The sequence below is a fragment of the Camellia sinensis genome, chromosome 3, assembly GCF_055761805.1.
Source record: "Camellia sinensis isolate YWXY chromosome 3, ASM5576180v1, whole genome shotgun sequence".
Classification (NCBI taxonomy): Eukaryota; Viridiplantae; Streptophyta; class Magnoliopsida; order Ericales; family Theaceae; genus Camellia; species Camellia sinensis.
In genome coordinates this window covers 85,899,813-85,971,901 of record NC_138963.1, presented here as the reverse complement: position 1 = coordinate 85,971,901, position 72,089 = coordinate 85,899,813, and the positions used below count along the sequence as shown (strand labels likewise).

General features: G+C 37.3%; 2 protein-coding genes across 6 annotated transcripts; both read right to left on the bottom strand.

The window, feature by feature from the left end:
• Positions 1–14,378: 14,378 nt before the first annotated feature.
• Positions 14,379–57,670, bottom strand: PAP15 (purple acid phosphatase 15). Of its 2 annotated transcripts, XM_082920265.1 has the most exons (7): positions 57,112–57,670; positions 53,806–54,000; positions 43,819–44,152; positions 43,469–43,686; positions 18,323–18,513; positions 17,527–17,811; positions 14,379–14,885 (listed from the first exon to the last, which is right to left on the bottom strand). In XM_082920265.1, exons 1-7 carry the CDS (start codon positions 57,371–57,373, stop codon positions 14,739–14,741), a joined length of 1,632 nt encoding a protein of 543 aa, XP_082776391.1. In that variant the 5' UTR covers positions 57,374–57,670; the 3' UTR covers positions 14,379–14,738. The 2 variants fall into 2 exon arrangements, with proteins under 2 accessions (XP_082776391.1, XP_082776392.1); XM_082920266.1 differs by lacking the exon at positions 53,806–54,000 and having other exon boundaries at positions 57,112–57,594.
• A 7,125-nt stretch (positions 57,671–64,795) lies between these two features.
• On the bottom strand, positions 64,796–71,205 carry LOC114323434 (uncharacterized). 4 transcript variants are annotated; one of them, XR_003651144.2, is made up of 5 exons: positions 71,049–71,205; positions 66,586–67,193; positions 65,708–65,779; positions 65,538–65,600; positions 64,796–65,219 (listed from the first exon to the last, which is right to left on the bottom strand). XR_003651144.2 is itself a non-coding variant. In XM_082920263.1 (4 exons), exon 1 carries the CDS (start codon positions 69,452–69,454, stop codon positions 68,213–68,215), a length of 1,242 nt encoding a protein of 413 aa, XP_082776389.1. In that variant the 5' UTR covers positions 69,455–71,205; the 3' UTR covers positions 64,796–65,219; positions 65,538–65,600; positions 65,708–65,779; positions 66,586–68,212. The 4 variants fall into 3 exon arrangements, 2 of the variants coding, with proteins under 2 accessions (XP_082776389.1, XP_082776390.1); XR_003651145.2 differs by having other exon boundaries at positions 66,586–66,753; XM_082920263.1 differs by having other exon boundaries at positions 66,586–71,205.
• Positions 71,206–72,089: the final 884 nt, after the last annotated feature.

The window sequence follows — 72,089 nt, the reverse complement described above, 5'->3', positions numbered from 1 at the left end:
CATTATGAATGAATCTTAGAGATGCATTATGGATCTATTATGAATGTAGAAGATACACTAATTTATCGAATGAGTTCATTAATACAAAAGATGCATTATGTATCATGAATGTAAATGATACATTAATCTATTTAATGAAGTTCATTGAATGAATGGATTCTTTGATGGGAAGAATACTAGTATAAATAGTGTAAAGTCCTAAACCACACTCTCTATCACAAAACTCAAGTTGCCACCACAAGAAGGCTCCCATCACCTAGAGAGAGAGAAGTGGTTTGAAGATCTTAGACAAATAAAGAATTTGAAGATCAAGGTCTTCTATTTAAGGTTTCTCTTTCTCAAAAGAGATTTTCATACTATCATAGATCAAGGTACGTATACACTTATTTTGTATAGTTGAAATTCATATAATTTTCATGCATAGAATTGAATCATTAATGGTTTTTAATTTATGTTTCACAAATTTTTCTATCAGCTAATGCGTCCAATTTTGTGGCCAGCTTGACTCAGACAATATGGCAGTTAGCAGCAGTTGACTGACAAAGGGATACTATTATATTAAGTGAACGTGTCTCTCATTTTTCTATTTTAAAAAAAAATTATATAATATGCATCCATTCAAGTTTGATGTCTGTTGTTTTTTTTTTTTCCTAAACCCAAAATGTAAAGGCAAAGAGAAAAAACAGTTAGTTTTGATGAGGTGGTAGATTTGTCAATCTGCCAAATTGTCAAACCTTGTTTCAAATTTGATGCAAGGTATAACATTGTCAAAATTTAGCATCTGCAATAGTAGCTACGTTGGAGCTCAGTTTTTTCACAAGTTGCTTTATTATAACTATAGCAAGGATTATGGCACCGGTGTTGGAATTGATCTTACACCTTTAAAAGGGTAAAACAAAAAATTCAAGCAAAAAATAAAAGCATGACATTAGTCATTCACATTTTTCTATACAATTAAAAAAATCAAGTATTACCTTTTTTATCCTAGAAAAAAATAACTAAAAAGTCACACACACAAAAAAAAGGCTAATCTTAAACACCGACACAGATTAACTAGTAGTTGATAGTGAAAATGATAGGGGATGTGCCAAAGGTAACTTGGTGAAGCGGGAATTGGACGACTCATCAAGAACGATAGGTGCGTGAATAAGCTAAGCCAATTTTGGAGAGTTTTGCAGATATTCTTAATTTAAGAAAGGTTAGAAATTTACAATTTTATACTCATAAATTTACTTAAGAATTGGGGATGCTGCTGTTTGGGCAGCGCAGCAACAACTGCTGTGCAGCGAAATGGACTCATTTCGATAATTCGAACGGTTCATATTTTGAAATACATCAAGTAAAACTTTCCTACAAAAAATCAAGTTAATCGGATATCATTTTCCTATTCATCCACTCACATTTGTATTCATTTTGATATTTCAAATCACAATTATTTTTTATTTTTATAGATACAAATGTGAGTGGATGCATGGGTAAACGATATCCGATTAACTTAATTTTTTGCAAACATGTTCTACTTGATTTATTCTAAAATATGAATGGTTCGGATTATCAAAATAGACCCATTTTGCTGCACAGCAATTGCTACTACGCAGCTTGCGTAACAGCATCACCTCTTCCGAATATATAACAAATTAAAAATTGACACTTATTACATTACTATATATCATTGTGAGTTAAATTAAAAAAAAATATTTTAAGAAACTCAAACATTTTCCTTAGATCTTATTCTGTCTATGTCCTTTTCCATTGTACCAAAAAATAATAATAATGAAAATTACTTGGGCACTATGCTGTTGTTTTCTTTCCTTTTGCCTTTTTTCTATTCTAACTAATAATTATATAAGATTAAATTATTTTAAGTTGGCCATTCAACTTTAGACACTATTTGGGCTTGATGGGCTTAGTTTAGGACTGATTTCGATAATTAAAATAGATCACTTTTTAAGACTCATTGAATAGAATATTTATGTAAAAATTTAAGATAATCAAACATCGGTAGCTATATGTTTGAATCATATTTGTTTTAATAAAACAGATGATAATTATAATTTTAAAAGTGGCCATTTATTTTTTGTAATATAAATGTGATTCAAACATATAGTTATCAATATTCGACCATTTTAATTTTTTATATAAATATTCTACTCGACAATATTAAAAAGTGAATAGTTCAAATTACCGAAATCGGCCGTAAAATGGGTTCGTCAAGCTTAAACGGTCTCTCAAATTAAGATGGCCAACTTAGCACTCGTGTAGTGGACTGGGTCTGGGGCCGACCCATTTTATCCTCTTAGCATGGGGTTGTCCCAGGTGTTTTGACCTTGTCGGGATGGTTTGCACCTTGGTTGGTCTTCGGGTTGGTTACGAAGCAACAACCCAAGTTTGCTAGATGAGCCTGATCGTGCCCGCGACCATGGCCTTGGCACAAAAACAACTCCTAGTAATTTTGTAGACATGTTGCTCTGCGCACGCGAAGGGTAGGCCGCGCCCGTGGACAGGGTGATTAGCTAGACCACGCCCGCAGTGTTAGGCCGGGACTAGAGCAGTCCCGCCCGTGAGGTTCCCGGTCTCACCCGTGACCAGGTATACTAGGTGGCCGCGTCTGCGGTGGTGGGCATCGCAGCCGCAATCTGTTGAGGTGGCAATTCCGAGCCCGCGATGGTCTAGACTGCGATCGCGATGAGTTGTGTATATAAGTCCGCAGTGCGCTGAAAAAGTCACTTTTCTGGTCTTCTCTCTCCCCTCTCTCATTTTTCCTCCATTTTTGAACCCTTTAAGCTTTCAAGTTTGGGTTTCATCTATTTTGAGTGATCTTTGACCCCTAATTCCATAGACCAAAATGTAAAAGGTCATGAGGGCTTCGATTTAATCCAAGCAAATCGTGTTTTTGTAGTCGATGGATTTTCGACTTTTCTTCTCTTCGCTTTAAGAGTTAAGGATTCTAGAGCTTCTTTTCAATGCCTTGCTATAGATAAACCTATGGTAATTTTTACAACATTTAAAAGCATAGTTTTATAGTTGATTTTGTTAAAAAACATATGGGTTGGTTTGGGTTTAAATTGGTGGGTTATGAATTATGTTTATAATTGAGTATGGGTTGTAGGAGCATGTTTAGGTTATGGGGTTGGTTGGTGTTTCATTCGTAAATTTCGGAATGTTAAAGAAAAAGTTTAATGTTGAATTGAAATTGGGTAATGTTTGGTTGTTTACAAATTTGGAGTCTTGGATTAATGTTATTGGATGTCGGCAAGTGTTGTGTATGTTGGGATTTGGAGTAGTGAGGATTTATTTTCAAAACAAAGTGTGATTGATTACCTCTTTTATAAAACATGAGAGTTTGGAATGGACTGGCTTATGGAAATACCTAGGGGTGTATTTATCATTTTGATTATGTAATTGGCTTCTAGAGTTTTGTCCTTAGCCATCGGTGGAGAATGGTATTGTTTGTTGCTAGATATATGCTATGAGTACTATTGTAGGATGGGCTATGTAATGTAGGATGATATGTTGTTGGTTGTAAATGGGCATTGTGAATAGACAATTCCATTGTTGAGTCGTGGATTATGTTGTTAGGGAAGGAACTAGGATGCTTATGAATGTTGTTTATGTTATGAGACTGTTGTTGGATAGTTATGGTTTTGATGTTTAGTAATTCGTATTGTGTTTTGGAAATTTAAAAAAATCCGTTGTTGAACGGTGGTGCGCATATCACATTTTGTTTTAAAGAAAAGGGGTTAATGTATTTAACTATTAGAGATTATTGCTGTGTTGAGTGGATTAAGTGTATGTATTACTCGCTTATATTTATTTGTGTATCTAGTATGTTATGTGGTTGTGGTGTTGTTTGAGGGTCTGTTTCTCGCCGTATTGAACCGGCAAAGCGTGGCACCGTGACAAAAGTTTCCTCATCCTTTTCGATTTACGCCCGGTAAAGTGTGAAAGGGGGTCCGTTTTCTATTATATTTGAACCGGCAAAGCATGGTGCCTTTTAATAGGTTCTTCTCCCTTCCGGTTTGCACCCAGTAAAATATGACCTGAGGGGTGTTCCCTTCTGGGTGAGGCCGGTAAAGCGTTATGTGTTATTTGTGTTGTAGGATCTGCCATCCATGCTGTATGCCGGTGGAGATGGAATTGGTAGTATGTATTACTTCGGTTATTTAATTTTTAAATGTACATGTTATCGGTTTCGTGTTGTGGTTGTTCTTTGCCCTTGGACCTGTGGCCAGGGAAGATAGTAGATGTATTGGTGCATAGATGCGTATAGTTTATTTGTATGCGGGTGTTGGTGCATAGAGGCGTATTGTGTATTGAGATGTGGGGCTAGGTTATGACTTGCATGTGGGGTTTTTGTTTTCAAAATAGATGTTTAAGTGAGATTCTTTTATGTCAACGTGGAAGGTTTTATTAAAAGAAGAACGGGGTTTTGAAATGTTTTTGGAAATAAAAGAGAATTTGAAAGAGAAGAAATTCTTTTTATTTTGTGTTGTGTCAAGAGGATGTTTTTGGAAAAAACATAATTATAAGAGTATACTTTTGGACATTAATTGTCACACTACTTATATGGTTTATAGTGGTGCATGCATGACCATTTCTAGCTATATGTTGTGATTGGTTAAGATCTTTGGGATCTCTATTTTTCTTAGTGCTCATCGCACATGTTGACAACTTTTTCAGGTACATGGATGGAAAATTGTTCGAGACTTGAAATCTTTTACTTTGTTGGAGTGACATGTATTGTATAAGGGTAAATCCATTTTATTTATTGTAAGTCCTAGGGCATTTAAACCATGTTTTATTTAAATATCATCATTATTTTTGTGAGAAAATATTATTAATTATTCTTTGTTCATATTCTTGAATAGATGGAATGATTTAAAAATGGTGATAATATAAAGAATTTGGTAATGGATTCGAGTAATAAAAGTTGGGCTGTTAATAAAATTCAAACCCTAATTATAATTATTTTTTAGAGTTAATTACCTAAAAATCATAGTTACAAAAGTTATGGTAACTCAGGTCCGATCTAAAAAAATTTAAACCGATAAGTCCTATTTATTAAAACTAAGAATATTATCAATTTTCCCAATTTTTAAAACTAAGAACATTATCATTTTGCATAGTAGTGTTCTAGATAATTATTTCACTAACTAATGGAAAAAAAAAAAAAAACAGAACATGAGATTAAACTTTTTTGCCCTTCTACTTATTGGTTTGATTCAACTATCCAATAAAATCGAGAACATTATCAGTTTTTTCCAATTTTAAACCTGAGAACATTATCAATTTTTTTATTTTTAAAGTTTCCCCCAATTTTGCACATCAATGTTCCATCATCATGCTCCTTTATAGACACAATTTTTAGTTTTATACAAAAAAAAAAAAATCATTTTTTTTTTTGTACATAATTTTTTTTTAGTTTTTTCAATTTGAAAGTTAATGTTTTAAAGTTCTAAAAATCAAAATAAATGTCAAATCATGTTCCTTTATAGACACCATAAATGATGAACAATCATTGTTTGAAAGGCAATTCTGCCTATTCAAAATCTTAGTTAGGACTTAATGGAATATAAGTTTATAAATTAGAAATTGTGTGTAAATGTCTCTATTTTTTATTTATTAAAATGGCGAGGGGCCAGAGCTTTTACTACCTAAGAGCATCTCCAGCGGTATAGCCATTCTCTCTTTTCAGCCATAAAAGCGAGTTTGGAAGGGTGAAAGACTACTCTAGCAGACTCGCTCAAGCATCGCTGAGATGGTTGTGAGCTACAATACCTAGCCAAGACAAGAGAGGTACTATTCATGGGTCTTCCAATTTTTTATTTGTTTTGGCCCCCTGAGTTCTGTTTTTGGCGGTAAAGTTTTCCCCTCATTTTGGTGCTAAAAGTTCTATCGGTACCTTCCCAACAAATCCATAGAGAATGCATTCCAAAACTCACAAACTCTTTCATCCTCTCTATCTTTTTCTCAAACTTTCTACTCAAGGGAGGTAATAAGATTTGTCATTTCTGTTTGTTTATGCCATAAATAGTGGATAAGAAATTGGAGAATATAAAAGAAAATATTCAAATTGTTGCATTCTTGTTTCATTATTTGTTGATTTTGGCAAAAATATTACACATTGCTTTGTCATTTGTGATTATAGAAGGAAATCAATGTGAATGTGTATTTTCTCCTTCGCTTTGTGGCTTCCCTTGTTTTTAATCTCATCTCACAAATGGTTGCATCAAGTTATGGCTCCATGTTCTTAATCAATAGGTCATGATTTTACTACTTGTAAAAGAGAAAATACTATGTGTTTGTATTGCACACCATATGTTTGTTGTAATTTCTATTAGAATAGAGATTGTAAATTGTACCCAATTATTTTATCCCATCAGATGAGTTTCATATAGACAAAACACTTTAAATTTCTGCTCTATTGAATGAATTCCATTAACCCTTTAAAATTATGCTCCAAAAGTAGTAGTAGTAGCAGCAAGCTGCCAATAGCATCAGCAAGATGCCTAGTAACAGCAGTAGCAATAGAAAGTTGTTGTAGGATTTCTAGTACTATTCAAATTGTTGCAACTTGCTATAAGCTCTATTTTTTAAATTTTAATTCTTATATATTATTGAATCATAGGTATGGATTCACAACAATATGGTTACTTACCAATCTTTTCCAAGAAAGGCCCAACATTGATGAACATTATCTGATGGAATCTCAATGTTTGAATCAAAATACTCAAGTCTTTGCCCAGGAGTCTCAATTTACTGCTGAAATTGAATCTTTGTCGAAGAAACTTCAACGTGGAAGAAACTTCACAATAGAAGAAGACAAACTCCTTGTATCGGCTTGGCTTAATATTAGTTTAGATGCGATAGACGGGAATGAGCAAAAACGCTCTACCTATTGGAAAAGAGTGTGGGATTTTTTCCATGAGCACAAGAAATTTAAGTCTAATCAAAATGAGAATTCTCTTATGAATCGATGGTCAATCATTCAACTTGCCATGAATAAGTTTTGTGGGTGCCACGCCCAAATTGAATCATTGCATCAAAGTGGCATAAATGAGGATGACAAGGTATTGAATATTGTATATTTACAATTATTATTATTCTTGAAGTTGCTAAATATTATTTATTTATTTAATTTCAGATTTGTAAGGCGAAAATTATGAACAAGGAACTCAAGAAATCTACGTTCCAATTCGAACACTGTTGGATTATGTTAAGGGATCAACCAAAATGGGTGGTAGAGTGAGAAGAAAAAGCAACCAAAAAGACCAAGCACGTGGACAACCTCTTCTCCTTGTACTTCAGATTCGATAAATCTAGGGGAAGACGATGTCTCACCTAATGCTTTTGTAGACTTGGAGAGACCAACCAGTAGGAAGGCTGAAAAGGAGCAATTGAATAAACAAAAGAACAAAGGAAGCGTACATTCGAGCATTACAAAGACTTTGGAGGACATCAAGGAAGACAAAAAGAAAATGATTGACAAGAAAATTGAAATGATTGACAAAGTATACATTCAAGAACAAGTGAAACTTCGTATCATGCAAGAAAAGCATGAGGTGAAACTTGAAAAGCATGAAATGAAACTTTTCAAAGAGGACAAAAGAGTTATTTTGATGGATCTCAGTAGCTTGCCAGAAATCCAACAAGAATTTTATCGTGCTCAGCAGATGGAAATCATTAAGAAAAGAATAATGAATTATTATTCATCCTCTCTTTGCTCCTTATGACATTTTGGCTTTTGTCTAGTAGACTAGAAACTTGATATATGGTATTGCTTTTGGTTCTACTAGTTGAAACATAAATATATAGACCATATAATTATATATATACATATAAGGCATATAATTAAAATGAAAACTATATAATTAAAAGGTATATAGAATTATAAAATTACACATAAATCAAAAGCATATGGTGATTACACTCAAAACTAATGACATGCTACATGAAATGAAACTTCAAATTCAAAGCTTTTATGACTCGCTGTATAATTGCCACAAGTGTTCAACAAGGTCCGATTAGAGATGAGAATGTGTTCACTGTGAAATGTTTTAAGCTTTCTATTGCAGTGCTTTGTCCAATTCTCACATATTCGTCCATAAAATCAGCGGCTACTCCATTAACAAGCATTCTAAGTGCAACAGTTATCTTTTGAAGAGAAGACAAACCAAGCTTTCCAGCACAATTTCTTTTTTGGAGAAAGTATGGATTGTGTGCTTCTACTGAAGCTTGAATTCAAAGAAAGAGTGAACGATTCATCTGAAACCTCCTTCGAAATAGCTCAGGAAGATATACAGGCAATTCAGCAAAATAGTCGAAAAAAAGCCTTTCATGACCTTGAATATGGTCACGATGAATGACTTTACGACCTCAAACAGAACCACGACGTGAGCTTGATTCTATCTCACTATCTAGTAGTTCTTCATCCATAGTAACAGCTTTGAGCATCTCCAAATCATCATCAGATTGAAAGAAGTCAGTCATTTACAAGCATATCATAAAGAGAATTGGAAGCCATAGAGAGAGATATGGAAGTTTGGATGAAGTACAAAATTAGGTTGAGGGTAAGATCAAAAAAGAGGGAATGTCTTATTTATAATTGAAAAGTAAAAAATTATGATCGTTACAAAAATACGACCGTTGTAAAAATATGACCGTTGAAAAAATATGACCATTGTAAAAATACGACCGTTTGAAAAATATGACAGTAAAAAAATGTAACTTTCACAAAAATATAATTATATTTAAAAGAATGAAAAACTTAATAATTTGAAAGAAGTTAGTTTTTTTTTTTTTTTTTAGATGGGAAAGAAGGTAGTTAAAGTATAAGAATATTTTAATAGAAGATAGCTAAAGTAGATAGCCTTGTTGGAGTCTATATTAAAAAAATGACTAGCTAAAATAGTAAAGTGAAATTTTGAATGGCTATTTTGACTATACTTACTAGAGATGATCTATAGCTGGTCAACTGCTTCGCATCGGTTGTAATCCTTCCTTTCGCATTTTTTTTTTTGTTGGGTTCAAAAACTTGTCGGTATATATTGTTTTTGTTAAAATTTCAAAATTTGATTCTAAAATTTTGCTTTTTAAAATCGAAATGATTCCATGTCAATAAGAAAAACATGTAAAATTTATTAATTTGGGTTGACATTACTCTACTTGGAAAAAAAAAAATTACAAAATCATTCTAAGGAGACGAGAGAGTGATCTCTATACTATACTATAATAAATAGTATTTACTAAAATTACTTCCTTGTTGCGGAACTTGAAGGTTACATCTTTTGTTTGAGCAATGTGGTTGGATTCATTCTTGCATTATTATAAACTATGCATTGGCAAACTATCGAGAACCAACCTGAACCCTCCTCCCTACCTCTACCAATTTACAATTAAACTCACCTTTTCACCATCTCATCATATCAATCATCATCATTATGGTACTCCAACCAAACATAAATATATAATAATCTCCAATGGAATAACTAAAAATATGTGTTAAAATGTGTTATATAATTCAAAGTGATAAAAGTAAAATCTAATTGTGTATTAAGTATTTGTTAGTTTAGGAAACGAATACTCCAATGGTGTAACCAATGGTATAGTTAAATTGTGTGATAAAATGTGTTATATAAAATGTAAGATGCACTCAAATATATATATATATATATATATAAATTAAAATTATTATAATTTTTTAAAAGAACTTGTGATTTAGTAACATGATTTAAAAAATAAAAAATAAAAACAAAAACAAAGCAACAGTAGTGTCGCCTAGCTCAACCAACCAACCTCCGTGTGTGTGGTGTGCTAAATGGCTCTCCATTAGCACACCACTTAGCTAACATTTCAACCAGGCAAATTTTAGATTGGGACAACTTTCCTCTTTGTGTGTTATCTTTACTGCAAAATCTGACACTAATGGGCTCAAATTAATAGCCCATTAAGAGCATCTCCAATAGAGTAGTTAAAATTTTATATGATAAAAAATGATAAAAATAAAATTAAAAAATGTGTGTTAAGAATTTGTTAAATTAAAGAGTGAATAGTGGTGCAATGAATGTGTTAATGTGTTTGTTAAGAATATATAAATATATATAAATAATAGATGAAATAAATAAATAATATAGAAAGTGCAGTGGGTCCTTTGCCGCTTTTTCCTATGGCCATCCCTGCAGTGCCCCAAAACGATGTCGTTTTGAGGCAAAATTTCAAAAAAAAAAACACAGACAAAAACACAAAATCACAACCCATCGTTTTTTTTTTTTTTTTTTTAGCTCTCAAACCAGAGAGACCCCATCTAAAACAGAAAACCAGAGAGACGAAGAGGGATGAGCAACGACAACTGTGGCGGCGAGGCCACATTCGGTTCCTCCGACTCCATTTCTCTCTTGTCGTCGGCATCCCAACCACCCCAATCATTTACATCGGCTATTCAAGGCTCTGATCGAAGATTTCAGATCTTAACTAACTCCCAATCGGCGACGATGAAGCCCCTTTGGTGTTGATCACTTCATGACGATGTTCGGTGCATGATCAATGAGCTCGAATCACTCGATAAGCCCTCATGACTCTAGATTTTTGTTTGTAATGAATGGGTATGTTTTTAGACATGAAAATTGTGTTGAAAATCAAACAAATCAAACCCACAACCACAACCACAACCACAACCACAACCACTGTGTTGAACTTAACAGATGTGATTTCTTTCCATGGAGAGAGAGGGGAAGAGGTTGAGGAACTTGACAGTTTCATGATCTAGAGCATTTGCCTAATATAGCTTGTTAACAAATTTCAAGTCTCTGGTTTCATGGATGAAAGGGCTTTCAGGGTGTTTGAATGGTTCTTTGTTTGTTTCTCCTCTGGTTCAATGGGAGTTCGTCTTCCCTTCTTTCTCTTCTTTGTTTGAAGCGATGTTCATCTTCCCCTCTTTCTCTTCTCTGATTCTATGTTTTTGTTTTGTTTTGTTTTGTTTTTTTTTTGAAATTTTGCCCCAAAACGACGTCATTTTGGGGCACCGTAGGAACAGCCACAGGGAAAGGCGACAGAGGATCCAGACTCCGAGTCCAGATCATCTGTCGCCTTTTACTACGGCCACTTCCTGTGGTGTTTACTATAACGACGTCTTTTTGTTTAGTGTGTTTTTTTTTTTTTTTCAAAAATTGAGTTTCCCCTGACTAGTAGGTCCCAAAACCAAACAAAACAAAAAGATACCCACAACACTACAGTGCGCAATACAGAGAGAGAGAGAGAGAGAGAGAGAGAGGGCCAAATATAGCCAATACTCTTCATCACAAATCAAAGCAAAGGTCTGTCTTTACTTCCATTTATGTTTCTTCCTTAGTTTCTGGATCCTTGGTTGTTGGTTGTCTTTATATTCTCACACCCTTTTCATCTTTATATGAAAGAGAGATTATATGATTAGGGAATAACCATAAAGCCCTTCAAGTCCAACCTAGTTTTGTAGATTCATTCAAATATATATATATATATAGAGAGAGAGAGAGAGAGCGAGAGAGAGAGGAGAGAGATGGTGTGTGGGAAAAAGGAAGAAGAACAGGGGGAATGTTCTCAAAGTATCCAAAACAACATACAAAGCTACCAACAAGACTCTGATCGAAGATTTCGGATCTTTGGATCTTAACTAACTCCCAATCGACGACGATGAAACACCTCTGGTGTTGATCACTTCGGTTGACGATGTTCGGTGCATGATCGATGAGTTTGATAAGCTCGAATCGCTCGATAAGCCCTTATGGCTCTGGATTTTTGTTTGTAATGAATGGGTATGTTTTTAGACATGAAAATTGTGTTGAAAATCAAACAAAACAAACCCACAACCACAACCACTGTGTTGAACTTAACAGATGTGATTTCTTTCCATGGAGAGAGACAGGAAGAGTTTGAGGAACTTGACAGTTTCATGGATCTAGAGCATTTGCCCAAATTTCAAGTCTCTGCTTTCATGGATCAAAGGGCTTGCTAACAGATGTGATTCAAAGGGCCATCGTCGTTGTCTCGTTGCGCCATTGTTGCTGGCACTGGGAGGGGCTCATGGTCGTTGCTGTTGTCTCTGATTTGAGAGCTAAGAGAGAAGAAAAAGAGGCTCAAAAGCAAAAGAAGAAGAAGAAAAAAAAAGTCCAAAACGACATCGTTTTGGACTGCCATAGGAGTCACCGATGGATACCACGGCAGACGACCCGGACTCCCGGACTCCACCCTACTGCACTGTTAGTGTTCTCTTATTCCCACTGGATACTCATATTATTTTACTACAATGGGTCCACAATCACTTGTTAATTCAGACTTTAACGTTAACAAGAAGTTTAACATCTAACAATAAAAACAACTTTGAACTTAAAACATAACAGCTCTATTGGAGTACAAAAAATGGGAATCACTTCATTTACTGATAAAATCCGACACTAAATTCATTGAAGAGTCTCCATTGTGGATGCTCTAAGATCATCTCCAATAGGGTAGCTAAAATTATGTGTTAAAGTGATAAGACCCAAAAATGTGTATCAAGAGTTCGTAGATTTAGAGAGTGAATAGTGGTGCAATGGATGTGGTAATGTGTGTGTTAAGGATATATAAATATATATATATATATATAATAGATAAAATAAAATAAATAATACAAAAAGTGCATCGGCCCCCACCCATCAGTGTGCACTCTTCCTTATTCCCACTGGATGCCCATATTATTTTATTACAATGGGATCCACAAGCACTTGTTAACTCTAACTTTACAGTTAACAAGAAGTTTAATATTTGACAATTAAAACAGCAAAATAGCACGATGCGCAAAATAGCGCGACAAATGCTTGCAAAATGCAAGTAATGTGCACAAAACAGTGCGATGAGGTGCGCAAGATAGCACGATAAAATGCTTGCAAAATGCAAGTAATGTGCATAAAACAGTGCGATGAGGTGCGCAAGATAGCGCGATAAAATGCATGCAAAATGCAAGTAATGTGCACAAAATAGTGCGATGAGGTGCGCAAGATAGTGCGATAAAATGCATGCAAAATGCAAGTATTGTGCACAAAACAGTGCGATGAGGTGCGCAAGATAGCGCGATAAAATGCATGCAAAATGCAAGAAATGGTCACAGCGCAAAATAGCACGATGCGCAAAATAGCGCGACAAATGCTTGCAAAATGCAAGTAATGTGCACAAAACAGTGCGATGAGACATGCATTTGTCACGCTATTTTGCGCATTGCGTTATTTTGCACTGTGACCATTTCTTGCATTTTGCATGCCTTTTATCGCGCTATCTTGCGCACCTCATCGCACTGTTTTGTGCACATTACTTGCATTTTGCATGCATTTGTCACGCTATTTTGCGCATCGCGCTATTTTGCGCTGTGACCATTTCTTGCATTTTGCATGCATTTTATCGTGCTATCTTGCGCACCTCATCGCACTTGGAGTACAAAAAATGGGAATCACTTCATTTACTGATAAAATCCGACACTAAATTCATTGAAGAGTCTCCATTGTGGATGCTCTAAGATCATCTCCAATAGGGTAGCTAAAATTATGTGTTAAAGTGTGCTATATGACAAAAAATGATAAAAATAAGACCCAAAAATGTGTATCAAGAGTTCGTAGATTTAGAGAGTGAATAGTGGTGCAATGGATGTGTTAATGTGTGTGTTAAGGATATATAAATATATATATATATATATATATATAATAGATAAAATAAAATAAATAATACAAAAAGTGCATCGGCCCCCACCCATCAGTGTGCTCTCTTCCTTATTCCCACTGGATGCCCATATCATTTTATTACAATGGGATCCACAAGCACTTGTTAACTCTAACTTTACAGTTAACAAGAAGTTTAATATTTGACAATTAAAACAACTCCAAACTTGAAACTTAACAGCTCCACTGGAGCATGAAAAATGAGAATCACTTCATTTACTGATAAAATCTGACACCAAATTCATTGAAGAGTCTCCATTGTGGATGCTCTAATAGAACTGCTACTGGCTTGCAGACTTTCATCAAAGCTCAGGGATATATAGTATTATATTAGATGAATAGACAACCATCATAAAACACTTGCAATATTGAGGTTAAAAAAACCCCTCCTTTTTTGATTCCTACCTGTTCACAATTCCAACGTGTTGAATCATCACAGCCTCACAGGGACCCTAGGAAACATAACCCAGCAAGCTACAAATTGTTTAACCTCAAAGCAAAGTCAAATACAATAACTGTGGGTAAGCATTAAGCAAGCAGCAACATGTGCATTACGTTACATTACATTACATACATTATGTGCCATGAAAAGCAATGTAAATATTAAAACACTCTACCATCATAATATTTCAATTCAAAAAATAAAACAACAGGAGAGAGAGAAAGAGAGTCAAAATTTTCATTTGTCTTCTTTAACCATGTATCAATCAGTGCAGCTAGGGCACTGTATGTTTCTTGTTTTCATAATACAAGACTACCATGGCTTGTGAAAATACACAAATGACTTCTGCAGCATTACAAAGGACAAGCCACATCAGTGGCAGCAAGATGCTGGACCATCCTATCCAACTTTAGTTGTCTTTAATATACTCTTGGGAGGTCAGCTTTTCCGTGAATCCCATGTAATATATATATATATATATATTTGATAATCTTAGTAGAAAGTGGTTATGATGGTCTCATATCATTAATGACAAACAAACCTGTATTGGATTGAATATCCCTTGTATAAACTGTTCATCTTGCTGAAAACCAGCCTTCAGTTACCTTGGGACGGATAGGGCATATATCAGGTTGCCTCACTATGTAAATCTGATCCCCAGCATTACTCTCTGAGTCCTGATTCCGGTACCATGTCCACAAGGCCCAAGTATCATTTTTTACCTGCAATTCATATATCAAAAACAATCATTACCTGGAGTTTTAAAAGTTTCACCGAGATGTTTTAGTAAGGGTTCAGATTCCCTGCAAAGTCCCCACTGTATGGTTACTAAGAATATGGACCACTTCCTGCAGAACATGGTTTTCCCTATTAACTAAAGAATATATCCTCCACATGCAACTTATGGTTGAGATGCTTAATTTTTGGTCAAATTACACCACCCAGCTATGCTTAATGTGTGTTTCTTAGAGACAGAGGGTGTGTTTGGTTTGTGTTTTGAGATAAATTTTCAAAAAAAAAAATAAAAATTGGGGAGAGAGTTTAGAATTTTTTTTGGTTTGTTTGGTTATATATTTTGAAAATAGTTTTGGAGTTTGGGAGTTTGGGATGATTTGATAGTTTGTTGTAATTGAGTAGATGTGTGTGAGAGAAAAATTGATTGAGAAGGAGAGAGGAAAGAGAAAAAGTGATTGATTGATGAGTAGGGGAGAGAGTGATTTTGAAAAAAAAAATTCAAAAAATTTGAACCAAACAAAATTTTGAAAAAATTTCTCAAAAATTGTATCTTGAGATACAAACCAAACAAACCTAGAATGTTTCGTATAGAGATGGGCATTTCAGTCCTCAAATTATGTCTTCCTCAAGATAAGGTCATTTTAGGCATATCACAATAATTGAGTTTTTGTGTGCAAGTCCCAACTATTTGGGTAATTCTATTTACACATCACAAAACTTCTCAGTACGTATCATTTTCATAATTTTTTTTATTACACTTATATCCCTTTATCAAATTACCATTTTGGACATAATTCTAACCCTAGACTCTTTTGGGCACCACCACCTACCACCAGTCTCCGCCGTCTACTTTCATTCCCGGCCACCGTCATTGAAACCTAACCACTATCGTAACACCCATAACCTCTTTACCTCGCCAGCGACAACTTTCCTCTCTGCAAACCCTCCTCTCTCCCCCACCAGCAAACAACCCAGCCCCCCACCTCGGCCATTGCCGGCAGAGAGAGAGAGAGAGAGAGAAAATCCTACGATTTTCAGATCTAGATCTAGGGTTTGCAAGAGTCCGATCGTGCAAACTAGATTTGAAGCTCCAATCTAGGATTTCAAGCTTCGAATCGAAGCATCACCACTACAGTTGCCTTCGACGAGAAACTCCTCTCCGATGGGTTGGGAAAGATCACTGTAGAGGGAGGATTACGGTGGTGGGAGTGGGTTTGGCAGTTTCTAGAGATAGAAAAGAAGAAGAAGGAGGAGATGGGTGGGACGAGAGGTTGCGGCAGCAACAATGGGGAGGTGGTGGAGCCGGTGGTGGAGGGAGGAAGGGGGTGGAAAAGGGTTTAGGAGTGAGGCTGGTAATGATGAAGCAAGATGAGTGATGGATAGAAGAGTAAGAAAGAGATTCACCGGAGAAGAAGGAAGAGGAAATGACGGCCCTGGCGATGGCTAGGGTTAGGGTTGGTGGGGTGGTTGAAGAAGATAAGGATATTTTAGGTATATTTGAAAATGAATGGTGTGCATTGAGCAAAAATAATAAAATTAAAATTGTGTTTGATGTGCACTGAGTAAGTGGTGTATACTGAGATTATGTGGGATGTGTAAATAGAATTACCCCAACTATTTTCCATCCATTTATGTAACTGACTGTTAACAAAATGTTTACATTGATATAAATTTATAGAACAAGGTGGCAAGTGAAAAGTTTTTAGTTTAAGGGGTTAAAGTTATGTTGAGCCATAGTTGAAGAGGGTTAAAGTGTAATTTGCTTTTAATTTTTCACTTATACATATCAGTTTCATTGTTTACATTCAATGAACATGCAGCCATTTGCAAATTCACTTAAAGACATCGGTACGAAGCGTTCTTCGAGAGCATATGGTAGATATTCTAATCATTCTGAAACTGGCATATGCATTTCTTTTGTAGGAATTGACAATCCAAAATAAAAATTGTCATATACGCAAGTCCCCACTGTCTTACGATGAGGTAATCACATGATGCACACATAGCTTAAATCTATATTCTAATCTCGTATTTTTCTTTATATGAATAGAAGAAAAGGTCAAAAGCAGCCAGATGGCTTCATACAGTTAAATGTACTCTTCCCACTACTCTTATTCAATCATTTGATTCAATGGAATGACTATTCCCACTTACATAAGGTGTACCAAACACAGAAAAGGAAATGCAAAGCTGGAATGGGCGTTCCATTTCAGCCCATTCCATTGTACCAAACAAAATGTTCCTCTATTGTCTTCACTCTTCATTAATCCGGGTGTTCAATTTTCTACAAATTGTACATCACTATTTGAGTTTGACAATAAATTGGAGAGTTCGACCGTATTATGGTATTTCAAGAGCAAGAATCAGAACGGTCAAGTCATCGAGTCTCAATCTGCAACAACCCATTGCACTTACAATATATTATCAAAAAGAGAGAGAAACATATACATCATACTAGTGATAAAGTCTTAATCAGTTAATTGCTTAAATCTGGTAAGTTTTATTTCTCTTTTGTACAGTGTTATTCCTTTCCAGTAGAAAATGCAAAGCACTCAACCCCACCCCTCAAAAAAAAAAAAAAAAACAACAACAACAACAGACACAGGATGAGAGAGAAAGAGAGGGTACCTCTAGGATCCCATGGCCAAAGCTGCTTTCCCTGAAAGCACTGTAATCAGGTTGCCGGTCCCAGCAAAATTTACCTGCTGCTGGACCAGTTGTAAAGTTTGTTGCACAGAAACCCCCCATGTATGGATCTGGAGTTGTCAAAGGTTCTGGGCAGTTACCAGGTGTGTCAGCATGTTCAATTGCCATTTTCTCTCGGTTACCTCCATCTCCCACTGTGATATAAACAGGACCACATGGATCTAACGTGTAGTTATATACTCGATTTGACCTCTCGTAAGCATGAACCTGGTAATTTTTGCATAAATAGAATGAACTTTCAATGAATAGGAGATGCACTGGCATATGTAATAACCAACTACTTGTTCTTTCTATTTCTTCTTTTGCTTTTTCATCGTGGACACAATAAAAAAACATGTGAGAACATGTAAGAGAATTTACCAATTGGTCCTGTCTAAAAGAACCACATTTTTTAAGAAGTATTTCAAATAAGTATCAGTTAGCTTTTCATAGAATTAAAAGGACTTAAATTTTGTTATAGGTACAAGATGTACTCACGATTTTACCAAATGATTTTATTTTAATTTATCTTGTTCAGTTGAATCCATTATATAGGAATAAGTTGCCTCCTCAATGAAAAGCAAAATGGAATGGTTTTGTTCACATGTGATGGTCAAACGCCCCTTGATCAATGGATATACAATTCCCCTTTCACATGCCAACTCTCTCACAATTTGCTCAGCTACAAGAAAGAAGCAATGAAGGATGGTGATATAAACTGGTGGATATCATCACTTACATGTCCATTGAAGATTATATCAACACCATAAGAGTAAAGTAACTCTTCCATTGCCACCCTCATACACTCCACTTCTCTGTAATGGGCTTTGTAAGAACTGTACCAGGGTGGGTGCCAAGCAGCTACCAGCCATGGAGTTATAGATCTGTCCACATTAGCTAAATCCCTCTCCAACCACTTATATTGATCACCTGCAATGAAAACAAACAGACAAATGAACGAAATCATAAAAAAACGAACAAAAAGGCAATGCCTATAAACAAAATAGTAACTCAAATGGATAATATACTTCATATTGAAATGAAAGATGTTGGATAACAAATAATTCTCCAACCTGTAGCCCCACAATTTATATCGACATTTAATAATTTATTATATTCTTACAAGTTGCCAGCAGTGGCGGAACTGTAGAGGGGTCGAAGGGGGCCATGGCACATTGGCACCCCCAGCCTATGTTACACGGACTTAGGTATGGGTGTTGGTGTGGGTGTGTATCTAGAGGTCGGACTCATCAAACCTTAAATTTAAGGGTATACGGACTCTGCAAAAAAGATCATATTTTTATATTTTTAATCTATTATGTGAGATAAAATGGTGTCATATGTAACATACAATACCAAAAAAGACTTTTATATCAATTATACAACAATATGTACATATAACAATAGTGCTAAATATAAATATATAAGAATTGTCCGATGAAAAGCATTCGACATATCGCATACCTTTATCCAAGTGTCTGGTGTTGGACATGAGTATTTGATTTATTTTGAAGAGTCCGTGTAACATAACCTATGTTATATGGGCTCTTCAAAATAGATCAAATATCCGTGTCAGTAGCCTGACACTTGGACAAGGGTGTGGAATGTGTCCAATACTTTTCATCGGACACTTTTTATATATTTGTATTTAACACTATCATTATATGTATATATATTGTTGTATAATTTCTATAAAATGAGTAAAATGCCTTTTTTAACATTATTTGTTACATATAACACCATTTTAGCTCGCATAATATATGAAAAATATTAAATTATGACCCCTTTTTCCCGAGTTTGCATATCCTTGAATTTGAGGTTTGATGGTTGCAACCTCTAAATATGCACCTGCACCCGCTACCTGTACTTAAGTCCCTGTAACATGTGCTATGACTCGGGTTGGCGCTTAGTTATGAGGTTTGTGGTGGTTAAATTTATAATGGAATTGGTTATGAACTTATGAGGCTTTGTGATAGTTGGTTATGCGACTTTTGTGATGTTTTTGGCTTTGACTCAAGTTCGTTTTGGTTATGGAACTTTTGGTGTTTGATTATGAATATGAGGGTTCGTGGTGTTTTGTTATGAATTAAGGGTGCATACTGTATGCACCTCTTTAAGGTTGTGTGTAGTAGCACTTCCCTATAGTTTATTTACTCTAGTGAGATTGTCTTCTTGCAGGTGCCCATTACAAAATATTTTAAATTTAGATTTTGTACAATCAAAAGTTTACAATGAAAAGATAGGGAGCTTGAAAAAGATGGGAATATATATGTATATAAAAGAAAATTCTCTGCACTTTACATTAATAAATTGGACAAAAAAAAGACAAGATTATTAATGATTATTAATGAGCAAATATCAACTGCAACTAAGTGAATAAGGGACGAAAGAAGATTACAATCAAATTAAAATTGGCAATGAATTTCAATTTCTATAAGAAATTCAGAAATTTGAAGAACAAGTGGAATCCACAAAAGTTCAAATAAAATGTACAATAATAATAAGGAATCAAAGATGATTACAATGAAGTTAAAATAGACAATGAATCTCAATTTCTATAAGATTTTCAAAATTTGAAGAACAAAACCACTTGGAAAACTACTGACATTGTCAATACAAGACAAAAATTTAGAAGAAATAGATTGATCATCATTAAACTGTATCAATACAAGACCCTCCCTCCAAATAAAATATCCCACTTACGCTGCTGACACATACTCAAATAAAGTAAAGATCAAATCATGATGTTTAAAAATAAATAAAAAACAAATAAGAAAATAAAAGAAAACCTAGAAATAAAATCACTTGAAAAAAAAAATAATAATAATCTGTGTGTTTGGTTTGAGTTTTTTGGATTAAGTTTTTCGAAAACTGGGTTTCTTTGTTTTCGTGTTTTTTTGTTTTAAGTGAATATTTTTAAAATTTTAAACATTTTTTTACTTTTTTAGATGCACCTTACTTAGATGTATCTAACAAGTAAAAATATTGTGAAAAAATATTTTAAAAAATTAATAAATACAAAAAAATACAAAAAATGTACTGAATTCTCGTTTTTTTTTTTTTTTTTTTTTTGTATTTTTGGTATTTAGTGAATTTTTAAAAGGTTTTTTTCACAAATTTTTTACTTTTTAGGTATATTTATGTTAGGTATATCTAAAAATTAAAAAAAAAATACTTAAAATATTAAAAAAATCACTAAAAAAAAAACACGGAAAACAAGAAAGTAGGATTTTCTGAAAAATGTTTTTGGAAAACTCTAACCAATAAATCTAGAATTAAAAAATTGAAAATCATGATAGCACCAAATTACAAAAATGCTGAAAAGGCATGTCATGATGCATCAACCAAAACCACCCTCAAATCACAGATAAACCAGATAAAAAATTTCCACAAGCTAGAAAAGATGAAATGCAATATGGTAAAAAAATTAAATTAGCAGGAAAAATTGTAAATCAACACTGCCACTTGTATTCTCCATCCATTTGATTGAATTGTGTCATGTTTCTCCCCCCCCCAAAAAAAATGTTCAAAATGTTTTATTGCAGAAAACTTCTCATAGTGGTGTATGCTTATATATATATATATATATATATAGAGAGAGAGAGAGAGAGAGATGTTAGCATTTAGTATACAATTAAACATCTAGTTTTGTTTCCTCGTAGATTAATAATAGATTCATTTTTCCACATGTAAGACTGTTGAAGTGAGTAACATAGTTCTCCTTCATCAGACTTTTCGTACTAATCCCACGGACTGGTTTATTCTCCAATAGCTCTCTAATGACCATTTCAATGTCAAACAAAGTTTATAATTTAATCCTTGTGTTTTCGTCTTAGTAGGGTGTGATGCAACTGCATACTCATCAGTCATAAACATCATTGTGCAAATAATTAAGACCACAATGGAAGAAGAAAAAGAAAAAAAGAAAAAAAGGAGAGAGATAGGAAAGAAGAAAAACACATATATTTCATTCTTACGACTATTATTTCCAACTAGTGCCACTAAAAATCGATGCCTGACTAAGAGACTTCTGATCAAATGCCAAGAATGAAATTAAACTATGCTTGTTTGCTGGAAATTAGTGTTATGAAAAGCAATAACACAACAATACCATCTATAACACAACAATACCACCAACAAAAAATAAAAATAAAAAAGCCATGAAAAAAAAAAAAAGCAGAACAATATAATGAGTACAGGTGGCAGAAAACAGTAAAATCATAGATCAACAGCCTTTGAAATTTTGGCAACTGATTGACGGCACATCCAAAATAAGAAAGTGCAGAATAGTCATCATCTCAGATTGATATTATATTAATACCAACCAAACATCATCAAATTATAGTTAACTCCATCAAAATATTGTGTAAATTAAATTCTAATATCAAGAACCACAGATTTAATGTTACAAAACATGAAATGAATAAATAAATAAAACAAAATGAAGTGGTCAGAACTCGGCAAGTCCTAAAGAAAAAAGTTTTTCCAATGAAAACACAACACCACCATAAATTGAATTGCTAATTGAACCAACATTCAAGTGCTTAAAAAAAAATAGTAGTATATGTAACCTTCAACAGATCAGACTATAGTAGAGTCACAGCAAGAAAAAGTCATAAACACATTTGATCAAACTCTATATGAAGGTGATTGTACTAATCTTTCCTGCTTTTTTGTCAGATTAGATCAAAACAAAGAATCATAAACAAGTACAAATCAAATATTAAGAACACAAATTTGAAACACGCAGATCACCCCAAATCTGTTGCCCTTGTTCTAATTTCAAACCTTCTGAGTTCATCTCTCCATCTCCAAATCCAAGGACAAAAAAACGGGAACAACAATGGAATAACCATACAAAAGGAAAAGAAACAAAAAATTGGCGAAAATAGGCCACAAAACTAGTACTCTTCTTTTAATCCAAGCTCCCAAAAAATTGCAAAAATAGCCAAACAAAACCAAATCAGAATCTTTTTTAACCTCAAATTAGCAAAAACAATCATCCGAATAACAAACAACAGCTAAACATATAAAAACTAAAGTAGAAAACAAGTTTAAAAAAGAAGGGCCATTGTTACCTCAACAACACCGAAAAATAACATAAAGATGACCTCAAAGCTATAGCTCTTGCTTTGTTTTGTAAAACTTCCAAGTTCAACTCTTGAACTTCAATTTTGGTTAGGAATAGAAGCCTGATACATTTAACTTAACCTTGACTTGTTTTGCCACCATCAAATATCGGTTCATCCTAGTCACAGTCTAAAGGGTACTTTAGAAAATTCACACTCTTGAAAGGTTGAAAGCTCATTTGTGATTGATTGTATGTATTTAACCTTTGAATCATCAACCTCATTATTTGCTTTGGTATTATTTTTTAGCCAGTCCTCATCCTCAACATGACTCTAACGACCTCAATTGGCATATTGGCACCATATGCTCATATAATTCGCTTATTATAGAGAGGGGGGGAAAAAACCCTTAAATACTCGGACAACATTCATTATATAGTTGATAATTGTGCAAATAAAGTAAAAACACATTGCTTCCATCTAAAAGGAAACTGTAACTAGATTCACACAAGCATAACCAGTCAAGAAAAATGCATACCCAAGGTTAGATGATTGTCGCTACACTACCTATTAAATGATATACAAATATAAAATAAAAATAAATAAATAAGCCCAAGAATCCACCAGCAAAACTTGATCGAAAAGCCAAATTTGACATCTAGCAAACCAAACACAAATTTCACAAGTCACAAGGTGCCATGGCAGGGATAGAACACTTGATGTTACTGGAACAGAGGGCACTGGAACGTTGAAGATAAGATTATAGTGTTAAAGATATCAGAATATATGGAAATATCATAATATATGGAAAACACATTCATCATTTTCAACCTCCTCTTCTTCCTCATCCTAACGGAAACAGGATTTCATTAACGGAGGGGCCAAAGAAAAATAATTTTTTTCACCATATACACAAACACACATATATGTGCAATATAATATATAGATTATATATACATAGAAAAATAAATAAATACCATAGAAGCAATTTCTAATAGGATGAAGAAGTTTTTGTGGTGCAAAATAGAAAGAGAATGCAAGATAGGAGAAGCGTGAGATAAATATTTTTTATACTGGGAGGCCATTTTATGTATAAAATGATATATATATTTTAAAGTACTATGGCAAACAATTTTTTTCACAGAAACAGGGGAGCCATGGCTCCCCATAGACTTCTCCTAGTTCCATCCCTGCTCATCGTCTTCATCATCATCTCCATCATGTTCAACCCCATCTTCCTCATCATCGTTATCCTCTATTTCATGAACCTCGATAGCATCCTCATCCTCACCCTTCTCTTCATCAATCTCCTCCATCCAATCATTATCCTCTTCATCCTCACCTTCCTCATCATCCTCCACCATCCCAAATCCATTCAATTGAAAATGCAAACTAGCCTAATTCAATCCGCTTGCCCTTCTCGAACTCTCCGTCTTTTCTCTATCAACATCACTCTCTTCATCCTCATAAACATCAACAATTCCCTCACTTCCCACACAGTATCTGATGATGCAGTTCGTTCCAAGTGGAACGGGTCGGACTGATCCACGCCCCTTTGGCCAGTGTCCGAGTGACCAAGCCCACCCGAAGACCTGCACCAGAGTTCAACGGGGAACGGGGAGTCCCCCGGCGAACCCTCCGACGAGCAAGTTAGAGAGAGAAGTGGAGTACAGAGATGAATTAGAGATAGAAAGCTTGTTGTCATACAAAGTGCAGCCCATTTGATCATAAATTTACACCATATGAGAGAATGAGAGCATGCAAGTGCGTAGATTGTAAAAAAGAAAATACAGCGATTGATCAATGCAAAAATACAACTTTTATTGAAAATAACGCTTCAAATGCTCAGCGTTCCAAGAATGGGGGAGGTCTCGACCTTTCATATCTTGAAGTCGGTAAGTACCCGGACGAGGTCTGGCTTTCACAACGTAAGGTCCTTCCCACTTGGCTACCAGTTTACCCTCAGTCGGATTTTTGGTGGCAAGAGTTGCTTCTCGTAAAACAAGATCCCCCATTGCAAATTCCCTCGGTCGGACTTTGCGGCTGTAGTGTGTTCTCATTTTCTGTTGGTATGAGGCCCGTCGGTCTACAGTGGTTTCTCGGAGCTCTTCAATTAGGTCCAGGTCTGCCCGATGCAGCTCTTCAGTTAGTTCCGGATTCGGATGTAGAACCCTTTGGGGTAGGAAGACCGATTTCCACTGGGATGACCACCTCAGCGCCGTATGTTAAGCGAAAGGGGGTCTCCCCAGTGGGAGTTCGAGCGGTAGTGCAGTAGGCCCAGAGTACATTCGGTAGTTCCTCAGCCCAGAGTCCCTTAGCAGCTTCCAACTTAGTTTTGATGATCTTTAGAAGAGAATGGTTGGTGACCTCAACTTAGCCATTGGCTTGGAGATGACCTAGGGAAGAGAAACATGGCTGGATTCGAAGCTCTGTACAGAATTTCCCGAACTTGGTATTGTCGAATTGTTTGCCGTTGTCGGAGACGATGGCTTGAGCGATGCCAAATCTGCATACGATCGACTACCAAATGAATCTGGTTGTGTTCCGCTCGGTAATTGTAGCAAGGGGTTCTACCTCCACCCATTTAGTGAAGTAATCAATGGCGACAATGGCAAATTTGGTTTGGCCTCGGCCAATGGGCAATGGGCCAACTAGGTCGATTCCCCATTTGGCGAATGGGTAGGGACTGCAAAACGTGATTAATTCTGTAGGAGGAGCATGGGGAATGTTGGCAAAACGCTGGCATTTATCACATTTGAGCACGAAGTCTGTCGCATCCTGATTAAGAGTAGGCCAGAAATAACCAGTGCGAAGTATTTTGTGGGCTAGGGACCGGGCGCCCGAATGATTACCACAGATACCCTCATGGATTTCCCTTATCACGTAGGTTGCTTGAGCAGGATTGAGGCATCTGAGGTATGGGCGTGAAAAACCACGTTTGTACAAGAGGTCGCTAACAAGAATGTAGTTGGACGACCGGGCCCTGACTTTGGCGGCCTGCTGTTTGTCGGCTGGCAGTTCCCCCGTTGTCAAGAATAGAGAGATATCGGCCGCCCAGGGGATAAGTTCGTTTTAGAGAAAGTAGACTTGCTGCTGGTTTAGGGAAATGGCAGGGTGAGTTAGGTACTCGAGGCGGACACCGTGGCTGAGGTCTGACTGGTCTGCCGAAGCCAACTGAGCCATTTCATTTGCCTTGGAGTTTTCGGTCCGAGGGATGTGCTTGATATGGAAACTGGTGAAGAGGCGAGCGAGAGGGAGTGCAATATCCCTATAAGCCCGCATTGTATCATCTTTGGCATCGAATTCCCCCATGATTTGACCGACAATGAGCTGGGAATCGCTGAACATTTGGATATGGCTGACACCAATGTCTCTGGCGAGGCGGAGACCTGCAATCAACGCCTCATATTCGGCTTCATTATTGCTTGCATTGAACAAGAAACGGAGGGCACATTTGAAATAACGACCCGCAAGGAAGGCAGTGGGGCTGGTCTCATCCTCACCGCGGACCTAATTGAAGAGTTCCGAGAAACCACTGCAGTCAGACGGGCCTCATACCAACCGAAAATGAGAACACACTACAACCGCAAAGTCCGACCAAGGGAATTCGTAGTAGAGGATCTTGTTTTGCGAGAAGCAACTCTTGCCATAAAAAATCCGACTGAGGGTAAACTGGCAGCCAAGTGGGAAGGACCTTACATTGTGAAAGCCAGACCTCGTCCGGGTACTTACCGATTTTAGGATATGGAAGGTCGAGACCTCCCACATCCTTGGAACGCTGAGCATTTGATGACCGGCCGTGGCGTCAACCAGCAGATCTATGCAAGGAAGGGGATAGCTGTCTTTGGGGCAAGCTCGGTTGAGGTCGGAGTAGTCGACACAGAGTCGCCATTTACCATTGTTCTCACGGACCAGGACCACGTTTGACAACTATCTAGGGTAGTCCATGTTCTTGATGAATTGTGCCTCAAGGAGCTTATCTACTTCCGCGGCAATGAGAGTGTTGCGCTCTAGATGAAAGATGCGCTGCTTCTAGCAGAAGGGTCGGAAATGGGGTTCAATGCTGAGGCGATGGGTTATGAAAGAGGGGTCAATACCCGGCATATCGGAGTGGGTCCAGGCAAATACATCTTTGTGCTCGATCAGGAGGGCGGTAAGGTCGGCTTTTGCCTGGGTGGATAGTTGGCTGTCGATCTTGGCACTTTTTGCTAGGTTGGTGGGATCGATGAGGACCTCGACAAGTTCTTCCACTGGTTCCCCCCTAACCAGCTCGTCCTCGTCTCTGACATCGAGCCCTTCAATGATCATAGCCTCCTTCAGCTTGACTTCTTGAAGTGAGGCGACATAACATTCTCTGGCCACGGTCTGCTCTCCCCTTACTGTCCCGACCCCAAGATCGGTAGGGAACTTGATGGCAAGGTGGTATGTGGATGTGATAGCTTGGAAAGCATTTAGGGCGGTGCGGCCAAGGATGATGTTGTAGGCAGAGGGGCAGTCAACAAGGAAGGTGAGTAACTTTGTGGTCTGCCGCGGGTACTCACCGATTGTGATGGGAAGATCGATGGAGCCGATGGAGGTCACTCGGTCGCCAGTAAAACCGACCAAAGGGGTTTGGAGAGGAGACAGACTTTCTTCCCGATCTTGAGTTGGCGGAAGCAATTGAAGATGATGTCTGAAGAATTACCATTGTCGACGAGAACCCGTCTGACCTTGTAATTGGAGAGGAGAACGGAAATGACAAGAGGGTCGTCATGGGGGTAACGGATGCTTGTGCAGTCAGCGTCCGTAAAGGTGATAGGCTCGGTCCACTGCCGGGGCTGTTTGGGGGGTCGGTCCAATGTGGCAACTTCTTTGTCTGAGCCTGCCTTATTTTTCTGAGTTCTGCCCGCTGAGCCGAGCGGGATGGTCCTCCACAAGCAAGCCCACCGGAAATAACTCTGATTTCTCCAACAGGCACGGCGGGGTTGCCTTGTGCCCGAGGTTGCTGTAGAGGGCGATCACGACCTTGGTTAGGTTGTGCTGGTTGTCGGGGAGGGGTGCGCCGACAGTTGTTTCTGATGGGTTCAGTCTGTGGCCTCTGCTGAGGGCGAGTATCCGTCTAACGGCCAGTCTACTACATCAGTCGAGCTCTCAGGGGAGCGGAATAGAATTACCCATTGTTAGAAAAAATGTCCTTGGCTTTGGCCACCTCCTCCAGACGACTCCGTCCTTACTTCCAAGCCCATTCCATAGTGGTCCTCACTGACCAACCATTAAAAAAGATCATGCAACAACCAGAGCTCTCCGGCAGACTTATGCAATGGTCGGTCGAACTCAGCCAGTTTGATATCTCCTACCGGCCTCGGACAGCGATTAAGGGGCAGGCTGTTGCCGATTTCATCCTGGAATTCACTAATCTCATCCCAACCACAGCTCCTCCACCCCCACCAACCCCTACCGAACTAGAAGACCCCCACTCCTGGACCCTCAATGTCGATGGACCATCCCGCTCGACTCAGCGGGCAGAATTCAGAAAAATAAGGCAGGGCTCAAACAAAGAAGTTGCCACATTGGACCGACCCCCCAAACAACCCCGGCAGTGGACCGAGCCTATCACCTTTACGGACGCCGACTGCATAGGCATCCGTTACCCCCATGACGACCCTTTCGTCATTTCCGCTCTCCTTTCCAATTACAAGGTCAGACGGGTTCTCGTCGACAACGGCAGTTCTTCAGACATCATCTTCCTCAATTGCTTCCGCCAGCTCAAGATCGGGGAAGAAAGTCTGTCTCCTCTCCAAACCCCTTTGGTCAGTTTTACTGGCGACCGCGTGACCTCCATCGGCTCCATCGATCTTCCCATCACAATCGGCGAGTACCCGCGGCAGACCACAAAGTTACTCACCTTCCTTGTTGTGGATTGCCTCTCTGCCTACAACATCATCCTTGGCCGCACCACCCTAAATGATTTCCAAGCTATCACATCCACATACCACCTTGCCATCAAGTTCCCCACCGATCTTGGGGTCGGGACAATAAGGGGAGAGTAGACCGTGGCCAGAGAATGTTATGTCGCCTCACTTAAAGAAGTCAAGCGGAAGGAGGCTATGATCATTGAAGGGCTCGAGTCAGAGACGAGGACGAGCTGGTTAGGGGGGAACCAATGGAAGAACTTGTCGAGGTCCTCATCGATCCCACCAACCCAGCAAAAAGTGCCAAGATCGGCAGCCAACTATCCACCCAGGCAAAAGCCGACCTTACCGCCCTCCTGATCGAGCACAAAGATGTATTTGCCTGGACCCACTCCGATATGCTGGGTATCGACCCCTCCTTCATAACCCATCGCCTCAGCATTGAACCCTATTTCCGACCCTTCTGCCAGAAGCAGCGCATCTTTCATCCAGAGCGCAACACTCTCATTGCCGCGGAAGTAGATAAGCTCCTTGAGACACAATTCATCAAGAACGTGGACTACCCTAGATGGTTGTCAAACGTGGTCCTGGTCCGTAAGAACAACGGTAAATGGCGACTCTATGTCGACTACTCCGACCTCAACCGAGCTTGCCCCAAAGACAGCTATCCCCTTCCTCGTATAGATCTGCTGGTTGACGCCACGGCCGGTCATCAAATGCTCAACTTCATGGATGCCTTCTCTGGGTACAACCAAATTTTGATGCACCCGTCTGATCGGGAACACACATCCTTCATCACCGACCGTGGTACCTACCACTACCGTGTGATGCCATTTGGGTTGATGAATGCTGGGGCCACCTACCAACGGTTGGTCAATGCTGTCTTTCATCATCAGATAGGCCGGAACATGGAAGTTTATGTCAACGACAGAGCAAGCTCTCCATTGATCATCTGGCCGACCTGCGAGAGACCTTCGCCACCCTACGAAAGTACCAAATGAACCTTAATCCGGAGAAATGCGCCTTCGGCGTAGGATCTGGGAAGTTTCTGGGTTTCATGGTCAGTCAGCGGGGCATTGAAGCTAACCCCGAAAAGATCAAGGCCTTGATTGAAATGCAGTCACCTAGAACGGTTAAGGAGGTTCAGGGGCTTACTGGCCGAGTTGCCGCCCTCAACCGCTTCATTTCTCGCGCAACGAACAAGTGCCTCCCCTTCTTCAAAGTTCTTCGGCAAACTTTTGAGTGGACGGCCGAGTCCGAAGAGGCCTTTCAACAATTGAAACAGTGCATGGCCAATCCCCCCCTCCTTTCTCAGGCAATCACGGGCGAACCCCTCTTCCTCTATTTAGCCGTGTCAAACACCGCAGTCAGTGCAACTCTCATCAGTATCCATTATTCATCCTATACTATTGATGCTCACCATCACCATCGATTTCACCACTCCCCGGATCATCCTCTTCCTATTTCCTTGTCATTCGACTCCGGCCTTTCATTCTCATTAGCGTCCATTTTATCCAAGAACTTCAAAGATTTGATCAATCCAAAAACCTTATATTGATAATCCTTCACCCTCATCGACGAACACTCATACAGATCAAGAGAGACAAGCTCAAGCTCTGCTACAGGCTTCAAATCATTAATCCGCTGAATCCTATTATTCAACAAATCAAGGTCTTGAAGCGAATCGAGACTGGTTTCCACAAGGAGTTCGAGTCCTCCAGTGATACGATTGTCTAACAAAATTTGCCTTTGAAGATTCTGGAGACCAATGTTTGCGAGAGAGAGAACTTGAAGGTTCTGGAACTTATCGAAGAGCAAAGGAGAAAGAAGACAACCGTGAACGCACTTCACCACTCTGTCTAGGGTTAGGGTTAGGGTTAGGATTAGGATTCGAACAAAAGCGACGTCTATTTGGCCATCAAGTGTTGTCTCCACTACTCTCTCCTAGATCTCTTCCACCAAAAGAAAATTTTATATCTCATACACATAAAACTAATCGATTCAAAGCATAGATTGATATAAAATCATACCAAAAGAAGCAAATAGATACGATAAACCATACCCTAACCCTAGCCCCAAATTGAAAAAATATAGATACGAAACAATATATCTATCCTGTGAAAGGCTTAAAACCATAATTTCCTAGTTCTTCATACTAGAAGAGATTGCGAAGAACCCTAATAAGAAGCTCTCTCTCTCTCTCTCTCTCTCTCTCTAAAGCTCATGCCCATCAATATCCCCTTCTGTACTCGTCAATTGCCCAGTACTCAGGTTCTCCAAGATCTCCTTTATAAGGTTGAATATGGAGAGATAATAAAGAGACAAAAGAGAAAACAAAGAGTTAACGTGGTTCAACCAACCTTAGTCTACATACACACACACAAAGCCCTATAGGCTACATCTTTCATTCACTTAACTTAATCCTCTTGATTACATGATACTGAAGATTTTAGAGAAGAGAAAGAGTTAGGGAATGAGTGAAACCTCATCCCCTTTTAAATTAAGAATAAAACATAATTACAGGAGTGCCACAAAGCAAGAATTATGAGCCAGCTCATTACAGCCCATTACATCAAATCAAAATAAAATATGTGAATATAATTTCCTATTCTAACATAATAAAATATACTCACTCCCTCTCAAGCTGGTGCGAAGATATTTCTCATGCCCAGCTTGTTGAGAATGTTATGAAATGGTTTGCTCCCTATTCCTTTGGTGAGAACATCTGCTAGTTGGTTCCCAGTCCTCACAAATGGAGTACATATAGTGCCACTAGTGAGGTTTTCCTTGATGAAGTACCTATCAATCTCTACACGCTTAGTTTTGTCATATTGAACTGGATTATGAGCTATGCTGATCACCGCCTTGTTATCACAGTGCAACCTCATGGAATCGGTCTGATGGATCCCCAAGTCTTCCAACAATAGTCGAATCCATAGCAACTCACATACACCCTGAGCCATAGCCCTGAATCCGACCTCAGCACTAGATCTATAACCACATTTTGTTTCTTACTTCGCCATGTGACTAGGTTGCCTCCAACAAATGTGCAATATCCAAAAGTTGACCGTCTGTCAGTGATTGATCCAGCCCAATTGGCATCAGTAAATACCTCTACACCGAGATGTTCATGTTTTGAGAAATAGAGACCCTTTCCAAAAGAAAACTTCAGGTGCCTCAGGATTCTCATAACAGCCTCTAAGTGGGAAGTTCTAGGAGCATGCATAAACTGGCTAACCATGCTCACTGCAATGGCAATATCTGGACGTGAGTGGGATAAGTATATGAGCTTACCCACTGGTCTCTGATATCTCCCCCTGTCCACTGGCTCTCCCCCTTGATCCTCACTTAGTTTTTGGCCTGGTTCTAGAGGTGTATCACATGGTCTACCTCCAAGCATCTTAGTTTCCTTTAGCAAGTCAAGTACATATTTTCTCTGACATATGAAGATACCATCCTTGGACCTAGCTACTTCAATGCCTAAGAAATACTTCAAAGTACCCAAGTCTTTAATTTCAAACTCCTTGGCTAAGTATTCCTTCAACCGAGGGATCTCCTCAACATCATCTCCTGTCAAAACAATATCATCAACATAAACAATAAGAGTTGTTGTCTTACCATGTGAGGAGTGTTTCACAAATAAGGTGTGATCAGCTTGACTTTGCTTGAACCCATATCTTAGCATAACTTAAGCAAACCTTTCAAACCAAGCCCTAGGAGATTGCTTTAGCCCATAAAGTAACTTCCAAAGCCTGTATACTTTACCTTTGGACTCAGCATCTGCAAAACCAGGGGGAATATCCATATATACCTCTTCTGTTAGGTCTCCATGAAGGAAGGCATTATTCACATCAAACTATACCTCTTCTGTTAGGTCTCCATGAAGGAAGGCATTATTCACATCAAACTGATGAAGTGGCCAATCTAAACTTGCTGCGAGAGAATAGTATTCTCACAGAGTTCATCTTAGCCATCGGTGCAAATGTCTCCTGGTAATCTATTCCATAAATCTGAGTGAAGCTCTTAGCAACCGGTCTTGCTTTGTACCGTTCTATGGAACTATCGGCTTTGTGCTTTACAATGTACACCCACTTACACCCAATTGGATATTTTCCTTTAGGTAACTCCACTAACTCCCAAGTGCCAATTCTTGCTGAGAGCTCTCATCTCCTCCATCATGGCATGTTTCCATTCAGGAATAGAGAGAGCATATTGAAAATTGGTTGGTAGACTCATAGAAGAAATCTTAGACAAAAAGGCTTTATATGAGGAAGACAGATTAGAATAAGAGACATGATTAGTAATCGGATGTTGAGTACATGACCTAACCCCCTTCCTATTAGCAATAGGAACATCAAGATCTGAAAACTCGGGAATAGGAGCATTATGATCAGAATTACCTGGGTTTTTAGGAGAGGAGGATGACTTTGGACACTCATCCAAAGAAGAAGTTGGCAGTAGAGGAAGGAAAGTAGTCTCTTACATCCAGATGACTTTCTGTCTATCCTTGTCCTTGACATAAACTTTGACTGCTTCCTTTTCCACAACAATTGCTGGTTTATCATCCGCAATATGTTCAACCACTAGTGGTAGTGGAACAGTCTCTTCACACCAAGGCTCCCCCTGAAGGGATGACTGTGACATGGGGGAGGTGAAAAATTAAAACTGAGACTCAAAGAAGATGACATCTATGGAAACAAACCATTTGTGAGTGGGAGGATGATAACACTTATAACCCTTTTGGGTTGCAGAATAACCCAGAAAAATACACATAAGAGACCTAGGATGTAATTTACCATGAGTGGGTGAATGATTATAGACAAAGCAAACACAGCCAAAGGTCTTAGGAGAAATGGAGAACCCAGAAGAGGTAGACCCGAACAAAACTTGAAGAGGGGTTTGTTTGTAAAGGACTTGGGTAGGCAGACGATTAATCAAATAAGTGGTAGTGAGAACTGCTTCCCCCTAATAGGAACGAGGAACCCGTATTTCAAAGGATAGACGACGGGCCATATCAAGGAGACGGCGATTTTTCCGTTCTGCAACACCATTTTGTTAAGGGGTATTAGTGCATGAAGTTTGGTGTATAATGCCATGAGTGGCGAAATAATTGACAAGACCAGAGTCGATATATTCCCCCCCATTATTAGAACGTAGAATCTAGACAACCGCCCCAAACTGAGTACAAACCACTTTATGGAAGTTTTGAAAAACAAAAAAACACCTCACTCTTATCTTTCATCAGATATACCCAAGTGGCCCTAGAACAGCCATCGATGAAAGTAACAAACCGTTTTTGACCTTTTAAAGACACAACGGTATGGACCCCCCAATACATCAGAATGAATCAAAGAAAATGGAACTGAACTTTTAATAATATACGGAGCAAAAAAGGCTCGGTGTTGTTTTTCAAGTTGACACGACTCACAATGAAAATCAGACACATTATTTTTCTTAAAAATAGAAAGAAATAAATGCTTAATTAATAAAAACGAGGGATCTCCTAAGTGACGGTGTCACAGCCAAATGCCTTCCTTGGTGGATGGTAACTGGATAGATGAATGAGCCAGCTTGTCGGTCTGATCCAAAATGTAGAGACCATGTTCCTCTCAACCACTACCAATCCTCTTTCTTGTGATAAGATCCTGAAAAAAACAATGATCAGGAAAAAAACGTCATGCTACAATTTAAATCACGAGTAATACAACTCAAAGATAAAAGATTAACACTAAAATACGCACTTTTTTCTGACTTAAGGAGGGGTTATACTCTGAGAATAAATTAGAAATGCCAGACATATGGTTGGAAGCACCAGAATCAATAATCTATGGTACAGTCGTATGAGATAGCAATGTTTTAAAAACCGAACAGGTGAGCGAACCGGAAAAGGAATCTAGTGGACGGGTCACCGGTTCAACTGTTGGGTTGAACCGGAATCGAACCGTGACGTAATAAATATATTAAAATTATATTTAAATAAAAATACAAGTAATAAAATTATAAATTAATAGAATTAAAAATATTAAATTATTTTAAATATTTCTCCTAATATTTTTTTTAATTGAAAAATATAATAATATATTTTAAAATATTATTAATTTAATTTTGGAAGAGGAAATTAAATATTTAATATTCCCTTCATATGATTTTAATTCAAATAATTTGATTGAAAGAAGAGCAAAAATTTTGGCAGGATATCAAAATTTCAATATTCCCTCCAATACATTTGATTGAATCCCACACGGATTTTTTCAGTTTTTTTTGGAAGAATTCTTTTTCTTATAAATAGGTAGAGACTTTCACAATAATTTCAAGCTCTTAATCGAATTCCTCACAAGAGGAGACTCTTGAAAGAGAGTTTCCAATTAAAATTTTTTTATATTCTTATATATATAATAAGAAAAAAAGAAAGAATTTTAAAAAAAAAATTCAATTTCATTGACCCGACGAACCGGCTCTGGGTTGACCGGTTCGCTGGTTCAACCGCCGGTTTTCCTAGTTCTCTCTAAATAGGCCGGTTTTTAGCTTCGAACAGTTTAGAGCGCATATTCGGACCGGAGCCCCAACCGGTCGACGATTCAACCAGTCGAACCGGTCGGTCCGGTCCAATTTTCAAAACCATGTGAGATAGCAATACACATAGGGAGGAAGCCAAGTTACCTGAATTGGCAAAGGAAGAAGAGGGTGCACCTGTAGCAGAAGTGGAGGCTCGATGGTCTAGCAAGTGGCGAAGAGCAATCTCAAAATCCGAGGCAGATAACCCCGAAACATCAGCAGTAGGGGAGACAACTGGAGATGAAGATGGTGGCTCAACAATGTCTGAAAGATGTGCCCGAGCATTGGCCCCACGGTCTCTAGATTGACCAGACTGACCCCCTTGAGTACCAGGATGGTCTCCTCGGCCACCAGAGGGAGTCCCATGCAACTTCTAACAAGTCTCTTGTATGTGGCGAGGTCTATGGCGGTAGTCACAGAAAAGATTATCCTTCTCAGAGGAAGGACGAGAACCACGAGTATTGCAAGGGGGTGCATAAACCAAAGCTGAGCGATCAGTAGTAGCAGAAGGAAGCATTGCAGAGCGGCGACTCTCCTTATTCTGCACAAAAGCAAAGGCTTCCTAGAGAGAAGAAAGCATATCCATGCCAAGTACTCTACTCCAAATCGGATCATACTCCACATTGAGGCCTTTCAAGAACTTTAAGACCCGCTCTTGCGCCACAAACTTCTGGTAACCAACAAAATCAGTGGGACAGACAGGCTTATAATCCTGAAGGTGATTAAGCCGCTTCCACTCATTGCTAAGGAAGGTAAAAACTAGAGGATAGTCATCTCACCTTGTATCGATCTTTCAATGGAGCAACGTAACTCAAAAACCTGTGAGAAGTTTTCCTTCCTGGAGTAAGTGGTAGCTACAACCTCCAAAATATCCTAGGCAGTGTCTATAGACAAGTAGCCCTCTCCAATCTTAGGTACCATAGAATGTATCAACCAACCCATGATTATGGAGTTGGTGATCTCCCACTAGTCATAACTAGGATCCGTGGTACTGGGTGCCTGTGTCCTTCCATCAAAATACCCCATCTTCCTTTTGCTCTTCAAAAAAATAGTCTGACTTTGCGACTAGGCTAGATAATTCTAACCATTGAATAGAGAGGTGGTGATCTTAAGGCTAGGGTTGAGGTTATCAGTCATAGTAGGAAGTATAATGGAACTCTCGCTCATAGGTAGCTACGAAGTAGTGGACTCACTAAGGGAATCTACCATGGATACTCACTATGTAACTCTCAAACACAATGTCAATCACAAACCAGGAAAATAATAGTGGAAGGATAGACACAACTACCACGATGAAAGTATAAAGAATTAAGAACCCATTTATTTATTTATTTATTTATTTATTTTTGTGTTTTGTGTATTTTAGGTTGAAAACATTACAAGAGAGAGACAAAGACTTGCTGATAGAAGTTAGGATGCAAGAGATCAAGCCGACAGAGGCCGAGAAGGCCAGAGAGACTGTCGTCATAAGGTAGAGCCCTGCAGGCTTGCTGACAGGAGCCCTGGATGCAACAGAGCAAACCGACACAGGCCTAGAGGGCCAAAGGGGCTCCCGACTCAGACCTAGAAGGCCAGAGGGGCTGCCAACTCACCCTAATAGGGTGTTGGGTGGCCCAAGAGAACTGTCGAGGTCTAGGCAAAGGATTTCGGGAGGCCTGGTCTGGGCTGGGTTGACTGTCGGTGTGACTGGAATAGGATAGCTAGGGTCTGAGTGGCTCTGATACCATGAAGATTTTAGAGAAGAGAAAGAGTTAGGGAATGAGTGAAACCTCATCCTCTTTTATACTAAGAATAAAGTATAATTACAGGAGTGCCATAAGGCAAGAATTATAGGCCAACTCATAACAGCCCATTACATCAAATTAGAATAAAATATGTGAATATAATTTCCTATTCTAACAATATAATTTCCTATTCTAACAGATACACCTATACATAGAGTGGAAGATACAATTAAATCCCTTTAGTTTAAGGATTGAAATACATGAAAGATATAAAAAATCATGATAAACACAAATCATGGAATATCCATATATTCTGACATCTTTAACACTATAATATTATTTTCAACACTCCCTCTCAAGTTGGAACATAGAATGGTTGAAGTGAAGTGTCAAACTTGAACTCAAAAATAGGATGATCATCACAAACAACTACAATGAAGTTGCCAAAAAACGACAGCAATTGTAACAAGTCTCCTCAATGACAACTTGGGAGAACATAGGCAAGGAATCAATCGTGATGGTTGCAAGCAAAACCAACCGAGAGAGAGAAAACAAAAAGGCCGAAGCAACAGCAAGTCACCACAAACAAACAGACGGAAGAACACTGCCAAAGAAGCAGCGCCCCACAACGAATGATACTGAATACAGCTGTAGCCCCAAATATGCGAAAAAAGCAAAATCATTGGTTGCCACATCGGCAACAACCACCCTAGAGGGTTACCCAAGGTGAACGACCTACTACTGGGTTGAACCAGAAGGAAAAGTGAAAGGGAGGGGCTAAGGTTTAGGGTGGCTCTGACACCAAGTAGAATTTTGTAATATGACAATAAGGTAGAAATGGAGAGATAATAAAGACAGAAAAAAGGAAAGAAAGAACACAAAGAGTTAACATGGTTCAACCAATCTTGGCCTATGTCCACAAACATAAAGCCCTATGGACTACATCTTTTATTCACTCAACTTAATCCCCTTGATTACACGGTACAACATATATATATAGTGGGAGATACAATCAAATCTCTTCAGTTAAGGGATTGAAATAAATCAAAGATACAAAAAATTATGAGAAACACAAACCATGGGATCTCCATATATTCTGATATTTTTAACACTATAATCTTATCTTCAACATGGAACAAGAAACCGTGTTCTCCATCTACTAAATATAAATGAACTCCTTAAAGTGGTATCCTAAAAAAATCCCCCAAAGTATTCCACATCCATGAAGTTGGACAATTTTCATGTTGAAACTAAAGATGTACCACATGTAACGATTAATACAACAAATTTCAGTTCTTTTTTTTTTTTTTTTGGTGTGCAGATTCATCTACCACAGGTAAGGGGAGAAATAGATTCATCACCAAATCCATAAGTTCAGACCCAAATAAAATGTTATTTCCAAAAAAACATTCAAGATTTCCACAAACAAATAATTATTGTTGATCATCAAACAACTGCCAACAAACCCATAAAGATAAACAAGAGAAAAAAGAAAAGGGCATGTGGAAAAAAGAAAAGGGCATGTGAAAAGCATATACTCACCACTTTCAGTGGAAAACCTACCAAAGGATCTAAAACCCAACAGAGACCCAGGTTCCAAAAGACAAAGTAGAGGCCAAAACAGCACAGCCACAAAGATAATTGTAGGGAGTTGCAGAAGGATAGATGCAGTTGCAAAGGGTTTTGGAGCTCCATACATGATGAGTTGCAGATCCTTCAAGACAACGACTAAATTCTCTGAAGTTGCTTTTGCTTACAATTATGGACGACCATGGGGCAGGTTTGGAGTGGATTTGTCCGCCCCAGCCCCCGCCCCCGCGAATAAGATCGCAACCCGCCCCCGCCCCAACCCCACTACGGGTGCAATTTTCAACCCCACCCCCATCCCCGCGGATACCCAATTACATTTCAAATTGCCAAAAAAATTATTAGTAAGGAAAAAAATTCAAACATATTACAGCAAGTAAAAAAATATCAAACATAACCACATTTCAAATTGCAATTCCTTACACACATTCCATATTCCAAATATATACAAAATCGTACACTACTTTTAGGTTTCTCTACTTTTAGGGTTTTCTTATTTCTCATGTCTAATTATATATATATATATATATATGGATATAATTTCTTTATTTGTTTATATATATTATTAATTATATCAGATCAGGTTTGGATCGGAGGAGGTGATACCCACCCCTGCTACAGGAGATCAAAATGTAATCTACCCAAGCCCCACACAAGTGTCGGGTCGGGTAACATCCGCGCCGTTTGGGGCGGGTATGGGCGCAAATCTGGCTAAAATGGCCATCCCTACTTCCAATCTATATGGGGCTTGGTTAGGAGAAGCTGAAAATGGCAAGAAAGTCATTTGTCCAGTCTCCAAAATGGCTAAAAATGCCTCTATTTTTTTTCTTTTCTCGGTAAAATGCCCTTATTGTTGTGACAACCTCAACATGCATATCATAATTACTTTTATTTAATTGTGTAAATTTTTAGTTGTGATATGTGCTTTGTAATTAATTGTGTATATCTGTCTGATCTGTAAACTAACTGATCTAATTTATGTTCTAAATTTGAAATTGAAGGCCTTAATGGTTTCAAAAACCAAAATTGATAAGTTAGATAGACAAATTAGAACATTTAGAACTTTTTGGGAAATTTAATTAAAATTTGATTCAGTTTAGTAAGAATAAGTTGTGTTTAATTGGCCTTAAGCTTACTTAATTAACTTAAGCTAATCACATGTATATATATGTGTGTGTTAAAAGAGCAATGAGCTCAATTTCATTCTCATTTCCGCGGGAGAGTTCTTTAGAGAGAGAGTGAGCTCTCATTCTAAAGAGAGAAAGTTGCGTGTGTGTTGAATTGAAGAGCTATAAGGGGAATCATCTCTAAATCTTGAAGATTCAAGGCTCTAGGTAAGGATTTGACCTTTAATTCATGAAGATAATTCATCTAGTTCATGTAATTAAGAAGAGATTGTGCTTGTTTATGAATAATTGGTAAGGTTTTGGCTCAAAGATGATGAAAATTGATGTAGCTCTACATGCATGCATGATTATGTAATGTTTTATCATTTTGAATTTGATTTCTTCCATCTTTGTTGAGTTTGAAAGTTAAATTGCACTTGCATCATTGATTTCTAGAGTTTTGAGGATTTTACTTCATGAATTTATGAGTCAAGTTCATAATTTGAAAAACAAGAGAAAAGAGTTTGAAAATCTTCCATGCATGAGCTTTTGAGTTCAATTTTGTTGAATCAAAGAGATTTTAAGCAAATGGTTTTTAAAGGGTCATGTATAAATGTTTTCTGAAGTAAGTCCATGCTTTTGAGCAAACCATGCATGACCCTAAGTTTTGAAATGGTACTTCAAAGCATAATTTTCTAGTTTTTGAAAACCAGAATTTTGACAAACCACTCGAGCGACCAAGTGGTGGCTCGAGCGAACATTACGAGCTCCCAGTACTTTTGCAATCTTTACAGACCGTTTGAGCGACCAATAAGTGGCTCAAGCGACCTCACTGTATGTTTCCCAACCGCCCAAGCGACCAAGTGTTGGCTCGAGTGCACATCAGACCCATCCAGTAGTTTTGCAGACCTCTCTGATTGCTCGAGCAACCAAAGGTGCGCTCGAGCAAAGACCTTTGTTTCAGCACATTTTGGAATATTGTTCTGTGTTCATATCTTCATTCCTATATCTTTCTGAGCATTCCTAGGCATAATTTATGATTCATTTGGGAATTAATAAGTAACAAAACAACATGTGTAATTAAATTAGAAAGAGAAGATGAGTTATTCGATTTGAACGACAAGTTTCGATGTGTTTGATGTGAATGTGTAGGTTGGAACGTTGAGGAAGAACATTGAATTAGTCAAGATGAGTAATGTCTTTGTAAAGATATTTTCGTATAAATGACTTTGAAATGATTGTGTTATTTGATGTTCTATGAAATCTATGTTTCGATTACGAGATATTCGAGAAGATAAGTATTTTCTGAAACGATATTATAAGCTATGATATTCTGTCATAATTATGATACGATAAATTCCCGAATAAAAAATTCCCTGGAATGATGAGATATGTTTTGGAATTCTGCATTGTGTACAATAAGATAAGTTTTCCCAAAAATGAGAATTTGTTAAGAATGAATGAGTTTCCTTTTAAAACAACTATTGTGACAACTTGAAAAATGTATTTTGATATTTGGTAACTTCGGTTCTGTCTTCGATTCGTCATGTACGTTCTGGATAAGCTATTGATTCGTTATAAATGTTCTATATGATGTCGGTCTTGATGATCGTTCTGCATAGCTCCGATTGTGTACAATCATTCTGTATGGCTTCGTACCTTTATGGATGTTCTGCATGTTATCGACCCGTTATAGACGTGATATCTACACGTGATAAACGTTCTGTATGAGCCCGTTACGATGTGAACATTCCGTTTGAGTTGTTCTAATAAGGATATTCTACATGAACTTGGCCAAAGTGGACTTTCTGTATAAGCTCGGCCAATGAGGTTGTTCTGTATGCTTTCATTCCATTGTGAATGTTCTATATATGATAGATCGTTCTGTCAAATGTTAATAATGCTTTTTGGAATTGTACCACATTACGTGTTAAACTATGAAAGGTTTGTTAAAGGTTTGATACACTTTATATATTATTTGTATCCGAGAAATGTTATGATTTTGTCAAGAACATTGTATTGTTTTTATAAGTTACGGAACTCATTCATTTAACCTCTTTACATTGAGATTACTCATTGGCCTTCTGGCTCAATCAGTTTTATATATATGTATGTAGGTGAGCATCAGGATGTTCAACATTAGAGACTGCTTTGGAGTCAACCCTTTTGCCAAGCTACCTGAGATGTGCCTCAACGTAGAGGCTTTAGCTTTTGTTTGGCCAAGCTTGTAAAACTTTTGTTTTGCTAAGTTATGTGTATAATCTTATGTATGTGTATAAGAAATATGTTTGTAAATATTATGGTTTGTTATGAGTTGGCCTTTGATAGAGCTGCGTGGAGAAAAATGATTCATGTAACCGACCTCATTTGATGGGACGTAAGATTTGGTTTGGTTTGGTTTGGTTTGGTTTGGTGGTTATGAGATGTGTGGTATATGTTTTATGATCATGTCATGTAAGCACAGCTTCAGGCCCCATATATATTATTATTATTTTGAAACTTTGTCTTTGAAGCTGAAAGTGAGGCTGGTCCGGGTCATGACAATTGTTCAATGGATGTTGGAGATGCTCTAAGATGGGTTTTGGGATTAGGGTTTGATGGAGGGAGAGTGGGAGCTTAAAGAGTATTTTCATGGACTTATGGTTTCTTGAGAGCTTTTCTATAAAGAGTGATGATGATGATGTAAGTGAACTTTGTGGTATTGGTGACGATACAAAAAAGATAAGATATGGTGGATTCTGAATGGGAGGAAATCCATGTGTCCAATATACAAAAAATTCATCAAAAGGTCAAAGGACAAAAATTACCCCAAGGCAACACCAACTAAAGATTGAATGGAAGGGGTAAAATTGACTTTTCATGTAGGACAAAAATTTACTGTTCATAACTCGTCAGCGCATTATATATATGGTACGGATATTTTCAACAGAAGCTAACACTATTGGCATTCTTCCAACAATTTCTAAAATCTCTGCAGTGGGTTGTGTTCCAAAGTCCCTATTTTTTCTTAAAGGTCCGAACCCAATAAAATCATTTACACTTGACCTTTAATCATAAATTTCTGACTCGAGGAAAAAATATCAGTTCAGAAAGTACAAAAATAAATAAAAACAGGCAACCTAATAAAATTTAAATGGCAATTAAAGCCTTGAAATCTCTTTTGGTGAGACTTATGACGACTCGGACGCAAATTGTTGTTTTCAGAAGAAAATGTATCAGAAGAATCTATGAAGAAGAAGACCCATGTTTGGGCCCCTTCGAGTCAAAATCATGGTTCTGCCTCTGGCTGCCAGCACTTCTTTCTAATATGTGAATAGGTTTTGGACCAGGCCTACAAAATCACATCCCGGGACAGAATATGATGACAATTCAGGATCTATCGATAAATATTCTTCTCCAGTGACACAAGCTAACTTATTCATCACCCTATACCATTCAATAGAGTAGGCTCATAAATCCATGAAATAGAATCCCACTAATTACGTTTTATGTAGAAAACAGAGGAATCCACTTTATTTTGTATCATTACATGAATATACTGCAAAAAAGGTGATAGTCTCAAAACTTTGGGTACTACATAGTCTGTTTTATCCAAATTCATTTCTTATACATGAATTTGGCCTTCAAATGCTATAAAATTGGAATGCTGCATTTTTGCATTGAAGAAAAAAGGCACTCTAGTGACATCAAACAGCTACTCACTCCAATACGTAGAGCCCAAGTTCCATGCTTAGTTTTTTCAATCAAGCAAAGTTAGCAATGTATGGTACACTCCACGTGCTTGGTTCAATTGTTTTTTTCCCATGGCCATCAATTAAGACTGATGCCGACCAATAGAGTCAAGTAGTACCGGGATCTAGAGGCAACATACACTAGCCTACTTAAAGAGTCAGTACAATAATTCAACAAGGCGAAAAAAAGATAAATGAAAAGAGTAGAAAAATATACCAGACCTGTTTCATTATAGGCAATATAAGCCCCAAGCATTATAAAGTGTATTCCCCCTGCCTTGAAAGAGTAGTACAATGTGGATGGAGACTCGCTTTCTTCCGATGGGAAAGCAAATCGAGAACTGTAAGCTACAAATTTCTGGTTTTCAACCTGTTCTTCGATCTCATGGTTCCCTTCTACCACCATTATTGGAACTTTTGAAACTAAATTCTGCATAAACCTGTTGATATTAACATAAGAATATATATATATATATTGCAGAACCAGGTTCAAAGAAGCAATCCATAAATCAAATGTAGAAGGAAGAGTAAAGAAAGTAAGGAAGTACAGGTGTTAAATGATGCATTTTTACCTTCCCCAATAGTCCCAACGAAGTTGGTAGGTCTCATGTATGGGCGTATGCGAAAATGAGCAAGCATAGCAGTCGGAGCTTGTTCCATTTGTGAGATATAGGTTTGCATAAGTCACATCACCAATCAACAAGACAAGATCAGGTTTATTACCAATCAAATGACTGATTGTGGTTGTCATATTGTACGTAAGACCCAGATCTCCCACAATTCCAATTCTTTCTGGGTAAGTCCGTGGTCCAGAAACAGGCATAGTCTTGAAAGAGTATATTTCACTTATGGCTGGTATAGAAGGATCCCCACACCGATAATAGTATATTGTGCTCGGTTTCAATCCTACACAGAACACAATAAAGAAAGTCCAATTTTCATTTTACATCAGCCAATGAGCTTAAAGGATGAAATGTATCTGTTTTTTTCATTTCAAGATCAGTTAAGGCTATGTAAGATGAAATTGAATGGTGGGGAAAACAATATAGGTATTGAACAAAATCAAATATGCAACTTGTTGCACAAATTTGAAAACCATAAGTCATACACTTTTTTTTTCCTATAGGTTTTTTCACATATTTCGAGGAACATCCAATCCATAACAGTAGCATCAACAGTTTGTGAAACTTGCTATGGGATTTTATTTAGCTAAATGATAATTACTGTTAGATAGATGATACATGGACAATGGACCAGCAAATAACTTGATAGCTTTGATGGTTAGGATTAACCCATTTGATTCCTATAATTCCCCATTCCAAATTTTCCTCGTATGTTAGTGTGTTTGTGCATGCCTATACATACGTAGGTATAAAACCATTTTCCCCTAGTTCTCATGTTAATACCCACTTCTACTCACATTCCAGTTAGTAGTTATAACATTTAAATAATAGATAGAATATTATCTTCAACAGAGGTTTGGCAGTTTCGAAGACTGTAGTTCATTGATTTGTTCAGTTCGTACAAATGAATAATACTCTTTAACAAATAAGTAAAAATCATTACTAAATAAGTACAACAAACAGAGATATCTAGAGAAGCAAACCGCATATTAAGTTTGATTGCTTACATTTAAAATTAAGCCTTATGTAACTGTGGAATCATGCCCTACTTTTGGTTGTGATGATGCTTGTTAGTGAAAAGAGATGTTCTTTTTACTGTTTTACATGAATCCATAACAGAATCCTAAAACCTAAGAATCAGTAAGGAATTAACTGCATTAGATAATGCCCTAACTATTGACTATGATCATCTATTGTCGAAAAAAAACCACCACCATCACGGAAACGGCAACAATGTTTCCTTCGAACACTATATCTGGTTGGAGAAACAAAATGCCCCAGTTGATGCATTGACAACCTCATTGCAGAATTATGTGTGTTCCTACCAATCCAAAAGGGCCGTTAAGGAGCTTTTATGGTTTTTGAGACATGGAAGTTCTCATGGTCTTGGTGAATCATAAGAGCAATGACTGTGAACTGCAGAACAAAGGAATGATATATTTTTATCCAGAAGGTGCAGAAAATCTAACAAGCCAACCTCTATCTACTCCCAAGGTCGGTTACCTGATCTCCAATAATTAAAATTAAAAGGCAAAGAACGTAACCAAGCACTAAACCTCTTCTTATTAACTCTGTCAAAACTTTTGCATATAACCTATATTCTTCAATGAAAACAAAGAAGTTAACTCCGGATCTCATCTAAAACAATTGAAAGTCCCATAACTATAGAAGATATTGATTCAATGTGCTCTATATAACTAGTACTTCACCACTATATCACATATCCATAACTTCAGCGCTTTAGGTCTCATTACCCATATATGTGGGGATATATGTCCGGATGTCCCACGTGACATGCCATGTCATTATCTCTGCAGATTTAGGATCATGTGTCAGCCGCATGAGGAGTGATGTGCACCAAGGGGCCTATCTCCAAGTAGCTTGATGCCCCCCTCTAGCGTCAGGCCACGTTGGTTGAGGATAACGTACATGGGGCCTTGGCCTTGAACCTAGACACTCAGGGATGTTTCAAGGCATCTCCTAGTGAATCTCCCCCCCAATCAAGAAGACACACTCGGTACCCTTACTCCGTTCAAGAGATCCTTGCCCTAGCATATCCTTGCTTTGCCTTAGTCATCTCCAAGGCTATCTATAATAGTTCTCCAATGGTACCCTGATGCTGCTAAACCATCCTAGGTCAGCAGCAAGGCCCAGGGACACCTCAAGGTTGGTGCTGCAGTCATGTGCCGCTGAGCAACTCCACAACCCTTGTGTGTATCCTTTGGAATATTTGGCTCAACAGTTAGAGTTGAGAGTTCATCAAGGCACTCATACCCCTAGCTTGAGAGACTCTGAACCTTGACTAGTCTTAGAGGCAGACCTCCAACTGAAGACATTCTCCAAGTGAAGACAGAGACATGTGGTGCACTCCTTTTTCCCTCTGTACTTGAGATTTGAAAAGTGTGCACAAATATCTCTACAACCCCTAGAATTTTAGTGCCACTATCAGTAATGATCGTTACCACTAGATTGTTGGGCAAGGATTCGGAAGCCACTTGTCCCTTTGCCTCCACTAAGGCATGTGACGCTGGTGTGCTTGGGTGAGCTGTCCTCCAAGGCTCAACCCTCCTATTAACAGTGGATCTTCTCTATCTTCATCTCTAGGCGTGCAAGTACGATTCTTCTCCAACAAGCCTATAAATTCCAGTTCTTATCCATTGCCACTCTTTCTTTATTCCTTTGACCACCTCAGCTCCCTCCCATTTCGTTCACCAGTGGCAAACTAAGAGGGAGGCCACTAAGCTCCAAAATCACATCATCAGTTAATATGAGCTGCCCCCCAACCAAAGATCTTGATCAAATCTTCTCTGAAATTTGTCTCCATATGCTTGGATGGCTTATAAACATAGCTTGCTTTTATTCGATGTGGGAGACATTTAGAAGTTGTGAAGCGGAAAATATATGAGCACATAACAACTACACTTGCTTGTGCTGCTAATGATTTTTCACTAAATTAGTAACATGATGCATGGCAATCCCCAATTACATGCAGAACAGAAAATGAGAGTATGCACTCCGTATTTCAATACCATGTCTTGTCGTGAGTTCATTTTCTTGGAACACCATAATAGCTAAGTATTTGTCAAATGAGGTGCTTGATCTTGTCCAAGAGATGTTTGAGAAAATGTGCATAAGAGACTTGGTTTTGTGGTTCATGGAATTCAATGATGAGTAGATAATTGGATTTTGGGAACATACATCCCTTGGCCGCCTGTCACGGATTGCCTCGCAAGGCCAACTCCGTGATGTTTTGCTCGTGGTGTTGTGACCAATTGAGTGCTCAAGAGTGGCCGTTGGAAGCGCCTCAATGTGGCCCAACATTGGCCCCAAGCAGCCCAAGGCATGTAGGCCACCAGCAGCTAGCAAGTAGCAAGGCCGCAGCCCATGCCAGCAGCCAGCACCAGCAGCGCATAGCAAGGCCACAGCCCACTGCCAGCAGCAACAGCCAGCAGCAGCAAGCTGCGAGGCCGCAGCCCATGACAGCAGGCAGGCCACAGACAGGCCACAGACCAGGCGGCCTGCCAGCATTGCCAGCCACAGCCCAGGCCGCAGCCTGCCCAGCAGAGCAGCAGCCAACAGTGCAGATTTTTGGTGCGTTGTTTGGGCATCCAAATGAAAGAGTTTTGGGCTGAAATTTTTACTGGAAAGAGGTCTTGGGGGAAGTGTTTCCCGACCAAGTTTCGTGATTTTTCTCAATTTGTGGAATTTATGAAAAATCATTATGACTCCTCGGAGACAGGGATGTTTCCTCCTGTCAGATGGCTAATTGCTTAACAAGCATATATAAGGGGGCAAGGTGTGCTACCTACCTGCCCCCCCGACAAACTGGGCTTTAAGTGAGCAACCTTGGGACAACTCAAGGGCGGGCTTTAGGCATCTAAAGAGGTGTCTAGAGTCTCCACGTGGGTTTGGGAGCCACGTGGACGGTGCAATAATGTAGGCACTGCGCATGCCTCGTGAGGGAGAAGTTTAACACGTTGTCTCCCTTATGCCACGCGTTATGGCGTCTTGGGGACTCATTTTAGACCAAATGGGCTATCGAGGCACCACCAAAGGCCTCGTGGGCCAACTCAAGTGCTTGGTTTGGGTTCAACCTTGCACGAGGGGATCCCGTGGCTTAATCTAAGCGGTTAGAAGACAACACCGCATATGTGGGCTATTGAATGAAGGCATCAAGCTATGCATTGACTAAATCCATTGAGGGATTACATTATGCTACAAGAAAGTTACGGATTGAGACATTGCCTTATTTATGCTACACGTTAATGCAACGCTAAGGTGCGCGATGGCCTTAGGCGGAATCTAACACGTGTTGGCACGAGGACTACGCCGTGGGCAAGAGATTGACCCTCGGTGGCTTGTGGGCTTTGCATGACCGTTTGGCCATCCGACATGCATTTATTAAGGCATGCTTGACCCTAAGACACTTCGAGATGCTGTCAAAGACCCAGCATGCTATGTTGGCTTGTCGGCTTGGTCGAGAGCCTTCGCTAGCACATTGTTGTGTGGCTAGGCACCTTGACGACATGAACCTCAGTTGGGCAAGCACATTGCTTGAGGTAAGCTTGGTGCTATGAAACGACTTATGCCGTGCTTGGTGCACTTGAGGCGTCAGGCCTACTTGTGGCATCCGAGTGAAGACGGAGCTCCCTTGTGGAGTTGTTCTGCTTGACAAAGCATTGGGCCCTAATGTTCAAAACGAGTGAGATCATTAACACTCAATTTGTCAATGAGCTATGGCGGGTTTAAACTTGGTGGAGTTTGAGCGCCACATAGGCGAAAAATTGATCCGCTGTGCCTCTAAAGGAGTTAGCCCGTGACAGTTGGTATACGAGCTAGATCACTTATTTGGGGTGAGCCCAATCTAGAGCGGACATGCGCTTACTTTGTGATATCATTCCTCCAGGGACCCTGATGCTGCTATTTGAAGGAGTTATGCATGGAACTCATCTTGGGGGAAGTGTATGACATCCTAGACATTAAACAAGACCGTCGTTGGTTTTCGAGTCATTTTTGAACCGTGGGAACTAATTGGTGATGTCTTCGGGTATCCGTGCTTATTATGCCATTCTTCAGCGATGCTTTGAACGCAGCGACCGTTCTTCAGGCTACGAATTAAGAAGCATTGTGGCATTTAGTGTTGCCATCCTAACTTAGTGTTTCCCTCTCACTTTGTGGACTTGGAGAGCATTTCTACACTATGGGCACACTATGGCGTGAGTATGCTATATTTGTGGACGGGTTGCTTCCTAACCAGCAGGGTTAGCATGATTGTGTTACTTTGTTGGCTATATGGGGATTTCTACCGCAGTTTGGACTTGTGGAATGCTTGTATCAGATTGTGGGCATGTGATCTTCATCTATTGAGCCTAAGAGGCAGATTTTCATTGGCAGCCGTGCACGTGTTATGGCATTATCATTGGTTCGCTTTAGGAGGCCTATGTTCTGACCGTTCGTGGTGGCATTTGCAACTTGTGCTTGTCAGTGGTTTTGCATCTTCAGACGCATGGTTGTTGACTTCTTAGAGGGTTTGTTCGGAAAATTTTCAAGACAGAATTTGAGATCTTGACTCCCGTGTGCAGAGGCACCTAGTGTACATGCTTGCTAGAGAGCGGGGTGATGGATGAAATCACCGTTGTTAGAGGACAACCATGTAGCAGGATTGTAAAGTCAAGACATAATTTGGTGCCAGGATCAACACACCGTTTTGAGCATCCTTGTTGAGATGGCTAGCTTTGTGGGTGGTAGGAGTAGTGAGCCTTTAAAAGGCGAAATCTTTAAGTTTAATGAGACAACTGACTCGAGTGAAGGCAGTGGCCGAGGTACTAGGCAGCATGAGTTGAATTCTAGCCAGAGGACCTAAATTAAGCCGGAAAGCATGAGTACAAGTTACACAGAAGGCTTGCCTAAGGGCACGAGCATATGAGATTAAGCCAGTTGGCTACACTTTGCCAGAGGGCACTAGATGACCAAAGCTAATGGGCTTCAATTCAGCCTAAGGACTACATTTCTAAAAGCAGCATTAAAATTTTGAGTTATAAAACCATATTCAGCCAGCGGGCTACACTTTGTTAAAGAGGACGAGTTGAGCAAAGCCGGTGGGCTTCATTTCAGCCTGAGGGCTATATTTCTACAAGAGCATTGATGTTTTGAGTTAAAAGAGCTTATTCATCCAGAGGGCTACCCATTGCTAGAGGGCACAAGTTTGAGCTACGCTAGAGGGCTTCATAATTGCCAGAGGGCATGGGAAAATTTGAGTTTGCAAGAATATATTAGCCAGAGAACTATAGTTTGCCAGGGGGCTTCAACTAAAGTGCTTTAAAGTCTGAGTTTGCCAGAGGGCAACAGCCAGAGGGCTTTAGAGATTGAGCTTGCTAATGAGCAACAGTTAGAGGGCTTTTATTTCAAAAGAGGGCATAGTACAAAGATACTTGAGTTTAATGAAGATATTAGCCAGAGGGCTTTGTGCTTGCCAGAGGGCATTGTTTAATCATTTTGAGGGGCAACTATTGATTTGCATTGAATCGACAAGGGCATCGACAACTCAAGTAGAGGAGGAAGTCGCGATGTGACGACCCACTGTGAGTTAGCTCGGAGGAGCATTAGGAGCATGAGGGACAACTAGAGGAACATTGCCTAGGGCTGTTCAAAAATCCGTTCAAACCGGTAATCCGGATCGAACCAGACCGAATCGTACGGTTTGGTTCGGTTCTATTAAGAATTGGTTCGGTTTCGGATTAAAAAATATGAGAACCATAAAAACGGTTCGGTTAATGGATTTTATGAAAAAACCGCGGTTCGATCCGAACCGAATTTTAAAAGATATATATATATATAATATCAAGTTTTATTTTTATTAATTGGTTTTTTATAATTTTAATGATATTAGGATGGTATAGATATGTAATATTAAGTAATGCCTTAATATTATTAGTTTTTATCATGAGTTAAATGTAATTAGTTTGACTAATTATTTTGCTAATATTAACAATTTATTCTTGTAAATAGAAATTTTTGGAACCGTAAACCAAACCGAAACTGAACCGTTTTTTCGGTTTGGTTCTGGTCCGGTTTTACAAGTGTAACGGTCTAGTCTGGTTCTCAAAATCACAGAACCATTAGGATCGGTTCGGTTCTTGGATTTTCACAGAACCGAACCAATCTGGACCGTGTACAGCCCTAACATTGCCTAGAGGAGTCAGCTTAGAGGAGCTTGAGTTTGCTCAGAGGAGCTTGAGATTACTCAGAGGAGTATTACCAGAGAGGACATTCAAGAAGAGGGCTTAGCATTTCAAGAGTATTGGCAAAGGGCAGAGTTTAGAGACGCTCAGAGGAGCTTTGGCAGAGGCCATTTTTAGAGAGGGCATTTGAGACAAGTTGCCAACAGAGAGTGCAACAAATGGGGTGCATTTCAGCTGGATTCGAGTAGAGAACAATGGGGGAGCTTCGCTAAAAGAGTTTGGACGTTGAAGGAAGGCCATCAACACAGAGGTGTGGGACTCATCAGAGGAGCTGGTACACGCACTGCAACATCAGCTTTGTGCTACATCAACAAGGATGTTGATGGTTGGAGTGGAGGAGGGTGTCACGGGTTGCCTCGTAAGGCCAACTCTATGAGGCTACCCTTGACGTTTTGCTCATGGTGGTGTGAACAATTGAGTGCTCAAGAGTGGCCGTTGGAAGCACCTCAACGTGGCCCAACATTGGCCCCAAGCAGCCCAAGGCATGTAGGCCACCAGCAGCTAGCAAGTAGCAAGGCCGCAGCCCATGCCAGCAGCCAACACCAGCAGCGCATAGCAAGGCCACAGCCCACTGCCAGCAGCAGCAGCCGCCAGCAGCAAGCTGCAAGGCCGCCGCCTATGACAGCAGGCAGGCCACAGACAGGCAGCAGCCCAGGCTGCCTGCCAGCATTGCCTGCCATAACCCAGGCCACAGCCTGCCCACCAGAGCAGCAACAGCCAACAGTGCAGATTTTTGGCGCATTGTTTGGGCATCCAAATGAAAGAGTTTTGGGCTGAAATTTTTACTGGAAAGAGGTCTTGGGGGAAGTGTTTCGTGATTTTTCTCAATTTGTGAAATTTATGAAAAATCATTATGACTCCTTGGAGAAAGGGATGTTTCCTCCTGCCAGATGGCTAATTGCTTAACAAGCATATATAAGGGGGCAAAGTGTGCTACCTACCTGCCTCCCCAACAAACTGGGCTTCAAGTGAGCAACCTTGGGGCAACTCAAGGGCGGGCTTTAGGCATCTAGAGAGGTGTCTAGAGTCTCCACGTGGGTTTGGGAGCCACGTGGATGGTGCAATAATGTAGGCACTACGCGTGCCTCCCGAGGGAGAAGTTTAACACGTTGTCTCCCTTATGCCACGCGTTATGGCGTCTTGGGGACTCATTTTAGACCGAATAGGCTATCAAGACACCACCAAAGGCCTCATGTGCCAACTCAAGTGCTTGGTTTGGGTTCAACCTTGCACGAGGGGATCCCATGGCTTAAGCTAAGCGGTTGGAAGGCAACATTGCCTATGTGGGCTATTGAATAAAGGCATCAAGCTATGCATTGACTAAATCCATTGAGGGATTACATTATGCTACAAGAAAGCTACGGATTGAGACGTTGCCTTACTTATGCTACACGTTAGTGCAATGCTAAGGTGCGCGATGGCCTTAGGCGGAATCTAACACGTGTTGGCACGAGGACTACGTCGTGGGCAAGAGATTGACCGTCAGTGGCTTGTGGGCTTTGCATGACCGTTTGGCCATCAGACATGCATCTATTAAGGCATGCTTGACCCTAAGACACTTCGAGATGCTGTCAAAGACCTAGCATGCTATGTTGGCTTGTCGGCTAAGTCGAGGGCCTTCGCTAGCACATTGTTTTGTGGCTAGGCACCTTGACGACATGAACCTAAGTTGGGCGAGCACATTGCTTGAGGTAAGCTTGGTGCTATGAAGCGACTTATGCCGTGTTTGGTGCACTTGAGGCGTCAGGCCTACTTGTGGCATCTGGGTGAAGACGGAGCTTCCTTGTGGAGTTGTTCTGCTTGACAAAGCATTGGGCCCTAATGTTCAAAACGGGTGAGATCATTAACACTCGATTTGTCATGGGCTATGGCGGGTTTAAACTTGGTGGAGTTTGAGCGCCACAGGGGTGAAAAATTGATCTGCTGCACCTCTAAAGCAGTCGGCCCGTGACACCCCCCTAAGGTGGATTTCTAAGTCTGATACTAACATTCACCTTCAGTGGTCTCTTGCCAACTCAATGCTTACCATACTTCCTAGGGGACTCCACAACTAGCACTGTATACAATTTAGTCAATTTGCATTTAACCATTCAAACAATATGTGAATGTCCTCATTTGGCAACTCAATACGTTAGCCTAAAAGTCAAAAAATCATTAAAAAAATGAAAAAACCAACAACTTATACCAAAAAATCAAAGATTCCTTTTTCTTTCTACTTTTTGCACATTTTTTCGTAAAAAGCTAAAAAGTCATCTCAAACATACTAATTTTTTTACCTCATATTTTAGTCAAAAAACAACAAGTTACTAAAATAGTCTATTCCCAAACGAGGGATAAACCTCGTTTTTTACTAAAATATGAGGTAAAAAAAATTAATATATATGGGATGACTTTTTGACTTTTTATGAAAAGATGTGCAAAAAATAGAGAGAAAATGAAATCTTTGACTTTTTTTTGTATAGTTTGTAGGCTTTTTGGCTTTTTTTTTAATGATTTTTTGACTTTTAGGCTAAAAAGTGATGTTCCCAAACGAGGCCAGGTAAAATTTTTGATATGGAATATCCTATATCTAAAATTACGCACATGTTGAAACTTTATAGCAAACATTAGCATATGTATTTCAGTTACTGACTCAATTTCTTATTCATTCAAACTGTCAAACCTAAATGGGGATAGGGGAGAAAGTCAGCTATACCTGTCAGACGAACATGATGGATGATTCCAGAAGTATAGTTCTGAAGGCCTTTGAAAGGATAAAGTTGATTGTAAACAAGAGAATAGCCTCTGGCTTTATGAGGCAGTATTGGCCGTCTTACCTTACCATAACGAACAACACTAGAAACCATTTTAGGATCTAACGGATTTATATGGTACCCAATTTGGGATTCCCCTGCAAATTCAATAGCATATGAACTCAATTCCCAAAAATACCATAAAATCCCAAATAACTTAAAAAAATCTGCAGTATCCACATAGAAAATGAAAACCCATAAAAACAAGCCGGTTGTGTAATCATCATCTATAATGAACTACATTCACTTCTTGTCATTAGTTACATTCCTAATTCACAAGAATAGTAAGAACTATATTTTTTTTTGTTTTTGATTTTTTTTATTTATTTATTTATTTTTTTTTTGTGTGTGATCAGCAATAACAAAGATTTTATTAGGCTCAAAGTCAAAAAAAAAAAAAAAAAAGGAGGATAAGGCATCCTCTACATAAAAGAAAAAACAACAAAAAGAAACAAAACCAAAAAAAAACAACCAAAGCATAAAAAAAACACTCAGCAACGCTACATATTACAAACTGACACCCAATTCGCTGCCATCAAAAAAAGTGAAATCCCTCGGAACACCGGATTCACTGAGGCCCAAAAAGACGCCAAGTATCTCACTCTTTCCCATAAAAAATCTACATCACAAGAAACTTCTTCGAAGACACACCCATCTCTTTCCAATCAAATGACCTAGAAAATCGCAAAGACAACACAACTCCAAAGCACTTTAACCCTCTTTGACCTTCCCAATACTTGAAAATCAAATAAAATCATTTGTGCACTTCCTTTTGGGGCCACCCACATCATATTTCCCAATCCAAACACCCTATGCGACAAACACCCAGCCACTGAACAGTGCAAAAATAGATGATCCAGAGATTCTCCACTCCTACCACACATAATGCACCATTGAGGATTAAGATAACGGAAAGGTCTCCTCTTTTGCAATGAATCATTTGTCAAAGTGCCTCCATGAACCAAGATCCACATGAACTCCTTCACCTTAAGAGGAGCACATGCCTTCCAAATCTTCATATGAAATAAAAACTAGCCTCATTTGGAAATAGGCTATTTTAGTAACTTTTTAGTTTTTTATGAAAAGATGTGCAGAAAAGTAGAGAAAGTGATGTGACAACTTATAGTAATTTTTTGGCTAAAATTGACAGTTGCCAAACGAGGCCTAAGGTACATGAGGTTTGTCAATGATTTTGTCAAAAAAGGATTTACAAGTAAAGGAGCCCGATGAATGAATATCCCAAACCCAACGATCCTCCAAATTTGAAAACAAAGAAAAATTTTCAAGCCTTGACAATAGAGTTACCAATTCCTAAATTTCCCTATCATGAAGATTCCTGAGAAAAATAAAATTCCAAGAAAAAGGAGCCAACGAAGAGCAAACCATGGACGCAATAGAAAAATTGTGAGACTGAGAAACTCTACACAAAAGTGGAAAAGACACAGCAAAGTAAGAAGAACCTACCCAAACATCCTCCCAAAATTTGGCCACTTCCCCATTACCCACCCTCACATAAATGAATCAGGACCAAACTGAATAAATCTGAGAAAATGACTTCCAAGGAGCACGACAACAAAAATGCTAGAGATCCAAAAATTCTATCAAATGTCTCACATGGGTGTGAGACCCACATGGGACCCACATTGTGTGGGTCACACACCCATGTGAAACATTTGATAGAATTTTTGAGATCTCTAGCATTACTCGCACGACAATTATGCCTAGTGACCACCTGAGAGTCCCTACCATTAATATGAGTCCCATATTTACTTCTAATAACCGCATGCCATAATGAGCCAAACCCAATTAGGAATCTCCATAACCACTTGCCTAGTAAAGCCATGTTTCTAGCCACAATATTACCAATGGCCAAACATTCCTTCTCCTTAGGTAAGGAAACCGTCTCCCATTTCACCAAATGATCCTTCTTGCCTTCCTCCTTCCCTTCCCAAAGAAAATTCTGCATCAGCTTTTCTAACGATTTTGCCTCCTTGACCGGAATCTTAAACAAAGACAAGAAATAAATTGGAATTCCACATAGAACTATCTTAACCAAAGTGTACCTACCCCCTCAGGAAAGTAAAGCCCTACTCCACCCTTCTAACCTCTTACCTATCTTCTCCACAACTGGATTCCAAAACACTTCACTTCTTGGGTTACCTCCCAATGGAAGTCATAAACACTTCATTGGAAATGTCTCAATACCACACCGAAGTAGCTCAACCACTTGTCGAACATAATTTGAATCTGCATTAATTCCCTAATAACCGAGAGCACCCCAAAAAGCCTGATCACCAAAAAAAGGTTAACCATTTGACTCTCATCTCCCGAAGAGAAGAAAATAGCGTCATCCGTAAACTGCAAATGTGTCACACTAATCCTGTCTCTACCGACGTGTAAACCCTCAAACAGACTAGCCTCTTTAGCCATATCCACCATCCTTCCTAGCACATCCGCTACCAGAATGAAAAGAAAAGGAGATAAAAGGATGCCCCTGCCTCAACCCTTGAGACGCTTTAAAACTCTCCCCTGGTTTACCATTGACTATCACCGACATATTGCAAGAAGCAAAACACCCCCTAATCCATGACCTCCATCTTTCTCCATAACCTTTCCTATCCATCACAAAATCCAAAAATTGCCAATCTACATGATCATATACTTTCTCAAAATCTGCCATAAAAACAAGGCCCACCTTCCCTGAACTCGCATGTGTAAACATATACAAACTCACACAAATACAGACACATCAAATTATGAATATTTATGTAAATCTGTGTATGTTGAAATAAAACACAAACAAAATCAGACATATACAAACACATCAGTTTATGAGTATTTGTGAAAGATGTATACAGACATATATATATATATATATATACAATGTTTTGATAATCTTTCCCTAAATCAAGGATAATTTTCGGAGGATAAATAATAGTGCAACTGAAGTGAACACATTGATCAATAATCAAATCAGCACTAATTCCTAATTTGTACTAAAAACCTAATTCATCAACCAATATCACTAATATGCATAACTCTGCCGTCTGACATCTCATTCTGCGCAGAGTTCAAACTAGAACGAAACAACAACAACAATAACAAAAAGCCACGAAACCAATGCATGCGTGCGTGCGTGCGAGAGAGAAAGAGAGAGTGAAGTTGAATGGAATTGAAGGAAATGCAGGAAGATGAGAGAGAAGGGGGACCTGTGATCCAAGAAATCCAAACCGAATCATAGGTGGCGGAAAGAGCAAGGGAAATCTGCTCGGGCTCGAATCCTTTGACGCGCCTGCGAACTCTGGGATCGGAATCGGGCAAATCGATGGCGTTACCGCGCAAACTCTGATCGAAAGGGACAGTCACAGGCCCGAACGGACCATCCAGAGTCGTCGGTATCTTGCGATGAAGAGCGGAGGCGAGATTGAATAAAATCAACAGCATGATCGCAGAGAACAAGAGCGACGCCATTTCTAGGGTTTCCAAACCCTACTGTTTCTGTAGATAGAGAGAGAGTTTGAAACGGTGAGTGGGTGACAGGAGTAGGAGTGTAAGAAGAATGGTGAATAAAAACGCGGGAGCACTATTGCTATATGTCTGAACGTGCTTTTGACGGTTAGTGGCGGTTGGCCCGTGGGGACAAACAGTAACAGAGACTGATGATGAGATATTTATACCGGAAGATTTCTCGTTTTCGCATTTATGAGCTACCCACCCCCGCGAACTTTTATTCACTAATCTCGCGGTTAAGCCCGTGCAAATTATCATAAAATTTGCTAAAATCGAATGGATATGTATTAATTTACACCGTTTCTATTAGTTAATTATGGATTAAACTTTAAAATTTATAATTCACCTTTAAAATTGCTCTAATCTATTATAAGTAATACATATATATTTTTTAACTTCTAATAAAATATCAAAGTAAAATTGAATATGACAAAGATTTAAGATGTGAAATTTAGGATTCGTTTGGGAAGCGGCCGATTTAGTCAAAAAGTCAAAGAGTTATTAAAAAAGTTAAAAAGCCAACAACCTATACCAAAAAGTCAAAGATTCTTTTTTCTCTCTACTTTTTGCACATTTTTTTGTAAAAAGTTAAAAAATCATCCCAAACATACTAATTTTTTTACATCATATTTTAACTAAAAAACCAAAAAATTACTAAAAAAACAAGCTCCCAAACGAGGCCTTAGTAAAAATTAATAGTTATATATATGAAAAATATTATGTAAATTAGTTTGTGTTATATATATGAAAATTATTATATAAATTAGTATTATATATTTTGCAAATACTTGATAATTGGTTAAAATATTTTTCAATCAGTCAATCTATCCAAAACTGCCCAAACCATAATTTATCAATCCGTCAATCTGTTAATTCACTATTCAATTTATAATTTTACTTTCAAATCTTGAATCGCACCACAGAGACCCGTACTCGAGGCATTTCTCAAATTAAGCCAAATTAGCAACTTAATTCCCAAACTAGGCCTAGTTTGGACGGAATTCCCAAACTAGGCTAAAACGTGGTTGTGAACTACGCTTTCAACGTTTTTGTGCCTATTGCGCGTAAATTTTGTGAAATCGTAAAAGCGTGTTTCCAAACCACGCTTTTAATTAAGAAAGCATGGTTACAAACTATGCTTTTAATTAATTTTTTTTTTTCTGAAAGCGTGGTTATGAACCACACTTTTAATTGAAATTTTTTTTTCTTCTAAAAACGTGATTGTGAACCATGCTTTTAGTTGAAATGTAAAAACGTGTTTTGAAAACGCGTTTTCAACCCAAATTGAAACCACAGTAAGAGGCTTTAGTCACACACACTCACACTCTCTCTCTCTCCCTCTCTCTCTCTCTCACACACCCACCACTCACACACTCTCACATATATAATTTTTGATGTATATAAATTTTATTTTATAAAATTGAGACTAATATTAAATATATATAATAATAATTTATAATAGCAAATAATAATCAACTATATAATTTTTATAATTTTTGTAAATATAAATCATTTTTATATAATTTTAGAAATAATTTTTTACAAATTAAATTAAAACGACCATACATACGTATGTATATAACCATTCCAAAAGTTAACATGATAATTATTTTTTACCCTTAAATGATAATTATTTTTTATTTTTTATTTCTTAATCAAATTAATTTTTAATTTTTTTAAAAAAAATCTAAAAATCAAACCATACATAGCCTAAAAATCTTTTGATAAGTCATTTTTTACGTTGGTAACTTATTTAATTATTTGTTAATTTTACGACATTTTTTCTATCTAAGGCATGTTTGGTAACCATTTCGTTTTCAGTTTTCAATTTATATTTACAAAAATTTAAAAAACTATCATAAAAACTTGTTTGATAATTTTTTTAGTTTATAAATGATTGTCTCAATTTATAAATTTGAGGAAAAAATGTAAATTCAAAAAATGAGTTTACATTGGTTTTTAAACAACAATTTAAAAATTTTACTAACAAATTTTTTTTTCAATTAATGTTTTTTCCAAATAAATTCAAAAAATGAGTTTACGTGGGTTTGTAAATAAATTTTTTTTTCAAAAAAACTCATTTTTTGAATTTACTTTTTTTCCTCAAATTTACAAGTTGAGACAACCATTTATAAACTAAAAAAATTATCAAACAAGTTTTTATGATAGTTTTTTAAATTTTTGTAAATATAAATTGAAAACTGAAAACGAAATGGTTACCAAACATGCCTCAGATGATAAAAATGTCGCAAAATTAACAAATAATTAAATAAGTTATCAATGTAAAAAATGTTTTATCAAAATATTTTTAGGCTATGTATGGTTTGATTTATAGAATTTTTTTATAAAAAATTAAAAATTAATTTGGTTAAGAAATAAAAAATAAAAAATAATTATCATTTAAGGGTAAAAAATAAATATCATTTTAACTTTTAAACAGGTTATATACATATGTATGTATGGTCGTTTCAATTTAATTTGTAAAAAATTATTTCTAAAATTATATAAAAATTATTTATATTTACAAAAATTATAAAAATTATATAGTTGATTATTAGTTGCTATTATAAATTATTGTTATATATATTTACTATTAGCCTCAATTTTATAAAATAAAATTTATATATATTAAAAATTATATATGTGAGTGGTGGGTGTGTGTGTGAGAGAGAGAGAGAGAGAGAGAGAGAGAGAGTGTATGAGTGTGAGTGTGAGTGTGAGTGTGTGTGACTGAAGCCTCTAACTGTGGTTTCAATTTGTGTTGAAAACGTGTTTTCAAATTACGCTTTTATATTTTGGCTAAAACGTGGTTCACAATCACGTTTTTAGAAGAAAAAAAAATTTCAGTAAAAAACGTGGTTTACAACCACGCTTTCAAAAAAAAAAAAAAAATTAATGAAAAGCGTGATTTGTAACCATGTTTTCTTAATTAAAAGCGTAGTTTGGAAACACGCTTTTATGATTTCACAAAATTTCCGCACGATAGGCACAAAAACGTTGAAAGCATGGTTTACAACCACGTTTTAACCTAATTTGCGAATTCTGTCCAAATTAAGTCTGATTTGAGAATTAAGTTGCTGATTTGACTTAATTTGTGAAAAGGCCCCGTACTCACTGTATTATCTGCAGCTCTTTATGTGCTGCGACGGTACTCCCAATTTTTCATGTGGTGCTCACTGCCCACCTACCGAAATTTTTTTGACAACGTCGTTGATTATCTTCAAATACTAAAAATTCTATCAAACCCGTAGGTTGGATTATAAGGGTGAATGTTCAGTAAAATTTTTAATATGAATATGTGGAGTTTCTAAACTTTTTATTATCTTTATTAGTTATATTTGATGGACAAAACATAACTCATTTAACATATTTTATAATTTTTCATTGAATAAATTGCACTCACCTTACTTCGAATTTAGGAAAATTTGACCATAAATCTCTCCTAACTTCTTTTTTTTGTTAAAATAAATAAATAAAATAAAATAAAATTAGTACTTTCAAAACCCTTTCATAATTATAAAGTCTTATATGGAAGGCAAAATTTGTTATTTGAATATTTTATTTGACCATTATACCCTCTCTTTCTTCTATGTTTTTTACATCACTCTCTATTTTCACAAACTCGATGGTTGTTTATCGCCACCACCATCTTCATAGTCTACTAGCATCGCTCATCCTCATCGTCGGCCGACAACTACCATTTTTACCATCAAACAACCAGCATCTCAAATTTGATACCTACAAACTTATATTTGAGATCAATAACTTCAGATCTGAGATAAAAGAACTTAAATTTGATAGAAAAATGAGAAATCTGATATTACAATGAAAAATCAAGAGTATTTTATATGTTTGTTCATAATTTAAAAGTAAAATTTGACTTTAGTTCATTGATTTAGTATGTACTTTGTTTTCGACAACAGTGAAATTTTACTCTAGTTAACAACAAGCCGATCTGCTTAACGACAGTGAAATTTTACTTTGAATCATCAAAATAGAATTTTACTTTGATTCAGAATAAAATTTTACTATTTTTTTATTAATTACAAAGTAAAATTTTACTCTGAATCAGAGTAAAATTTACAATGATTCAAAATAAAATTTTACTCTAAAACAAGTTGCGATTATGGCTTTACAGGAGAGTATTCTGTCATGAACCAAAGTAAAATTTTACTATTCGGAGAACAGAGTGTCATGAGAAGAAGAAAGAGATATAAGGAGACAGAGTATCATGAGAATAAGAAGAATAAGAAAAAGAATAAGAAGAAGAAGAGAGAGAGAGAGTATAAATGGTGAGTGACACATACACACACATAGAAAAAGAGCACGAACCATCAAAACCATAGAGAGGGAGAGAGTGAAGGATCTCAAATCTAAGGTTTGCGAACTGTCGCAAATCGTCATTTTTCGGCGACGACGATTGTGAATGATTTTAGATTTGAGGTTGTGGATGCGACGAGTGACGGTGGCAATGAAGACGATAGAAAAAAAGTTCCATGATGAGTGGCAGTGGCACTAGTGGAGAGCGGTAGTGGCACCGATTGAGAACAACAGTGATAAAAGTGAGACAGAGAGAAGAGAGATTGAAATAAGAGAGAATAATTGCAATCTGATACATACACACACACACACACACACACACATATATATATATATATATATATATGAGGGTATTATAATAAAATAAACAATTTTTAATTTGTGAAAAAATTACACTGTCCAGTCGACTGGTTGGACATCCTCCTGGTCATCCGCTCGGTCAACTAGTGTTATGATGAAAGCCCGTTGGAGCGTGTGATATTAGATGGAGTTTTTACTCAAATTTGGTGGGAAAAAAAAAATACAACGTTGGAGATGCTTTAAGAGGTCTATCACCAAATCCCCCTTATAAAAAAATATATAAGAGCATCTCTAATCTTTCATTGAATCCTTCATCAAATTTAAATTTGATGAAAATTTTTGTGAAAATGAGGTCAAATCCTTTCATCAAACTTGTATCAAATCAAGGGAGAAGTACATTTTTCATCAAATTAAGGATGAACCAAATCTTTCATCAGATTTCCAACAAGCCTTTATTTTGTTAAGTTTCTTAAGTTTGATGAAATTATTAAAAGATGAACTACTGGAGATGGGTTTTTTTCACCAAAATTGATGAAAAGTGAAATTTGGGATGAGAGAATAATTTTTTGGGTAAATTACATTTACCTCCCCTGAGGTTTCTGACAAATACAAGGACCACCCCTATGGCTTGAATAATTACAGTAACTCCCCCTACTTTACCTAACAATGTCAAGATTCCTCCAAAATTTGACAGCCGTTTATACACCTAACAAATCCTGCTGATGTAATCAAATGTAAACAAGAAAATGCCTATAATGCCCTCAACTCATCTATATATACCAAATGGTGAGTTCTTCAGCTTCAACAAATCCAAGTGAAAGAGGGAAAATTATAGAGGCATCCAAAATTGAAGAACAACAAAAAGGAGATAACAGAGGTTCAAGCACAACACAGGTATGTTCCCACTCACATTAATTATTTTTGAAAAAAAAATTGCATGTGAATAACAACTAACTAGTCCAAAAAAATAATAATAATAATTTCAAAGCACAAAGCACAAACAACATGAGCCATTCTTGACAAATAAAGCACAAACATCAGACATCCAACACAGGTATGTCCCATTATTCAGAAATAAAGCACAATAACAACAAAATGCAATATATGTTCTGAAAATGCATTATAACTCTTCCATTTCATAAATGTAGGTTCAGTGGATGGATATGTCATCATTGAGTGATGGAGGAGGGGTGATGAAATATAGAAGCAAGCACTACAAGAAATCAGCTTTTTAGGGACAAATTTATTCCGTCGCTAAAAGTGTAATATTTGTTGGGAAAAACTTTAGCCAATCAATTTCCTCCGTCCCGAAGTTTGTCCCAAATAGTCCGTCCGGAAAAGTCAAAAAATGACTTTTAGAGACAAAATTTTGCATTTGTCACTATAAATAGACTTTTTTAGACAAAAATATGTTGTTGCAAAAAGTTTTAATTTTGAGACAATCAAAATTTGTCTCTAAAAGTCTTATAACAGTCTAGGGCCAAAAAGCACTTATGGAGACAAAAAAAATAATTTTTGAGACAAAACAAATTGGTCTCTAAAAGTTTTAGCTTTTGGAACAAGTAAAAGTGGTGGCTAAAAGTTTCAGTTTAAAGGTTATAATTTTTTTGAAACAACTAAAATTGATCTCTAAAAGTATAATAATTTTTATTTATTTATTTATTTATTTTTGATTTTGTAACAATTACTCTAAAAATACTAGTTTGAACATCAACTGATATTCCTTTATTGATTTCTCAACAACCAAACAGAAAATATCAAATATATCACCAGACCATTTGTTCATCTCCAAATTAAAATTCAACAAAAAAAAAAAAAAAAAAACATGCTCATCACATTCAAAGAGGCTTAATCAAAAGATATTTCAATGACAAACAAATACCATGCTCTAATTCGTTTATACGTAACATCTAGATTGTATATCATAAACGAATAAAGATTTCAAAAGCATCATTTCCAAATTATAAGGCCAGTGCCACAAGCATTTCTTGTAGCATTCAACTATTCAATGAACAGATTGTATATTAGAGTTACATCTACCTACAGAATAAAACAACTCATCATATCCTCTTCTCAAGGGCTTTGTTAAAATGTCATTCAAAATCTCACAAAGAGCTCCCAAACCTTCAAATCAATGCAAGCTTGCAGAACCTGCATAGAACTGAGATCTTAGAACAAAATTTTTTCATTCAGGGGAAGCTATGTGTTGTGTTTGAGTTAAAGCCTTATTGATGCTAAGCTATGTATTAGTTACATTTCTAAACAGCCCTTGATATCAAGATGCACAGTTAAATTTCAATTTGCCACATCCTGACCACAAAATTTGAAGTCATTAGATTGAGTAATGCATGCATGTTTATCTTTTTTGAAGTATGGGTTCCAAAATGAAGATCCTTAAAGAATTAAATATTATCTGGTAACTTTTTATCACAGTGAAAATTAATTCATTGTAATTCTCAGGGTAAAGCTGTCCAATAACTGAAACCATGTACTAGTTCTCACTAAGGTCCTTCACTAAAAACTACTAGTAACTTCATAGTTATGTTATGCCTATAAGCTGTGCAATAGCCCTGAGTCTGCACTTGTAAATGATAGAAATAGGATTCCCAAAATAAAAGAGGCATTTCTTGCTACTATACTAAAAGCTCGAAAGTCAAAACTTGATAGAATTAACCCTGAAAATTTTATTAAATCTAAAATTCTACATAAAATATATATATATAAATCTCAAGGAAAAGAAACTAAAACAAACCTGTCTTCTTTATAGTTAGAGAAAAATGTTACATGTAAGCAGTTTCTTTTTTTAATTTTATTCATTCTTCTTCATTTTTATTATTATTATTATTATTATTTTAAATTGCTGCTGAACCATTAATTTGTTTTGCAAGTGTTTCACAATCTCTAATTGTCAAATATGTATTTTTGAATGTTCCAATATTAACTAAACAAACTGCAAAACAATGATAATGTTTTGTTTTGAAATCAAATAAAATATTCTACACAATCTGTACAAAAGATCCAAACTTTAAAGAGGATATAAGCTCATCATCAAGTACTTGCCCAAAAAAGAAAATAAAAAAAAAAAGCTCGTCTTTAGTACCTGGTATAAAGCATGACTTAACTCTTGCCTTGCTATAAGTAGTTGTTGCTCCACGACAAAATTAGATGGCATCGGGCTATCCCATTCCTATTATTACATTAAAATGAAAAAATATAGAAGATCAGTTACTAGCATAAGAAAACTTCTTTTTTTTTTTTTTTGATAAATAGCATAAGAAAACTTCTTCTTATGAATGTAAACACAAAGCCAAAACAGCAAAACTATAACCAGTTCATATAAATGTGCTAATAGTAACCCATTAGATTTACCAGTTCATATAAATGTGCTGATAGTAACCATTAAGTGTCAGGTATGATCACAATGTTTGGAGGGAAATGACAACATGAAGTTATACCTAATAATAAAATCTATAGAAATGGCATGCTAAGGGTTGGAAACACGTACTATTTGGAACATCCCAAGCATCCCTGGAATGCTTGCGGCTTGTACTGGTCATGGCTTCACTATCTGTGCATAATTCTTGTATAATTAAGCTTCAACAAACCATAATTTACACTGAAATAATACTAACAACACATTGCAGACAAATGTATACAAATCGGCATACAGCATACCTTGCCGGTTTTAATCGGGACAATATCGTCCATAGACAGAGCCTCCCCAGTGATAAGGCATTTTCCATATTCCTTTTTAAAAACCAAAATGCAGATTTCCATTAAACATGGAATTTAGAATTACAATGCAAATTCTAATTAATACCCAAAAAGAGGCCAAAATAAAAATCTTTAACATCCAAAATTTTCAATTTTATGTTTTTCTTCGAGTTTTCTCAGTAAACAAATAGAGCAAAAAGGCAGAACACATCAAAACCCTATCATGAAGAGAGGGAAAACGAACATACGGAAATATGTCTCTCAATCAATCGCTTCTCGAAGAGAAGTCCCGACTTATTCGAAACCACCGGATCCTCCGGCACCTCACCAGAAATAATTAGGATTCCCCCCCCCCCTAAATTTGAGTAAAAGTTGATCTAAAAACATAACCATGTCACTTAGAACTAAAATAATTTGTTCTCTAAAATAATTAGAAAAAAAATATCCACAAAACCATGTCAAATTTTCCTTCATTTTCTTTCAATACTCCAATAATAGAACCTGATGTTCAAAAAACCATATTCAAGTATAAATTGAAACCAAACAATACAAGTTCTGAGCAAACAAATTGAAGAAACACAATCTCTCGAAATCAATGTCATGCCGAAACAAACAAAAAATAATTAAAAAAAATCAAGTTCAAAGATTTGTATATCAAAATGAAAACAAAGAGGAATCTGAAATTTACAATAGATCTATGTCAATCAAAACAAACAACACATCTTCACAACTGTAAATTTACAAGAAATAAACTAAAAACGAATGAATCGAAGACATAAAAACATCATCAATTTTGTACATATTTTAGCTCAAATGAATAATCGATTAATCGATCAAACCTGGATATTGAAGTCGCTGTCGAGGAGTCTCTGAGATCAGGGATTGAAATCAACAAACCACCGAGAACAATGAAATTAGGGCTTCGATGGAGATACAATGAAATTAGGGCTTCGATGGAGATAGAATGCAAGAGAGACAGTTGCGTGGAGAAGGAAATGAAATCCCAACTATTGAGTTGAAAGAATGAAAATAAAATAAAATAATTATGTGGTGTGTTTATTAGGGACAAATCAAAATTGTTGACAAAAAGTCATTAACCTTTTGCAACCAAATAGTTTCGTTTTAAAAATATAATAATATGGTTAAATTTTTTTTTTTCAAAATTCTTTCATTTTGTCTCTAAAAGCATAATTTTTAAAGACAAATTATTTTTGTTTCTAAAAATTTGTCTTTAAAACCTTAATTTCTTGTAGTGAAGCTCTGCTACTGTGGGAGCAAAGCAACAATTAAAGTCACTGAATCTGAAAAAAAACCGAGGCAAATTGTATTATTTATGCCCAAATGGGAAATGCGCATTCTAGGACTGGTACAAAACAGTAAACTCATCTGTTGGAGGAGAAATGATGATAGAAGACACTCAAGCAACTGTTAACAGACACACTTCATCCTATGAAGAAGAAAGTCATGCAATGAATTTAATAAATCAAATGGGGGCTATGCAAACAAAGATGCAAGTACTTGAAGCAAACATGGGATTTATGAAGATAATAATGATCATGAATGTTGTTTTATGTTTAATTTCCATAATGGTTGCTCTCAAAATGTAATGGTAATGATTTACCTAATGTTTTGTAATGGACCTTATGTAAGGTTTTGTAATATTTTGTAATAGACCTTATGTTTTGTAATGCAGTATGTTTTGTAATGGACCATATATAAATATGATGAAGTTATTTCAGCATTATGTAAATATGCACATCTAATTTGACTAACATAATAACCTGTAAACATAAAGACCATTCCATTACATCATCTAAACATCAAGTAGGACTGTTTAATTATATCATGATTGTTCTCAAATATGTCCAATTAGTTTACTTACATCATTCCTATCAGATATGTTCAGTTACATCATTCCATGGACCATATTTGTCAAGTCTATGCAATTACATCACCTACATTCCCAAAATGAGTATTTATAAAATACTTCACGGCCACTATAAAAAAAAAAAAAAAACAAAAGTGGCCACAGTCCATGGATTTCTATTCTTAGCATTGCATCTCCACTATTAAAATACAAAAAGGTGGAACATGATCCTCACTAACTATACAGTCAACCAACATATATTTTATACCTTCAACCTATGTTAATCCTTGTACCCAAAATATCAACAGCTTAGCTAAGTAATTTGCAAAAAAAAAAAAAAAAAAAAAAAGTCAAACAAACAAACAAGTAAACAAAAATACATTGTTGGATTCATGCAAGCTAAAAAAATAAGAAAATAATTTCATTGTAGCTTCATAACTAACATGATGTTGTGTGACCTGTGTCACACACTGAGTAGGCATTGGGGGTGTCTCTCTTGGAATATCTTAAATTGAAAACCAAAGGTAATAAATATACATATCAATATCATAAATGGATAGACAAAACAAATAAAAATCACAAATGAAAAGGCAAAACAACTAGAAAAAATTTACTTGTGCATGCTTGGCCTTGCCCTTGCCTCTCCCACTTGAACTCCCCTTCCCAGTTGAACTTCCTCTTGCAGTTGTATTTCCCCTCCTAGCTGAACTGTCCTTCCCACTTGAATTGCCTCTACCACTTGCATTTCCCCTCTCAGCGGAACTACCTCTCCCACTTGAATTGCCTCTACCTCTGCTCCTATTCACAGATCTGCCACTGCATCTACCCCTACTCACAGATCTGCCACTGCCCCTACCAGCAGTTTTGACACTGCCTCTACCACTGGATGTGCCACTGCCCCTACCAGCACCAGATGCTCCACCCCTGACTGGACGTCTTTGGCAAGTTCTCTTGTTGTGTCCAAATTGTATGCACCATTTGCATCTCAAGGTACTAGACCTTTTGCTCTTACTTGTTCCAGCTGGTGGCTCATGAGCAGCCCTCTTTCTTGAAGTCCTTGGCCTTCCTGGCAATCTTTTCAGAGGTAGGGGTTGTATAGGGTCCCTAGGTATAAGTGTCCACATGCTATGGTCTAAGATGGGATGTATCATTCCACCATTGGCTCTCAAGTAAGTTGCCTTAGAATAGTAAGGGTGGACAAAATCTTCTATGTTTAACCTACTGTGAGAAATTACAGCCATAGCATGCTTGCATGGAAGACCAGATATTTCCCACTGTCTACATACACAAGTCATAGCCCCAATATGGAGAATGTGATTAACCCCCTCATTATCCTTCACCTCATACTCATTGCCTCCTGCATACTCAACTATGCAAGTTCTTGACCATTTCAGTGTGACCTCAAACTGTTTCTTCACATTCAATGTCACATTAGATTTCCATTGCATTGCCTTTTGGTACCTCATTTGAAACTTACCCATCAACTTGCACCTTATGCCCTCTAACATAGTTAAAATTTGCTGAGTTCTCAAATTTCCTAACCAATTATTGAAGGACTCTGTCATGCTATTTGTGATGCGATCACTCATAATCCTACCATCAAATGCATGCCTAGACCTTCCTTTAAGTGGAACCTTCTGCAACCAAATAAAAGCATCATTGTTCAGCTCCTCCTTGCACCTCCTTCTGGCTCTATACAGTTGCATTCTTGAAGCCTCAATCCCAAACATTTTATTTAGTTTCACTTGCATAGTATCTAAGCCCATGTGTGGATTGTCCTTAAAACATTTAACCATTTTTTTAGCAATCCAAGCTAATGTAGCTTCAGTGTTTGTGTTCATTCTGCTACATGTGTGAGTAGGTACTAAGGTTTTAATCTTGTAGGTGGTCCCATCTAGAAGTGGAGATGCATGAATTCTCCAAGGGAAGCCCTCAACAGCACAATGGGCTGTTACTCTAGGCTTCTCATTTTTGTCTCTTATTATCTTGAAACCAGTTTACACTGTATAGTCCCTCAATGTAGCCCTGAAAGTATTCACTTCTGGAAAAATCATCCCTTCTTCCAATACAACTTCTCCATCTTGATTCATATATGGCTCTTTCCCATTGTAGGTACCATCATACTTCATGCCTGGAAACCTCATCTTTTCATCATCTAGACAGTCTGCTTCATCATCTTAATCATCATCAGTAGTAGAATATGCCACTTCATCATCACCAGATTGGTAATCACTAGGTTCAGCATCATCATCTTCACTTGAGCACTTATTATCATCATCACTCAAAATCTCATTGCCATCTGATTGGTTTTCATGCTCAGCAGTTGCATTCCAATCCCTATCCTCATCACTAAACCCATAAACATTGTCCTCACGGTACTCTTCATCTACATCTATAGTATGGCAGTCTTGCTCTACATCTACAGCATCTACTCCATGATTTCCACCTCTACCATTTTCATTTCCGACATCACTTTTATGTCCACCATCACTCATTCTAATAGAATATGCTATGTCTACATACAAGTTAATTGTTTTACTCCTACCTTGCACATAAAACATGTCTAGCACATAAAGATCATTTTCTATTAATCTCCTTGTGTCAGTACCAGGCAGATCACAATGCAATGCGATTGCTATTGCTTCACTACAAGAAATGTGAGAGAGGATTGTTGCAGTTACATCCTTCAAGGCATCAATGTAGCAATACATATTTGGGTCCACATCATACACTCTTCCCACTTTCCCTTTGTACTTGATGATTAAATCAAAATAAGGAAATGAAGCCATACTATGATCATAATAACGTACCAATTAATTCCTAACATGTACTATACTCAACAATTAACTGAAGGAAAGAAGAAAAAATGAAGAAAAGCCCTAATAAAATAAGCAAGCCAATACAATTAACTGAAGAAAATATGAAAACATGAAGAAATCCCTAAATTACACTATAATTATACTAATATGAAACAATCATAAGTAAAACCTAAAAAATCATAAATTCATCCTAAACATACATCTCATGAATAACACCCATAAAATCAGAAATTCATAAATTTTCAACAAATTTCTTTTTTTCCAATCAGAAATTTTGCAAATCAAATAAAAGCCCTAAACATGTAAGCTTCGAATAAATAAAATCCAAAAAGCCCTAAACATGTAAACATACATCTCATGAATAAAATCCAAAAAATCAGAAATTTATATTAAATCCCTACATTACACTATTATTATAGTAACATTCACCAAATTCCTTTTTTCCAGTCAAAAATTTTGCAAATAAAATATAAACCCTAAATATATATTTTCGAAGAAAACCCTTTTCACATACATTTCATCAAATCAAACACAGAATAGAAACAAATTTGTAAGAAAAAAGATGGAAAAAAAAATCGAAAATCATCAACTCAAATTAATCATATTCAAATCTTACAGAGTTCGAAATCTTTCCTGGAAACCATAACCGCAACTTCTCACCGATGAAACTAGTTTACATTGTGCACTGGCAACGATGATCGGTCTAAAATTGAATAGCTTCTTCATCTTTTTCACATAGATCAACCTTGCTTCACGTTCTTACTATCGTCTCTCTCTCTCTCTCTTCTTTCTCTGAAGAATTCGATTTGCATTGTGAATGTAGCTTGATTAGGGATTTTGTGAACAAAGGGCTTTTTGGTCTTTTCGCAACCAAAAGCAAGGGTAACATGGTCACTTTCTATTGGATACTAACGTCATTTGTACAAAATAGACGGAATGGGGGAATCTTGACATTGTCAGGTAAAGTAAGAGGGGTTACTGTAATTATTCAAACCACAGGGGAGGCCCCTATATTTGTCAGAAATCTCAGGGGAGGTAAATGTAATTTACCCTAATTTTTTAAAAAGATTTTGATAAAAATTTGATAAAAGGAACGGAGTAACTCATATCAAATCAAGTTTTTTACTCAAATTTGGAATCAAAATAAATAAAAATTTTAGTGAATGATTGGAGATGGTCTAAGGAATTCCATAGTTGTAGTAAAATTATTTTTTCCTTCTTTTTACTAAGATTAAAATGATTAAAATTAATACAAAGTGTGTAAAGATACAATAATATATATATATATATATAAGTGTAAAAAGATGAATATATATATATATATATATTTTATTTATATGACTAACAATTTAGTGATGGAAAGTGCCAAATAATTTTTTTTTTTTAAATCTAATGTAATTAGGTTAGAACTATAATATATATATTTGAGCTTCGGAAGAGATTAATGTAATTTTTCCATTCTTCATTGGATTGAAAACACCATGCTCTAAAACTACCTAAATAATTTTTCAGGATGCCACAATTTCAAGTCACACTTGGATTTTAATTTTGCCAATAACATTTCTATAATGTTGTTAAAGCATTCACAATGAATAAGTTAAAAAAATATTTGTTAAAGTATGTATATATGATAAAATTTAATTTTGTATGTTAATGT

Bases quoted from the DNA above. Each gene is read 5' to 3' on its own strand.
- PAP15 (XM_082920265.1), bottom strand. From the start codon at position 57,373: ATGGCGTCGCTCTTGTTCTCTGCGATCATGCTGTTGATTTTATTCAAT. The intron at 54,001-57,111 runs GTCCCCCTTCTC...TTGAATTTGCAG, and splicing joins TTGGATTTCTTGGATCACAG to GGGAATCCCAAATTGGGTAC. The intron at 17,812-18,322 runs GTAAGTGATGAT...AAAAATTACCAG, and splicing joins ATATAATCTTCAATGGACAT to GTTCATGCTTACGAGAGGTC.
- LOC114323434 (XM_082920263.1), bottom strand. From the start codon at position 69,454: ATGAACACAAACACTGAAGCTACATTAGCTTGGATTGCTAAAAAAATG.